Source organism: Lampris incognitus, chromosome 11, assembly GCF_029633865.1.
Source record: "Lampris incognitus isolate fLamInc1 chromosome 11, fLamInc1.hap2, whole genome shotgun sequence".
Lineage (NCBI taxonomy): Eukaryota > Metazoa > Chordata > Actinopteri > Lampriformes > Lampridae > Lampris > Lampris incognitus.
The window spans coordinates 51,484,885-51,556,973 of NC_079221.1; the positions used below are offsets into that span (position 1 = coordinate 51,484,885).

Genomic DNA, 72,089 nt, shown 5'->3' on the forward strand with positions numbered 1-72,089 from the left:
GAGTCAAGATGGCGACTCGTGCGGTCACTGGGAGAAGGGTCCAGCTGCGGCCTGGAGCCACCTCCAGTCACGCCCACATCCAGTCACGCCACCTTCCCCGAGAAGGGTCCTGGTGTGGCCTGGAGCCACCTCCAGTCACGCCCACATCCAGTCACGCCCACATCCAGTCACGCCCACCTCCAGTCACGCCGCCTTCCCCGAGAAGGGTCCGGCTGCGGCCTGGAGCCACCTCCAGTCACGCCCACATCCAGTCACGCCCACCTCCAGCCGCGCCCCCTTCCCCCTGCACTCGAGCCAAGAAAGGTAACGGGCATTTGAGCTCAGAAGAACGTGGAAAGATTGAGCAATGGCGCAGCAGAAGCAGCAGGTAAGTAATCATTAGATGCGTCCATGTTAGTCTTGGCATGTGTGTGAGATGGAGAGGGGCGTTTGATGTAATTGCACAAATAAGTGAAATAATAAACATTTTAAATACAAAAGTTCTTTATTGCAGCGGTTTAACGTTAGCTAGGTTAGATGGTCGATGTTAGTCTTGGCGTACATGTGAGAGAGGTACCACAGTATACATAAGTTGATATTGTACAAATAGTAAACGCTATAGTGCAAGGTTCAATGTTACCAGCTTTAGGATCAATATTACCAGCTTTAGGATCAATGTTACCAGCTTTAGGATCAATGTTACCAGCTTTAGGATTAATGTTACCAGCTTTAGGATCAATGTTACCAGCTTTAGGTTAAATGTTACCAGCTTTAGGATCAATATTACCAGCTTTAGGATCAATGTTACCAGCTTTAGGATCAATGTTACCAGCTTTAGGATCAATGTTACCAGCTTTAGGATTAATGTTACCAGCTTTAGGATCAATATTACCAGCTTTAGGATTAATGTTACCAGCTTTAGGATTAATGTTACCAGCTTTAGGATCAATGTTACCAGCTTTAGGATTAATGTTACCAGCTTTAGGATCAATATTACCAGCTTTAGGATTAATGTTACCAGCTTTAGGATCAATATTACCAGCTTTAGGATTAATGTTACCAGCTTTAGGATTAATGTTACCAGCTTTAGGATCAATGTTACCAGCTTTAGGATTAATGTTACCAGCTTTAGGATTAATGTTACCAGCTTTAGGATCAATGTTACCAGCTTTAGGATCAATGTTACCAGCTTTAGGATCAATGTTACCAGCTTTAGGATCAATGTTACCAGCTTTAGGATCAATGTTACCAGCGTTAGGATTAATGTTACCAGCTCTAGCGACTAATGCTATTGAAGCTAGCTTAACGCTAGTTTAGTTAATACCAGCTGCCAGTAAGAGGTGAGTGAGTGAGTGAGTGAGTGAGTGAGTGAGTGAGTGAGTGAGTGAGTGAGTGAGTGAGTGAGTGAGTGAGTGAGTGAGTGAGAGACGATGGCTATTATTACAATATTCTTAGTAATATTTTTTTTAATTAGAGATTTAAATAACATGATGGAAATGTTTTCACTGTAAAAAATATTTCACACATTTTACGTACTTTATTTTTAATTCTCTACTTGATTGACTGGGCTCTTGATACAAGGACTAACTTTAAACTATAGCTTGTGGCTGTAAAAGGTTTGTTTACACTGGTAATGTTTGTAAACACTGGAGTAAAATGGATCAAGCCACAGATAAATCAGTTTAAAATTGTATGTGGATATAGCCCACACTGATAGGGTCCAAAATTCACTGCTTGGGCTTTAAGGTTTACACCGTTTATGAATTTTCCTATAACAGGAAGTTAGTACATGAGGGACATTTTACATTGTTACACAGGAAATATACACACAAGTGACTTTATTCACCTGACACCCTGACGAAGACATATTCACACCTGACACCCTGATGAAGACATATTCACACCTGACACCCTGATGAAGGCATATTTACACCTGACACCCTGGTGAAGGCATATTTACACCTGACACCCTGGTGAAGGCATATTTACACCTGACACCCTGATGAAGACATATTCACACCTGACACCCTGATGAAGACATATTCACACCTGACACCCTGATGAAGGCATATTCACAGACCTCATATCCAGTGAGTCCATAGTGTTGAACTTGTTTTCTCCAATCCTCTTCCTTTGTGGATTAGGGCCTCCCAAGTATTTTTATATATCTATAATTCATATTGTATGCAGGACTCAAAGTAACCATACAATGGTTTTTCCATAGTCTGTGCTGTATGTGGTCCTGGACGCCCCCTTTGATTTTACTGAGGTATTCAATTCAATTCAATTCAATTATATTGTCATTATAAACAATGTGCGGGCACATGTTAAAAATGAAATGAGGGCTGTGGCTTCACCAATCAGTGCAAGACAGACACAGACAAACACAGCAAACACAGTATAAGATATACACACATGAAGACCAAAAGCTAAAATAAGTTAAAAGAGAGCTGGAGTACAACATATTTAAAAATATCTACAGACATCCAGTGGGTAGCCAGGTTCAGGTGGGCAACAGCTTGTGGAAAGAAGCTGTTTTTGAGCCTGGTAGTTTGGGCTCTGAGGCTCCTGTAGCACCTCCCAGAGCACAGGGGGCAGAACAGTCCATGGTTGGGGTGGGTGGGATCTCTGCTGATGCTCAGACCCCTTCCAAGGCAGCGTTTGTGATAAATGTCTTGTATGGCTGGGAGCTGGGTACCGGTGATGTGCTGGGCCTCCTTGACGACCCGCTGCAGAGCTTTCTGGTCTACTGAGGAGCAGTTGCCATACCACATGGAGGTGCAGATGGTCAGGATGCTCTCTATGGTGCAGTGGTAGAAGTTGGGGAGAGTTTTGGGGGGTAGACGGGCGCTCCTCAGACTCCTCAGGAAATGCAGGCGTTGTTGGGCCTTTTTCACAAGGGCCTGGGTGTTTAATGTCCACGAAAGGTCCTCGCTGATGTGGACTCCAAGGAATGTAAAGCTGGAGACACGCTCCACTTCCACCCCATTGATGTGTATGGGGGAGTGGCTGCTGCTTCTAGACCTTCTGAAGTCCACAATCAGCTCCTTTGTCTTCTGCACATTAAGGACCAGATTGGTGGTAGTACACCATATATTTCAACTTGTGTGTTTCATTCTGTCATTATAGTGTTAGTGGTAGTGATGTGCAGGCTGACTCAGTATTTTGGGTTATACCTGTAGTTTTAGTCTGTTGGTGGGTCAATTCTTTGGCACATTTTTAAAAAATGGGTCGGGTGTGGGCTGTCCAGTTAAACCATTATAAAGTTGAGTAGCTTTGATTGGCTCCACGGCTAACCTGTGCATGACTATTTTGCAGTATTATAGAAAAACCTTCCTTTCATAATTCATACATTCAAATACATGTTGATAGTGTTCTGCATTACCCAGATTATATTATAACGTGAACCCCCCCCCCCCACACACACACACACACACCTATTCTGTCCCAGTCTCCTGTTCATATGCAGGTTTCAGGTGGCGTGAAGTCTGGTGCCACAGATATGGGACTTTCATGGCTAGCCTACCATTTGCCTATCACATTTATGAAACATCCTACAGAGATGTCCAAGTCGTTTTAACACTATTCTATGATATACTTCAGTCACCAGATATACTTCAGCTGCCACAGTGTCACCTGGAGGAAATACTCCTTGAAGTGGTCCTGCAGGACGGCAGTGGAGCTCTCCTGACCTTGGCCCTGCTGTGCTCACACTTCAGAAATGTAGTTGATGCTGACAATGTCAGGGGGCGAGCACATTTTAAGTGGCTTGATAGTAAGTGGGACAAAGTAATGATCCTGATGGTGGTTCACCCTTTGGGGTATGATGTTTATTTAAGGAAGCATAGTGCTCAGTTTTTAATGCTCACCATTTTTATATGCAGGTGTTTCTAGCTGGAGTCCATGTTCAGCAGACTACCAGAAAGTGCTCTACACAATGTGCACCCTGGAGACCTGTTTGCAGTGTGGAGAGGTCTACAGAAACTGCACACCGGGTATGCATTCAGTACTTGTAAACATGACTGTTTCAGTAGTCACTTGTTAGTAACAAAAGTGGAAAAAACACGAATACGTGTGCACTGTATGTATTGTATTATGCTGTATCCCAAATCCAGAGTATCCCCCCCCCCCCACAGGCTATGTTGGAGATGGCAGAAGGGGAAATCTGCGGGGGATCTACTCCGAGAATTCACCTACTGGGTTCTGCAGGGAATTCTGCAAATGATGTGCTGGGATGGATTAAAGCATTTTAATCAATACTAGTCAATGTAGAGTTAAATGAGACACGTCAGACCCGTGAGGCTTTACCAGGCTTGGCTATTACATCTCCATGATGTGTCACATACTACTTAAAAAGACACCTTCATGACACAATAGACACTGAGGCATCCAAAGCTGTTGTTGGTTGGTAGTCGGTAGTGTTTGTGATGTAACGAGCATCTACCTGCATCTGATGTGGCATGTTGTGCTCCCAAACACATCACAACTAGATTCACACGCCATGATATATTTAATGAAACGTGCTTCAAGCAGACAGTTAATTTAACACCACATAATAGTGGAGCACTTACTAGAATGACATGACAACGCTGCGCTGTCTCATTCGCCGTGTTACCAATTATGCAGCTTTGGGAGTGACGCGTGATGAGTAATGGAACGGTGACGAGTATGTGGGCGTGGCTGGAGGTGGGCGCGACTGGAGGTGGACGTGACTAGAGGTGGGCGTGACTGGAGGTGGGCGTGACTGGAGGTGGCCGCAGACGCAAATGTGCTTATGAGCACTGAAATAGTTCTAAACAACATTCTTTATCAAAAAGCTAAACCCATCTTTTTACTAACCTTAGCTAACTGAGAGGCAAACTTGCCTTGAGGTGTTTCTTCATGTCTGAAGTTGATGTCTTTACTGATGACAGCACCTGTATTTTAGGTTCGCACAAATTGCAGTCGACGTAATTGTTGTTATTGTGCACATTTTCTAACTGAAATTGATGGTGACGTTGCCAGGAACAGAATGCTAATTTTGGTGCTGATGAACCGCTGCTGCACCGCTGCTGCTTGCACCTTCCATCTTGACTCAACCTGTGAACGTAATGGTTCTGCCAGTTGCATACAAGAAACAAGCCAGGCCATTGGTTGGGTAGTGACCTCTAGTGGGTATACAGACAGAGCTGCTTGGATTCCTTCCACATGTATGTCGCGCCTTTTCATGAGTCAATAGCATTGGTTATCACATATATTTTTAAAAAATCGCGATTTTAAAATTGCCACATTTTAATGACGCAATCAAAATTTAATAAATTAATCATTGACAATGTAACTATCATCCAATTACACATTTTTTCAAGAGTAATGTGGTCTGATTATAGTTACTTTTTAATCTGATTACGTAATCCATTACATGTAATCCGTTACTACCCAACCCTGCTGGCACATATAGCTAAACCTAAAATAAATAGATGTCCAGGAGAACGAACGCCAGCTAGGATGACTCGGACCTGCCCGTCTACATGGGCTAGCCGTTAGCTTAGCCTTCCCCGCTTCCGCGTCCTGTCAGAACGCCCTCAGTGTTTCCTCTTCGGGTGCAGCTCCGGTCAGGGCCGTGATCCTTGGGCCTACAGGACTCAGCAGACCAGGCTCCCTCAGCCGATACAACGCCAGCTCTCCCAGCCAGACACCCTCGACACACCTCCCCGCACTCCACACGACAACACTAAAAACACAGTCAAGGCTGGGCGAGAATGCTGCCAGACCACCCTCGTAGTTATCGGAACTACCGGTCTGCCTGGACTAGCAGTTAGCTTAGCCTGCCCCGCTTCCGCGTCCTGTCAGAACGCCCTCAGTGTTTCCTCTTCGGGTGCAGCTCCGGTCAGGGCCGTGATCCTTGAGCCTACAGGACTCAGCAGACCGGGCTCCCTCAGCCGATACAATGCCAGCTCTCCCAGCCAGACACCCTCGACACACCTCCCCGCACTCCACACGACAACACTAAAAACACAGTCAAGGCTGGGCGAGACCGCTCCCAGACCACCCTCGTAGTTATCGGAACTACCGGTCTGCCTGGACTAGCAGTTAGCTTAGCCTGCCCCGCTTCCGCTTCCTGTCAGACCGTGCTCGGTGTTACCTCTTGAGGCACAGCTCCAGGCAGGGCCGTGGTCCCTGGGTCCACAGGACACAGCTGCCAATTGGGTCTGCAATTATTTTGTCACTTTCAAAAGAAATACTTGTGTGTGTATAGGAATAGTTGTGCCTCTGGCCCTAGAATCAAACTTGGAATGAAATGTGTCCCCTACCCAGCTCCTCTGGGTTCTTAAAACATCTTCCCTACGTAATTATGTCTCTTGAAGGAAGGCTACTCCTGCCCCCAGTTGATCCAGATGTGCCAGCACTTTATTCCTCTCCACAGACTGATTTAGCTTTCACATTCCAAGAAATAAAATGGACCTTTTTACCACTATTCCTAACCATGCTCATGATTTCCCATGTTGAATTGTAAAATACAGAGTATTATACCAGGGTACAGAATCATATTAAGTACAGAGCATTACAACAGGGTATGAATACTATTAAGTACCGAGTATTATAACAGGATACAGAACGCTATTAAGTACAGAACATTATACCAGGGTACAGAGTACTATTAAGTACAGAGTATTATACCAGGGTACAGAATCATATTAAGTACAGAACATTACAACAGGGTATGAATACTATTAAGTACCGAGTATTATACCAGGATACAGAATACTATTAAGTACAGAGTATTATACTAGGGTACAGAATACTATTAAGTACAGAGTATTATACCAGGGTACAGAATGCTATTAAGTAAAAGGAAAGTGTTACAATAAAAAGAATGAGTGTAATTAACAGTGATCAATAATAAAAGGGGAACTTTGAAGAAATGAGATACAAACAAAACAGAGGGTGGCGAAAAACAAAACAAAAACGAAACAAAACGAGAGATCGAGAGTGTGTTATACTGACTACCTGTTCATATTATACTTACCTGCAGTACCACCCCACACCCTAAGGAGGTACAGTTGAGCCCTAGGGTTATCAAGTTGATGAGTTGAGACATACACAGATTAAGTAGTAATAACGGAAATGACGACATGTGAATCTGGACACTTCCGTGAGGCTGAATAAAATCTGCGAAATCCGATTGACTTCTCCTTTACTCTCAAAACTCATACTGTCACTGCCTTTTCTAGTTCAACTGTGCGCATGCGCAACTCAAATATACGGTTGACCGAGATCGGGTAGTGACAGAGCAGTGGCGGTCGAGTGAGCTCGAGACCGAATAAGAGAGGGAGCGAGAATTTTTTTTTCTTTTTTTAAGATTTTGAATCACTGCAACCACGAGAGGTTATTGATCATACAGTCATAACTGTGCACAACAAATACATAAATATCAGGCTGATAGGTCCAGCAGTATGCAAGCTGAGCTGCTGACACACACACACACAAGCACACACAGACGCACGCGTATCAAACGTATCATCCTCTACAGGCTGCTGACTGGCCCAGATAATTATTGTAAACAGGAACAAAGGTGCATTTTTCTGGACGATTTTTTTTGCAAGTAGTGAATTTACAATAACGTCTCGTGGCAGTCAGAATAGCAACTATTGTTTAAAAATAGTTACTATAGTCTAATGTTTAGTGACTACACCCTTAAAATGAATAAACGAAACGGCCTGCCATAGTCTCTCACACAAGCAGAACACAGCATAACGAAGCCTCCATGTCCAATCAGCTTCTCTTTCACAATAGAATGTTGCCTGTTGCCATGGTTTCTGATATTCACGCATGGCGTTTTAGCGACATTTTCTCCAAAAATCATTCATTTTCGCTAATATTCAATAAAAGATTAGCGTAAAAAGTGGTCGGTTAGTTAAAGCGTTATAATCTCCAAGTAATGAGCAAATAATTTAACTTTCAGTTATTTATTGCACCCTGATTGAGTTTCGTAGTGGTTTGTCGCCCCATAAATAGCCGACGGCCCCTACTACTACTACTACTACTACTACTACTACTTTCGGCTGCTCCCGTTAGGGGGCACCACAGCGGATCATCTGTTTCCACCTCTTCCTGTCTTCTACATCCTCCTCTGTCACACCAGCCACCTGCATGTCCTCCCTCACCACCTCCATAAATCTCCTCTTTGGCCTTCCTCTTCTCCTCTTCCCTGGCAGCTCCATATTCAGCATCCTTCTCCCAGTATACCCAGCATCTCTCCTCCACACATGTCCAAACCCTCTCAATCTTGTCTCTCTTGCTTTGTCTCCTAACCGTCCAACCTGAGCGGTCCCTCTAATATACTCGTTCCTAATCCGGTCCTTCTTCATCACTCCCAATGAAGATCTTTTCATCTTCACCTCTGCCACCTCCAGCTCCACCTCCTGTCTTTACTTCAGTACCACTGTCTCCAAACCATACAACATAGCTGGTCTCACTACCATCTTGTAAACCTTCCCTTTAACTCTTGCTGGTACCCTGCTGTCACACATCACTCCTGACACTCTTCTCCACCCACTCCACCCATCCACTTTAATGTGTATTACAGGAACCATAATGTTACTGTCTGTTTTTAGTTTTTTTTTTTACTCATCTGACTGTTCCTGCGACTTATATTCCAAAGCTACTTCCATCCATCCATCCATCTATCCATCTATTCATCCATCCACCCACCCATCCATCCATCCATCCATCCATCCATCCATCCATCCATCCATCCATCATCCAAACCGCTTATCCTGCTGCTGTTTGGTCATTACTATAAAATCTGAGAAAAAAAGAAAGAAAAAATCTGCAACTTCCCGTAAGTCGGTTTATATGGCAACAACAACAACAACAATAATACCAATCATAACAATATCAATAACAATAATAGGAGGCACGGTGTCGCAGTGGTTAGCACGGTCGCCTCACAGCAAGAAGGTCCTGGGTTCGAGCCCCGGGGTAGTCCAACCTTGGTGGGTCGTCCCGGGTCGTCCTCTGTGTGGAGTTTGCATGTTCTCCCCGTGTCTGCGTGGGTTTCCTCTGGAAGCTCCGGTTTCCTCCCACAGTCCATAATAATAATAAGAAGAAGAAGACGAAGATGAAGTATAGCTACTCATCAATAAAGCCATATTGCAAGAGGTCAAATCGAAAAAAAAAGAACTAGTCAACGTTGGTCTTACAAGCATCGCTTTTTCTCATAATAATAATAACAATTACAATAATAATAATAACAGCAATACTAATACTACTACTACTAATAATAATAACAATTACAATAATAATAATAACAGCTGTACTAATACTAATAGTAATAATAACAATTACAATAATAATAACAGCAATACTAATACTACTACTACTAATAATAATAACAATTACAATAATAATAATAACAGCAGTACTAATACTAATACTAATAATAATAACAATTACAATAATAATAATAACAGCAATACTAATACTGATAATAATAATAACAACAATTACAATAATAATAATAACAGCAATACTAATACTAATAATAATAATTACAATAATAATGATAATGATAATATTAGCTACTCCTCAATAAAGCCATATTGCAAGAGGTCAAATCGAAGGAAAATAACTTGTCAGCAGCTTGGTTTGACTACAGGAAGGCATTTGACAGCATGCCACACTCCTGGATAGAGAAGAGCCTCAAGATCCACAGAGTCTGCCCAACAACTGTCAAATTCAACACGGAGAACATGAAGACCTGGAAGACCACCCTGAATCTCCACCATGCAGAGGGGTGGTTAACATCGAGACCGATCAACATCAGAAGTGGAATCTTCCAAGGGGACTCACTATCACCACTGCTCTTTTGCCTTGCACTAGCAACACTCAGCAGTCTACTGAACAACAGCAGCTATGGGTACAAATCACAGAAAGGCAAACTGACCCATCTGTTCTACATTGATGACCTCAAGATGTTTACCAAGGAGGACAATCAGCAGAGGCGTAGGGCTTGGAAGTTTGGTAGGAAGGTGTCCTATTGATGATTCAGTAACACCTCCAGCAAAAAAATAATCTAACTGATAAACGATGGTTGGGGGAAACAATACAAATACTATGACTTGTGTAATGATGACTTGGCTAACACAACACTGGCAGGCCTCATATCCACCAGGCCTTTTCACTACTTCTCACTACTAACTAACACAGACCTTCTTCTTTTTGGTCCCCGCAGGACAAGAGAGGCAACACTTCTAGTCAAGGCTGTGATGACAAGTGCATCCCCATGAAATACAGATACTTTTGGTTGTTTTACACCAGGCTGGGAGGGTCACAAGCAAAGATGAGGGGGTCAAGGTGAGTCTGGGAGCGGGTGAAGACCGAGACAGCAAGGCACAAAGTCAGAAAGAGACGTGACGGTAATGAAAGAGAGGAGGAGAAAAAGAGCAGTCGACAGTGTGAGGACAGAAAAGTGGAAACTCCAGAAAAAGGAAGATAAAGTGAAAAGTGAGCTGGAGACAGAAAGACACCCCCCCTCCCCCTTAGTCAGCGTAGTGCATGATGGCCTCAACGTAGTTTCCTGGAAACAGGCCTGTGGTGGCGTTTATCACACCTTCATACCAGCCATCCTCGTTTTTCTTGATTACACAGATAATGGCTCCTCTTGGAAGGACAACTCGTCCTCCTGATTAACCATGTAGTCATAGATGGCCACCACTAGAGGGAGACAAACACGCAGTTAAGCACGCTGCTGGTTAACAGTAAACCAACAATAAAATTAACAACTTGTAGTACAAGTAATATTCACAGTGCTTATGCTACCACTATTATTACTAATTATTAGTACTATTAAAGCTAAGTACTACAAACACAGCTATCACTGCTCCTACGACAGACACTACCATTATAACTACTGCTATGACCACTACTCCCACTAATAAAGAAAATAGACCGTGATAATAAACACATCTTTAGGTCTGTTACTACTAGTTCTACTGTGATTACTATTACCACCACCAACACTGCCACTACTATATTTATTAACAACAACAATAATGAGAAAAAACACAATAATAACAATTCGATGTCTTTTGTGCTGGATAAGATCTAATCTCGTAATGATGACATGGTGTTGACATATTGGCTGCTTTAAGCATCGAAATTGCGATGTTCATCTTCTTTTGTTCTTTACTCTCATCCCAGCTGTTGTCTCGCTTGGTCCATATGTTGTGCTGATGGTTAGCATCTGGTTTTAGAATCAGTCTCTTCGTAAATCCTCTACCTTTCTCAAGGTAGGTTGCTGGAGCCCAGGGAGGGTCCTCCTCTGTACAGCGGACTCCTCCTCTTCCTCACCTTCCTCTAATGGCTGATCATGGGGCCAGACCTCATCAGGCCCTGGTTGGCCCTCAACAGCTGAGGAAGGGGAAGAGGATCATGTGAGACTGGGGAAATGGGTCGGGAGGGAGGGAGGGAGGGAGGAGGTTATTATATAGCTGGAGATTCAGATCGTACGACAGTGGCACTCAAGCATGTGTCATGAAGAGCTGTGTGTACACAGGTTTTCTTTCAGACCAACACTACAGCTGCTGAGCTCACTGACCATTCCTCCTGTGTTTGGCTGAAGATGTGTGGTCAGTGAACTCATCTGAAGTACAGTACCCTCCAGACGTCTCTCTCACCAGCAACGCCCTCCAGCTCCTCCTGGGGTTTCCAAGGCGTTCCCAGGCCAGATTGGACATGTAGTCCCTCCAGCGAGTTCTGGGTCTAACCCGGGATCTCCTCCCAGTTGGCCGTACCCAGTAAACCTCCAAAGGAAGGCACCCAGGAGGCATCCTAATCAGATGCCTGAACCACCTCCACTGGCTCATTTCGACACGAAGGAGCAGCGGCTCTACTCTGAGCTCCCTCCGGATGTCCGAGCTCCTCACCCTATCTCTAAGGCAGAGCCCAGACACCCTACGGAGGAAACTCATTTCAGCTCATGACCATAGGTGAGGGTTGGAACGAAGATTGACTGGTAAATTGAGAGCTTTGCCTTCCGACTCAGCTCCTTCTTCACCAAAACGGTTCGATACGACGTCCGCATTACAGCTGATGCTGCACCAATCCGCCTGTCAATCTTCCGCTCCGTCCTACCCTCACTCGTGAACAAGACCCCGAGATACTTGAACCCTTTCACTTGAGGCAACAACTCATCCCCAACCCGGAGGGAGCAATCCATCATTTTCCGGTAGAGAACCATGGCCTCAGACTTGGAGGTGCTGACTCTCATCCCGGCCATTTCACACTCCGCTGCAAACCGCCCCAGTGCTCGCTGGAGGTCACGTTCTGATGAAGCCAACAAAACCACATCATCTGCTAAGAGCAGAGACGCAATTCTGAGGTTTCTAAAACGGACACACTCCTCACCTTGGCTGCGCCTTGAGATCTTGTCCATGAATATCACAAACAGAATCGGAGACAAGGGACAACCTTGGCGGAGTCCGACACCCACCGAAAACGTGTTTGACTTTGCGCCGAGAATGCAGACACAGCTCTCACTTTGGTTAAACAAGGACCGGATGGCTTGTAGCAACTGTCCCGGTACCCCATACCCCCATTATTATTATTATTATTATTATTATTATTATTATTATTATTATTATTATTATTATTGTTATTGTTATTGTTATTGTTATTGTTAATTATTTCCAGTGTTTTCTGTTTCCTAAAAAAAACATTTCCCTTGGGATTGAGACTCTTTCTCACTACACATACAACCAAATAGTTTTAACACCAGAAATGTTAAAATTGGACACAACATTGACAAATGATGAAAACCAAAAGAGAAATTAGGTCATTCTAAAATATGACTGCTTTTATTAAACTTTAAATAAATGTCAGGATGATATTTTGAAAAGATATTTGGGCAGCAAATTCTCAGTGTTGTTAAGTAAAACTTCTGCTTTCAAAACTGAACAAAATATATTCCAATTTCTAACTTTTCAAGGAATTATTTTAATTTTGAATTTGATCATACGTTTTATAATTACCACTAAATAAATATATAATTTGATAGAAAAAAAATCCACTCGACATTTCAATAGGAGATTATTTTGTACACAAAACCAACGAAAATATTTTAAGCGGCATATTCTTACTTACATACTTGTTTTGGCAGTTTTATGTTAATTTATTAAAGAAGGTAATAACCACACCAGTAATGATCAACTGATTTTAATTATTGCACCATGTAGGTGAACACATCATTAAACATGTTGGTGCATCAGGTTATATTTGGTTAAAATCATAATTCTTTACATTGCTCTCAAACAACGAGGCAACGTGACTGAAAACTCTGAAATCAGCAGTTTTCTAAACATATTGTGTGAAGCACCGACTTTTATCAATGGATGACCACATTTATTTTGTCCATTTTCTGAGGAGGCTGATCTCTGGTTTCAGAGGTTGGGTGATTCAGTAATTGTTCAAAGTAAATCTCACACTTTCATGTCATGTAGGATTTACTTTCCATTTTATTGAAATGGTACTTTTTGTGTGATCATAGGATGTGTACAGATGTGAGGACAACAAAAGAGAAACACTGACAAAACTGACAAATTTGAAAAGAATATTTAATATTTTTTTTATTTGTGCATTAGTATGAAACCAGTAATACAATAACAATAATAGAATAGAAAAACAGACAATGCAACTAATACCATATATTAGAAGACGACCAAGAACAACATATTACTACAATTATATTTTTGTTATTATTATTATTGTTATTATCATTATTGTTATTAATGGTGATGTTGTTGTTATAGAGCTTACCGTATGTCCCAGCTGGCAGATCAGTCACTGTGAAACAGAGGGAGGTTTTTGTACGGCTCTCTATCACCGTGTGAACACCCACTGACTATTGATATAGTGTTCACTCTGACAGTAGTAAACTGCTGTATCCTCAGCCTGGACTCCACTGATGGTCAGGGTGAAGTCAGTCCCAGACCCACTGCCACTAAACCTCGATGGAGTTCCTGACTGAAGAGTGTTTGCGTAATAAATGAGGAGTTTAGGAGTTTCACCAGGTTTCTGTTGGTACCAGGAGATAAGTGGATTGCTCTGATAAATATAAGCGGGTTGACTCAGTTTGCATGCCAGACTGACTGATTCTCCTACATTGGCAGCTTTCATTGAAGGAGTCTGAGTCACAGTGACCTGACTGCTTGATCCTGAAAACAGAAACACACAAACAGACTGAAAGTGAAGGCCTTCATTGTCTCACATGTACATCTGGAAATCTCTGTGAAAGGACAGATGTGTTACTCATTACATCACATAAACACATAGAATTCCTTTTTTCAGGTGTTGTTTTAACTGAAACTCAACAGTGTAAAACACAAACAGGGACTTGGTAGAAACAATGTGCAGGTGGGGAAACACAAACTGGTGAGATCAGAGAAAGTTCTTTCAGGAGAGGAAAAGTTGAGATGAGGAAAACAAGGAAGACAGTGAATCATCTCTGCCGGTCTTACCTTGAATAAAGGCAGCACATGTCAGGATGAAAATGCTGCTCCAACACATGGTTTTTACCTTTGCTGTCACAATGAACAAGTGTTGGTGGCTTTGCTTTGGACTTGCAGAGTTATAAAGGTTTCATGAGCACTGAAGCATGTCCTTCAAATAAGAAGTGTCCTCTCTATGCAAATGAGCTTCCTGGTGAGACTGCTGTTAGTAGCAGATGTGTATATCATGTCCTGTGAGGACACACCGTCTTGTGTGTGCTACAGCCACTTATTACAGTAGTCACCACCACCTTCTGTGACTAATGCCAAGTTAGATGAAGAAGAAATGATCTTGGATTAAGAACACTCTATAACACTTCGTAACACCTTGAGAAGTTATGTGAAATTGTCAAGCTTTGATTTCATGATATTCAGATTATACCGTTCACACACTCGAACACAAATCCAGTTCATGATGAAACTGGAAGAAAAAAAAACTTCTCTCAGGGTTTTTCATTTATGTCCAAATACAAGCTCCCCTACATATGCAGATCTTCTTGTTTGTCTTTCAGCTTGTTTCCTGTTTCCCAGGGGTCACCACAGTGGATTTTACAGTTTCCATCGTACTGATGGAAACTGGGCGCAGCATCAATGGAGGCCGTTGTTAACCCAGGCCTTGACAGATCCGGTCTGGTCTTGTCCTCACCTTTAAGACCCTTAATAACCTAGCTCCTTCATATCTTTCTGAACTCCTTCATATCCACACGCCCTCCCACACTCTCAGATCCTCTTCTGCTCTCTAACTCACTGCACCTTTGGCCCGCTTGACTACCATGGGGTCTAGAGCCTTCAGTCATTCTGCCCCCCGCCTATGGACCTCTCTCCCACAAGACAGTCACAAGTCTGACTCTCTTTCAACCTTCAAATCTCATCTCAAAACGCACCTTTTCAAACTTTCATATTCAGTCTGATCCACGCTTCATTGAGTTTGGTGCAGATGATGATGTTATACTTATCTGTTGTGTTAACTTCTTATTGTCTACCTGCTTTGTTTTGCTGCTCTGCTGTCTGATACAGTGCTGCTTGTTTTTTACTGTGTTCTGTAAGGTGCCCACAGATAAAATGTTTTGTTATTATTATCATCATCATCATCATTATTTTTTTTTTAATCAGCAAAACGATTTGACAAAATTCACGCTGGATACCCTTCCTGACACAACCAGTAACCCTCTGGACGGGGGCACAGATAAAGCACAGGATGGCGCCACATATAAAAATAACCTCCCTGAAATCAGTTGCTATTGTCTAACATTCCTGATTGTTGTGTCCAGAGATGAACTTAATCCCAAATCAAGTATTGTCTGAGAAGATCTGTGCACCAATAAGAAACAAACAGGCGCGAACAAGCCTGGGTGCTAACTGAAGCTACAGTCTACTACTACTACTACTACTACTACTTCTAGTACTACTACTGCTACTACTGCTACTGCTACTACTACTACTACTACTACTACTACTACTACTGCTACTGCTACTACTACTGCTACTGCTACTACTACTACTGCTACTGCTACTGCTACTACTACTACTACTACTACTACTACTGCTACTGCTACTGCTACTACTTCTACTACTACTACTGCTACTACTACTGCTACTACTACTACTACTACTGCTACTAATACTACTACTACTACTGCTACTACTACTACTACTACTACTGCTACTGCTACTACTACTACTACTGCTGCTACTACTACTACTACTACTACTACTACTGCTACTACTACTACTACTACGGCTACTACTACTACTACGGCTACTACTACTACAACTGCTACTACTTTCGGCTGCTCCTGTTAGGGGTCATCACTGCGGATCATCCATTTCATTCTAAGTCTAAGACAGTCTAAGTCTAAGACAGTCTAAGTCTAAGACAGTCTAAGTCTAAGACAGGGGCATGGACACACGTGCTGTTGCCTCATGGTACTTTTTTGTTTCTAAACCGTGTTGAAACAGTTAAGTTGTGTTCCACTTGATGTCAGACGTCAGAAATTCTAGCTGGTTGGTCACAAAAAGAAGTGCTGCACCTCCCAGTGGCCAGACTGGAAATAACAGGGGACAAATATGAACACCCACAAGAGACTGACGTTAATATGGCTGGTATTATGTCAGTAATATTTGGCAATGTAAACTGGCCCATTGCCAAAGAAATGTATCAGCTGTGTTGTAAATTAATATTGCAAACTTGTGTTTGGCCATTTAACACACAGTTTTTATTTTTCATAAAGTTGAGACCATTCAATGTTGAAAATCATAATTATATGTACTTAAGAGAAGACATTGTGAATAATACTGTGTACTATTATGCTATACAGCCTTGCTGAGCTCTAATAAGTGCATCTTGGTGACCTACAGACTGAAAAGAAACGCTCTGAGTTTCACACTTCAACTTAAAGGACCAGACGACCCCATTTTTCCAGTAAGAAGTTGAAATTTCGGACTTTCCAGCACATCCGGAACACATAAGTGCATAGTGTAGTATATGTTTTTGTGCTCGCATTAAAATGTGTACTCACAACTCTTTTAACAGAGATACGTATGTATGTGTTTATTGAAGACGTTGATCACTTCTCCTACTTCGGCAGCCTTCTCTCCTCATAAACTGACATCGAGTCTGAGGTCAACCATCTCCTGAGTTGTGTCAGTGGTGCTTATGCCAGACTCAGTAAGAGTCTTTGAAGACCGAGACCTAAAGGCCCAAACAAAACTCCTGGTCTACAGAGGGGTGGTTCCCCCCACCCTGCTGTATGAAGCAGAGTCATGGACCACCTACAGCAGGCACCTGAGAGTCCTGGAACAATACCGCCAAAGACAGGAACATGTTATAGGAAATGTTCCATCATCTCAGCCTCAATAACATCCTCAAACATTTTATGAATGTTGCAGTGAGAATGTTATTCCTTTATTTTGAAACATTGTGGGAATGTTTCATAAAATAAAATTATATAATCTGCTACCTCAACAACGTCCCCAAAACATCCTCACAATGCTGCAGACAAAACCCTCTACCTGTGTTAGAATACCACACTACAGGAAGTCTGTGAATGTTCTCATTCATCCAGGTCATGTGTAGCACACTTGATAAGAATGACACTTACAAGGGCTGGTGTTTTTGTTGTTTTACTCCATCTGTCAAATAGACATTACAGAGGACACGTTTTCAGAGCATGGCTCACTATACGAACGGCAACACTCATCTGACGACTCTATGTCCCAGAGTGCACGGCGAGAGCCAGCACTACGTCACACAGGCTAGAAGCAATTAACCTGCAGTGCCCTCCTGTGGCGAGAACCGGCTATCACAACAACACAGCAGACAATTCTCCTCTTTACTATTAGTGAGTGGTCAATGAAGGTAAGTATATAAAATAAAAAATAGATGGGGGGCTACTAAATCCCAAGTACCCCACACTCTCCCCTCAAAAAGATAATGGCGTCCCGACATAACAAATCTACCAGTCCACATTGCATAACTTTTCATTGAAAAGATAGGTTATTACTAAGCAGGAGTCAATCTGGATACTGTACTGTAATCAGTCATAACATATAACACACATCTCCTATTAATGGTATATGTTTGCAGTAATTAATGTGCACTTGAATCCACTGCTTCGTCCGTCTTGAGGCCGGGGAGCTATAGTATCTGACTAAAAGCAAATAACTTTGTAATAGTAATATCCCTGGTGGTAACAGGTGTGTTCTAAAACCCCAATGCTACAGTAACTCTGTGTCTGGTGATCACAGGACAACTAAAATCACATAGCTATAACAATTGTAACATGTCAAAAGTTTTTTTTTTTTTTTTTTTCATTTATTTATTTATACTGAGTTGTCTGATTTGCTTATCTACCAGACACACTAGGCTGCCCTAGTCTGTGATAAGTAAACACTGGTGTAGGTTTTCTATTTCTCAAAGGATATGCTTTTTCTCTGGCAGGCTGCACAGCTTCCCCTGGAGGAGGCTGCAAGGCATCTTCTGGTGGAGGCTGCAAGGCATCTTCCAGGCTCTTGTCGTCATCGGGCTCATCCTCTTCTTCAGCTCCAGATGTCTCGCCATTCTCTGACACTGTCCCATTGTCCTCTATTGTTGCAGGCTGCTCCGCAAAATCCTCTTCATCTTGACCGTCTCTTTCCTCCGGATAGAACTCCAAGGCATCTGGGCTCAGCTGACTCTGGATCCGCTCACTGGCTCTGACTGTTGGTCGTCCCACGATGCATCTCCAGTTATCCTCATCATCTGAGTCACTGTCCTGTTCCTGGTTCCACTGCATTTGTCTGTCTGTCTTCTTTCTCTCCCGTCTAGGTTTCACAGGTAAGTCCTCTTCTCTTGGTTCCACCGGCAGGAAGTCGCATGGCAGAAGAAGGTTCCTATGCATGATTCTGGTTCGTCCTTTTCCATTCTCCGGCTTCAGCTCATACACAGGGCTGTCGGCGTGCTTCCTCTGTGTTACTACATGCACCTGGTCCTCCCAGAATGGTCTTAATTTCCCCGGTCCTCCTTTCTCGTTCAGGTTGTGGATGAGAACCCTGCATCCGGGATACAGCTCTGTCCCGTGGGCCTTTTTGTCGTATAGTGTTTTGTTTCTGGCCCCCTCCTTCCGTGCTGTCTCTGATGCTAGGCGATAGGCGTCATTCATGCGGGCCTTCCACTTCTCTGCATATTCTTGAGGGGATAGTGCCTGGTCCTTTGCTCTAAGGCCAAACATCAGGTCAATGGGAAGTCTTGGATTTCTGCCGAACAACAGATAGTAAGGTGCAAATCCGGTCGCTTCATTTCGGGTGCAGTTGTATGCATGTATCACCTTTGGGAGTGACGCTTTCCAATCCGTTTTCGCAACCGCTGGCAGGTTTCTCAGCATCGCCAGAACCGTTCTGTTGAAACGCTCGACCTGACCATTTCCTTGCGGGTGATACGGTGTTGTGTGAGAACCCCTGACTCCACTGTACTCCTGCAGCTTGGCGAAGAGCTTATTGTCAAACTCCTTCCCTTGGTCATGGTGCAGCGTCGCCGGGAAACCAAATCTCAGCACAAAGTCCCCGAATACCTTCTCTGCGGCGGTCTTGGCAGCTTTGTTTCTGCATGCATAGGCTTGAACAAAACGGGTAAAGTGGTCCATAACCACCAGTATATACTCGTACCCTCCCTTACACTTCTCTAAGTGTAAGAAGTCAATGGAGACTATCTCAAATGGGTGTGTGGTCACGATGTTGGTGAGAGGGGCTCTGGTTGGTTTGTTGGGGCGCTTGGTCTTCAGGCAGCTACACACCTGTGTGATGTAATGTTCCACATCTTTCTGCATGTGAGGCCAATAGAAACGGTCCCTCAACAGGTGCAACACCCTCTCCACGCCTAGATGGCCCAGGTCTCTGTGCAGTTCTTTATATACCAGCTCATGGAACTTTTTCGGCAGGACTAGCTGAGTTCGGGTAGCTGTTTTCCGGCGCAGGATGCCATCATCATCAAGGCACAGCCGATGCTTCTCTCTCATGAGTGTCGCAACACCCCTGCTCGCACACTGTGTTTTTCCCCGAGGCCACTGATTGGAGGTTATGTACTTCAGCACCTCTCCAATGACAGCATCCTCCCTCTGGGCGTCTCTCACCGTCTGACTGGGTATCTCTGCCACAGGTGATGTATGTTCCTTCTCAAACTCGGCTAGTGCTGTGGCTATGGTTACCGGACACATCCAAGGCTCAGCTCTCTCCAGCTGTACTGACAGCGCCTGGGTCACACTGTTCATGACCTCGGGGTGTACTTCTTGTGAACAGGTCTGCATGTACTGCTCCATCGGCATGCGTGAGAGGCCATCTGCGTCCCCATTGGCTCGTCCAGGCCGGTACTTGATAGAGAACTGGAAATCGGCTAACTCTGCTACCCACCTGTGGGTGGTCGCATTCAGTTTGGCTGTCGTGAGCACATAGGTGAGGGGATTATTGTCTGTGTAGACAGTGAATGATGGAGCGTGGTAGAGGTAATCTCTAAATCTCTCACATATGGCCCATTTCATCGCGAGGAACTCCAACTTCCCTGAGTGGAGATGGTAGTTCTTCTCAGGAGTTGTCAGTGTCCTAGACCCATACGCGATGACTGCCAGCCCACCCTGTGACTGTCTTTGATACAATACTGCCCCGAGGCCCTCTCGTGACGCGTCGCAGTGAAGGATAAAGGGCTGTTCAAAGTCTGGGTAGCCCAACACTGGTGGCTGGATGAGGAATTCAATCAACTGACAGAGGACCTGTTGGTGTTCAGCTGTCCACTTAACTGGGTGAGAGGAGGGCAGATGGTCTCGGGAGCCCTTCCTCCCCTTGTCCTTTCTCTTTTGTTTGAGCTTCCCCGCTGCTGTCTTCTCTGGGGTGAGGAGGTCATAGAGAGGCCTTGCGATTCGGGAGAAGTTAGGTATGTAGGGCCGGTAATACGAGATGAATCCCAGCATCTTCCTGAGCTCTCCGATGGTCGTAGGTTCTCTCTCCTTCAGTGCCTGGACCGGGGCCACATCAGCGGGGTCCATTGTGTATCCATCCTTGGTCACAAGCCTTCCCAGGAACCTTACTTGGTTTTTGAAGAGTTCACATTTTCTTGCCGTCAGCTTGATTCCATGGCTTCTGTAGCGGTGCAGTACTCTTCTCAGGTGCTGGAGGTGTTCGTCGAATGTGGTTGAGTGGACCAGGTTGTCATCTAAATACGGCTGACAAATGTTGTCCCTCAGCCCAATCAAACATTCCTCCATGGACCTCTGGAACTCTGCTGGTGCTGAGGACAGTCCGAAGGGAATTCTCACCCATTCATATAATCCCCACGGGGTGATGAATGCAGTCAGTGGACGGCTGGACTCCTCAAGAAACCCCTGGTGATATGCCTTCCCCTGATCCAAGACAGAAAACCAGGCACTCCCCTTCAGGCTGTCGAGCATATCCTGGATGCGTGGTATTGGATGGCGGTCTGGGATGGACCTCTTGTTCAACTCACGGTAGTCACAGCAGAGGCGGAGGCTCCCATCCCTTTTCCGCACACACACGATTGGGCTTGAGTAGGGTGATTTTGACTTAGTTATCCAGCCTCTGTTCAGTAAATCCTCGAGGTATTCCTTCACTTCTTTATGAAGAGGCTTTGGGACTGATGTGTATGTCCGCTTCACCGGTGTGGTGTCACTCAGGCGGATCTTGAGCTGGAGTGATGGAATAGTCCCCACATCATGGTCATCGCGTGCGAACACACTACTCTCCTCCCGCAGTAGCTCTCTCACCTGCAGTTGTTGTTCAGGTGTCAGGTGGTTCAGAGGGACAGGCGGGTCCCATAGATCTTCCTCCTGGTGTTCCGTCTTGACATCACCTGGCCCTTTCAGCTTTGTTGTGTCTCTAATCACAGGTCTTCGTTCTGTACCTGTTGTGGAGGTCCCTGGGATGACTGGGTTCACTGTACTAGTCCCATCCACATCCAACGGCTTCACGGCGGCAGGGTAGATGGCTCTAGTTCTTTGGGTCTGCCCCAGGGGAGTCCGTGGCGGCAGTGTGATGTCATGAGCTGTGACGTTAGTCACTGGGACAGCGATGCGTGACCAGGTTCCCTTCTGTAAACATACAATGTTTTCATCCACCTTCAGGCCCTCTGGCCACTTTGGGTTCACATTAGGCTCAAAGAGGACGTTCTGGTCTGCTTGGAGGGGCCCTGCTCTAACACCACACTTAACAATCTTTGTCTGGCCCGCCGGAATAGTCATGCTTTCTCGGCCCACTTTAACCATCCCCTCACCTTCCATATCATCTTGGCTGTTTATCAGCTTCACGAGGACTTCAGCCTTCTTGTAGTCAACCGCGAACGCAATGCTTAGTGCCTTTGTGATTACACTTGATGGCTGTCCAGCTCCAGACTCTAACAGGTGTTCAATTACATTGTAACCGATGATCGGTTCTTCTGCGGTGCCCTGGTGTGTGGTTACTAGTATTGGCACAGTGAGTTCCATTGGTGGAGTCTGAGTGGTGCTATTCGGTGCTAACTGGACAGTCACTTCCACCCATCCAGAGAAAGGAATGGTTGTCTGGTTTGCTGCTTTACCAGTCAGGGTGCCAGGGCCAAGGATCTCTTCTGTGCTTCTCACCTTGGTGTGTGGGAGATGTTTTCTCCTCCATTCTTCACTGATTAGGCAGACCTGCGACCCGGTATCCCACAATGCCTGTGTGGCTACACCATCAATGTAACAGTTTATCATGTATTTCTTTCCAATTAGGTTCAGCAGCTGTGACTGGCGTTTTGAGGAGATATGACTCACTGTGGGTGCTTGCTGTTCCCGCCCTGCCTCGTCTCGCTGTCGGGCAGACACTCTGGCTTCTAGTAGCTGAATACTGTCGTCGATGAGCTTGCTGGTGACAGTACAGCTAGACGTGTCTACCTGCTCCGATTTTTCAGGCCTCTGAGCTCTACACCCTCTTGAAAGATGGCCACTCTGTCCGCATTTGAAACAGTGGTTGCACTGGTCGCCCCTTTCACTGTCTTGACAGGCTTTGCATCCGCGCTTCCTCACAGGCTGCTGCTGACGAGAAGGTCTTTGGCCAGAGGAGTGGTTCATGGCTTTTCTCATCTGTTCCATTTCTCCTTTCAGCTGTTGGATTATCTCGTAGAACGCAGACTCCTTTTGGTTCCCTGCCTGTGTCTTAAGGGCATTCACACTCGCGGATGTTGATGGCGACGACTCCTGACCCCCGACCACTGCAGCTTCCGCTCCTCGATACTGATGTGCCTCAGCTCGCACTTCCCGCACTCTGGTTTCCTTACTGTGGGAGCTCTTCTTGAATTTCCGCTGTCTCTCTGACTCGAAACTTGCGGCCTCTATCATCTTAACAATGAGAACATCATCAGTAGTTGCTTGATCATCGAGATAGCTCTTGAGCTGATATTTTACCTGGTCACTCACTAGCCCAGTTCCCACAGCTCTTAGGAACTTCTTCTGTATCAGTTCAGGGCTGTATTGTTCATCAGAGCCAGGCTCTCTCGCTGCTGCTAAGAGTCTCTCTTTACATGCTATGGCTCGGAACAGGAAGTTCTGTGGTGACTCCTGACTGTCCTGTGTGATGTTGATTAGTCGGTGATATAGGTCCACAGAGCTATCCTCTTTGAAATGGCCGTTCAGAATGGTCCTCAGCTGAGGGAGGGTGAGTTCGGTTTTGATCTCTAACAAGTCACGGAGAGTCAGCCCAGGGCTGATGGCTCGGATTACAGCCTCTATTATCTCCAACTCGCTGTGGCCTTTTCTCACCCCCATATCAATCTGATGCGTAAGATTTATATAAGACAACTTGTCTATCTGCCCCCGTTCTCCTATTTGGCCATTTATCTTAAAGTCTCTGCGTATGGTCACTTCAGGGGGTTGGATTACTGACGGGATTGGGTTTGAAGGTTGACTAGGTCTACTGGGTTCTTTAAGACTTAGTTTCTCACTGAGGCGTGATATCTCTTCCTCAAGCGCTTTTGTGGATGCAGTAAAGCTGGACTGTAAGGCCTGATATTGTTCATGTAAGCTTGCCAATTCAGCAGCATCCTTGTTAGTACTGTCTGCACCTGCACCAGTATGTGACTCCGCCCCTCTCTGCTTCATTTCACTAGAGAGGTCCACTAGTCTGGACAGAAACTGACGTGCTACCTCTTCATCCTCCTTCTCAATTGCTTCATCCACAGTTTCACTAATAAGTCTGATCAGCGCATGCCTCTTTGTCTGGTTTTCAGTGGGGACTTTAGCAATAACACACACCTCTTTTAACTGGTCCAGCCCTAACTGCAGGAGGGTCTCACTCAGCCTGTCTTGCAGTTGCTCAAGCTCCAGTTCCATTGTTGGTCACGTGTTCTCACTCCGCTCCCCACTTCTTCTCCTGACAATGGTGGCAATGGCGCTGATCCCGGGTTTCGGCACCAATATTTGTAGCACACTTGATAAGAATGACACTTACAAGGGCTGGTGTTTTTGTTGTTTTACTCCATCTGTCAAATAGACATTACAGAGGACACGTTTTCAGAGCATGGCTCACTATACGAACGGCCACACTCATCTGACGACTCTATGTCCCAGAGTGCACGGCGAGAGCCAGCACTACGTCACACAGGCTAGAAGCAATTAACCTGCAGTGCCCTCCTGTGGCGAGAACCGGCTATCACAACAACACAGCAGACAATTCTCCTCTTTACTATTAGTGAGTGGTCAATGAAGGTAAGTATATAAAATAAAAAATAGATGGGGGGCTACTAAATCCCAAGTACCCCACATGTGGATCATAAGCCGCTGACTTTCGCCATGTCCAAGGTGACTGAGCCGTGGTCTGCTCGTCAGCAGCGCCACCTAGCGGCAATCTCCGAGTTCACAACGGACATTCAGCATGTGGCCGGGAAGTCCAACCCTGTTGCTGATTGTCTGTCGCGTGTGCTTGTGTGTCCTGTGCACCTCGGTGTGGATTTCTCCGCTATGGCTGCCGACAGCCCAGCGACCCGGACGTCCTTGCCCTTAGGTCAACGCGTACCGGTCTCAAGCTAGAGGACGCTGTGATGCAGGAAGGCAGTCCTCCCCTCCTCTGCGATGTCTCCACCGGCCGTCCCCGCCCCGTTGTTCCAGTGGCCTGGCACCGTCGAGTTTTCGAATTCGATTCACTCCCTCTCGCACCCTGGAGTTCGGGCGTCGGTGAAGTTGGTCGGTTCCAAGTTCGTTTGACCTGGCCTCCGCGAGGACATCAAGGGCTGGGCAGCTGCATGTGTAGCGTGCCAGCGCGCTAAGGTCCACCAGCACACTAAATCGCCCCTCGAACCATTTCCGATCCCGGCCAGACGTTTCGACCACGCGCATGTGGAGCTGGTGGGCCCTCTACCTTCTTCACAGGTTTTACGCACCTGCTCACAATGGTAGATCAGACCACCAGGTGGCCAGAGGTTGTCCCTCTGTCCTCCACAACATCCCCGGATGTTGCACGCGCTTTTATTTCCTTCTGGGTCGCCCGTTTCGGCACTCCGTCAGATATCACCTCAGACAGGGCCCCCAGTTCGTGTCAGAGCTCTGTTCGGCACTTGCGCGATCCCTGGTTGTGCAGGTACACCGCACTACCGCGTGCCACCCTCAGGCTAACGGCTTGTGTGAACGTTTTCACCAGTCGCTCAAGGCAGTTCTGCGCGCTGCGCTCTCGGATGGTAACTGGGTGGATCGTTTACCTTGGGTTATGCTCGTGTTGCGTTCGGCTCCTAAGGAGGACCTCGACGCTTCCGCCGCTGAGCTGGTGCTCGGCCAGCCGCTCCGCGTCCCTGGGGAATTTTTGCCTGGGAGTTCCGCTCCTCGACCCCGTCCGGCCGTTTATCCTTTTTTGTCCAACAGCACTCGGGTTCCAGGCCCCGTTCACCACTGTTTTCCGCGGTCGTTCGTGCCTGCGGAGCTCTTGTCGGCTCGTTTTGTTTTTGTACGGCATGATGCTCACCACTCGCCCCTCCAACCCCCATACGATGGTCCATTTCGGGTTCTTGAGACGGGTCCTAAGGGTTTTGTGCTGGATATGGGTGGGCGTAGGGAACGTGGCAGGCTTGATAGGCTTAAACCGGCACACAGGGTGGCAGGCGAAGTTGTGTTTCCGGCCCAGGTTCCCCGTCGGGGTCGTCCTCCTTCCAGGACCCCGGCAGTGTCTTCACGGGTTCAGCATTCAGCTTCTCAGCCGGCTTTGGACTGTGTTTCACCTACTGTTTCGGCTGAGGGACGGCGCAGCCGTTATGGCAGGCTGCTTAAGCCTCCAGTGAGACACTCATTTTCTTTCCAGGAGTCCCTTCTGGGTGTTCGGGGGGGGGGGCTGTGTGGCGGACACTAGGGGCTATGCCTCTCACCCAGCAGGGCTGTGAGCTGGGGGCGTGGTTTACGTTCCCGGGCTTGCTGGTGCAGGGTTGTTCCTGCTGCAGTTGGTTTTTGGAGTTGAGGAATAAACATCAAACTCGCCTTCGTCTGCTGTGTTTTTCCTCATCCTGCCATAGTATCACTATTGATTGTGTTTTATTTCTTATTACTATACTGCTATGGGCTTCTTTATTCAGCTGGTGGCATAGCTGTCCCATTTGGTACCCTACTGAGACAACTAAGTTAGCTGTCCTTTACATCCACTGTGTTGTTGTCATTCAACAGTGCTGCATAGCACATGAGTTGTTTATTTTATGTCTTTATTTCACTGTCCTCCTATGTGACATAATAAACATGACTGATATGGTTTATGAATAAGATAATAGTAAAAGCTCCATGTGTTTTGTTTCAGGGTGTAAAGGAGACACTTTACTGACCCAGACTCCAGAGTCTGTCTCAGTCCAGACAGGAGGCCCTGCCTCCATCAGCCAGTGGAGCCATTGGTAATGACTTAGCCTGGTATCATCAGCAACCAGGAGAAGCTCCCAGATTCATTATTAATTTCTATTGGGGTTTTATTTCAGGTGGTTACAGCAGCAGTGGCAACGGTTATGATTTCAGAATCACCATCAGTAACATCCAGACAGAGGACACAGGAGTTTACTACTGTCAGCAACATGAAGTCTCACCACTCACACAGTGATGAAGACCTGCACAAAGACCTTCCTCTGATGAAAGACAAGGTGTCTGTAACAGCTGAACAGGACCCATCAGAAGACATTTCTAGATGAAACAGGGACTTGTCACATTAACCAGACTGCCTGAAATGTGTGTCCACTGATTCAGGAGATGAGCTACAAATATACAAGTAGGCTAACCCGCCATATACCTTCAACGTACCCAACAATGTCAAGCCTGGTACTACCAACAACCAGGAACAGTCCCCAAAGCCTTGACTGGCACAGGGACCACTCTCCTGGCAGGAAGTCCCTCTCGGTTCAGCGCCGGCGGATCTGGGAGTGACTTCACCATGACCGTCACAGCAGTCCAGGCTGAGGACGCAGGGATTTCCTACTGTCAGAGTGATATCTGTGTTCATGGCTGAGCAACCACACAGTGATAGAAGGCTGTACAAACATCTGCCATGTAGGCAGGACCACCCAAGGTATAACACAACTAAGCTGCCTCTTAGACTGTGAAGTCCTACGATTAACAAAGTGCTGCTTGGACACAAGGAGGACAAATCAAATTCTGCTTAGGACCCCAACAAGACTTGAACAGGTCCTGTTCTCAGGTGACATGTCAGTAGCACCATATGAACCCGTTCCTTTTCTTCCATACGTGGTGTCAATTTATGGACCTTTTTTGATCTTCATCTTTGGTATTTCAGACATTTATGACAGATGCATCTTGAAAGGACACAGTTAAAACACAGGGAACTCTACACAGCATTAACAGTTGATGTGTAGGGATTCACACAGGACATCTATTGCCTACAGGGGGCACACTACAGAGGACCATGCAGTCGGACAAAGGAAAAATGCAAAATCTGAATGGACAAGAAAACAGAAATCCCTGTGGAGACTGGATCAACATTTTGGCCACAGGATGTCCATGGAGGACAGTATGGCAAGCTGTTCCAGCGTTTAATGTCCTTTATTATCATCACCAATTCATTTTTTTACTTGTTAAAATATCCAATGTTCATATCAGAAACTGAATTTTAAGTAATTATAATTCACTTTTAAGTAGTTGAAATACCAGTTGTTGATATAAGAGGTTCAGTTGTTGATGTCACACATTTCTTTTTTGATATCAACAATTATGTTCCAAATGTTGATATTGCAAAAAAAAAATATATATTTCAACTATTGGCACTTAAACTACTTAATATCCCACTAATTTAAATTCCAGTTCTCACTGAAATGAATGGGGAAAAGTTGTAATCCTCAGTAGTTAGGATTTAATTTGATGTCAAGATTTGAATTGTTGATGTGCAAAATTACATTTTAACTTGTTAAAATATCATTTAAAATATAACTTTTGAAAGACAGGATACTTAATTTAGAATATAACTTTTGATAGACAGGATAGTTAAAATATAATTTTTGATAGACAGGATAGCTAAAAGATAATTTAGAATATAACTTTTGATAGACAGGATAGTTAAAATATAATTTAGAATATAACTTTTGATAGACAGGATAGTTAAAATATAATTTTTGATGGAAAGGATAGCTAAAAGATAATTTAGAATATAACTTTTGATAGACAGGATAGTTAAAATATAATTTAGAATATAACTTTTGATAGACAGGATAGTTAAAATATAATTTTTGATAGACAGGATAGCTAAAAGATAATTTAAAATATAACTTTTGATGGACAGGATACTTAAAATATCATTTAGAATATAACTTTTGATAGTCAGGATAGTTAAAATATCATTTAGAATATGACTTTTGATAGACAGGATAGTTAAAATATCATTTAGAATATAACTTTTGATAGACAGGATAGTTAAAATATCATTTAGAATATAACTTTTGATAGACAGGATAGTTAAAATATCATTTAGAATATAACTTTTGATAGACAGGATAGTTTAAATATCATTTAAAATATAACTTTTGATAGACAGGATAGTTAAAATATAATTTAGAATATGACTTTTGATAGACAAGATAGTTAAAATATCATTTAGAATATAACTTTTGATAGACAGGATAGTTAAAATATCATTTAAAATATAACTTTTGATAGACAGGATAGTTAAAATATCATTTAAAATATAACTTTTGATAGACAGGATAGTTAAAATATCATTTAGAATATAACTTTTGATAGACAGGATAGTTAAAATATAATTTAGAATATAACTTTTGATAGGATAGTTAATTTAGAATATAACTTTTGATAGACAGGATAGTTAAAATAGAATTTAGAATATAACTTTTGATAGACAGGATACTTAAAATATCATTTAAAATATAACTTTTGATAGACAGGATAGTTAAAATATCATTTAGAATATAATTTTTGATAGACAGGATACCTAAAATATAATTTAAAATATAACTTTTGATAGGCAGGATAGTTTAAATATCATTTAGAATATAACTTTTGATAGACAGGATAGTTAAAATATCATTTAGAATATAACTTTTGATAGACAGGATAGTTAATTTAGAATATAACTTTTGATAGACAGGATAGTTAAAATATAATTTTTGATAGACAGGATAGTTAAAAGATAATTTAGAATATAACTTTTGATAGACAGGATACTTAAAATATCATTTAAAATGTAACTTTGGTAGACAGGATAGTTAAAATATCATTTAGAATATGACTTTTGATAGACAGGATAGTTAAAATATCATTTAGAATATAACTTTTGATAGACAGGATAGTTAAAATATCATTTAGAATATAATTTTTAATAGACAGGATACTTAAAATATAATTTAAAATATAACTTTTGATAGGCAGGATAGTTAAAATATAATTTAGAATATAACTTTTGATAGACAGGATAGTTAAAATATCATTCAGAATATAACTTTTGATAGACAGGATAGTTAAAATATAATTTAGAATATAACGTTTGATAGACAGGATAGTTAATTTAGAATATAACTTTCGATAGACAGGATAGTTAAAATATCATTTAAAATATAACTTTTGATAGACAGGATAGTTAATTTAGAATATAACTTTTGATAGACAGGATAGTTAAAATATAATTTTTGATAGACAGGATAGTTAAAAGATAATTTAGAATATAACTGTTGATAGACAGGATAGTTAAAATATCATTTAGAATATAACTTTTGATAAGCAGGATAGTTAAAATAGAATGTGGATATCATGAGTTTGGTGTTTTACCTGGATACTTGTGATGTACAGTAGGATTATAAGTAGGCTGGTTGTCATCCAGTTTCTGATAAGGAAATGGCTAAGTGGTGGAGCTGGAGTAAAAACAGAGGGTTAAAAGCTAAAACTTCCTGCCATATACACTAATAAGGCTGAGCTGCAGCACGTGAGCGTGTTGAGCAGCAGCCATCGAGGTGTGTCAAGTGGAAAGGAGGTTTTTGTACGGCGTCTTAACCAGGCTCTATCACTGTGGATCACTTTTGGTGGCGGCACTGAGGTCATCGTCTCATGTAAGTGATTTCTCTTGTACATTTGTGTGTCCATAGTCATTTTCTACATTAGCTGCTTCTCACAACGTGTTGCTACGTATGTCGAGTGTTGGTTTGGGAAAACAAAACTAGATTTTGATTTGTTTAATGATTCATTTGGAGTCAGTCGTGACATTTAACAGGACTCCAGGGTGGAAAGGCAGTGGCTGAATATTGTAAAGTAGTCCATGTTATTCTAACAACATCAGTATGCCGTAGCATCGTCACATAACTTGACATTACAGCTTTAGTCGACCATTGGTTAAAGCCTGAACAATGCTGTCAGTTTGGAAATCTTACAAGACAAACTGAAATCACAATCTTCAACACTGAGCTATTTATTCGACGTTTGGTCTCTAACCCGTGTATATTTTAGGTGTCTTGTATCAGTAAAAGCTGCAGAAATTGTTGCATGAGGATTGCACCGCAGCAGTGTAAATCAGCTGCAGGTACAACGGTGGTTAAATGAGCTTTACTCACACTGAACATGTTGAATAGAGGCTGCACACAGTGTACAGTCCCATGTAAAGCCGTGTTTAACTTACACATTTATAATCTGCTAAATCACTGGCAGTCTGAGAAATGAGCTCATTCATATTCACTTTATGTGCCACACACATTCATATACGCACACCTGAAAACTGCTTTTAAAACTAATTTTATTGTAAACTTGCAGAATATTTAACTGGTGATTTACAGCCTATGGCATATTGTTTATTTCATCCTTTATTTACTGTTAAGGTTGTAAAAAATCATGTAAATTGTGAGTATTAGTCTAGTTTGTTGCCTTTAGTTACACACAGACAGGGCACATTGATACACATTTGTGTAAATGTGGCAGTTTAGCAGCATCACTCATTTTCAACTGTGGTCCTGCAGGTACAGTAGAGACGGCAGATTAAAGGAAACACACATAGACTACTGTACAAATAGATTATGAAAACACACTGCACACATAAACACATGGAAACAAAGACTACAACATGACACACTGATGCTGCATGTGCTTATTCACACAGCACAGTAGCATTAACATGGTCCTGGTGAGTAGTGGTGGTGCTGCAGTGCTCTCAGTAACACATAGTTCAGCAAGTCGGTGTATTCAGTTGTGTCTCTCTTTACAGCGGGGGTCTCAGTCAAACCCACCCTCTCCCTGCTCCCCCCCTCTTCTGAGGAGTTGTCCAAGGGCTCGGCCACGCTGTCCTGTCTGCTGAGCAGCTACTCCCCAAAAGGAGCGCTGGTGACTTGGCAGAAGGATGGGAGGGAGGTGACGGCGGGCGTCCTGACGGGACAAGAGGTGTGGAGCAGCACTGGGTACAGCCGCAGCAGCATCCTGACCCTCAGCAAAGCCAGCTGGGATGAAGGAGACCTCTACACCTGCTTGGTGGCCCACGGTGGCCGCAGGCAGTCCACCGAGCTCAGGAGGACACAGTGCAGCGGCTAGAGAAACGCCCCCTACTGGCTGGAAGCAACCTTCCCTCAAATGCATGGGTTTATAAAAAGAGATGAATAAAAATGAGGCAGGAATGTGAACACAAAAGCCCCCTTGCAGTTTCTAACATGTGTGTGCTTAGGTGTGTTGTAGTTAAGTGTGTAGGGGTGAGTTTGGGGAGAGGGGCACTTTGGTTAAGTTCATCTGTTGCTTCTACTGTTGGTTTCTGTTGCTGAATGTATTCCTGTTTGTCTGCTGCTCAGAAGTTAATAAAGTTTTTGTCAAATGATCCAGTTTTGTATTTGTTGGTACTGTGGCACCAGCTAAAGCTGAAATAAAACCCCTTTAAATAATTTACAAATCCTGGCCAGCCCACAGCAGGCAGGCCTGTAATGTGGGTTTATAATCTGCAGTAGTAACAAGATAGGGACTCTAACCTGCGCTGTAGAGAGTTCATCCCAGTAATGACAATAAAGTGAGATGAGCTTTTACACTTGTGTCATAGCTGACATGTTTATCCAGAGTGCCTCACTATGAGTACAGCCCTGACCAACTAGTCCCATCAGCATGTGCTCACCATATATACCCACAAGCCCTTGCTGGAGTTGGAAACAAGAGAAGTGCAGCTGCAAAAGTCCTGAAGGGAAGCTAATACTTCAGAGCAGCAGCAGCAGCAGCAGGACTAGGTTGGTCTGGAAAACACAATTAGAAATGGACTGGGACATTACAGAGCACATATTGTTGACCATGAGCTGAAACAGAAGGGTTAGAAACCTGGTGTAGAGTCCCTCTGAGACGTGGACATGTGTTGACAGGGCTTATTCTGGCCCCAGCAGGGAGCAGTGAAGCTTGACTATGCAAACCACAGGGTGGAGGCAGCACACCACCCATTTGAGGAAGTCCCACAAGTCCTTCCTGTAGTCTACAGCAGAGTTTGCATATGGAGCATGAAACAAACACCTTCTGAAGTGCATCTCTATTCTTGGACCAGGGGAACCAGTGAACCTCGACTATGGAAATTACAGCTTTCAGACACGTTTCACCAAAGAACTGAGAAGTTTATTTCCAACATGATATAAAATCCTGTTTGGGAGAGAAACAAACAGTGGACAGGTGCTAATTGTTTGGTGTGTGTGAGGTTTAGAGCGGAGCATCTGTAAAAGTGTTGTCATTCTGTCAGACAGACTTAAACTGTCCTTTAAAATGAGCTTGACCCGCTTAAATGTTGAGCAGCTTTTCTAACAGAGCTCTTATTTCAGATGGTCTTATGGTGATCCAGTAATAAACCAGTTTATCATCTTGCTGTGCTCTTGCTCCTGCTCATCTGTCATGTGACAAAGGAACATGTCTCTTCTAAGGTCTCTCTATATAATCTGACAGCAGTCAAAACCAGGAAGTGCTGAGTATGTACATTACACACTAATATTCCCCGCCAGCTGGCCATCATATTGACTTTCAGTCCTCTTATGAAATAACCGCCACTATTGAAATAATCCACCTGCTGTGATGTCATCTGGTAGACTATTGGTGATATTTCACTATGAAGGTTCACCGGAGCAGGAAATGGTATTCTCCTTGGTAGAAGTATGAAAGTCCCAGGACATGTGTTAACCCTTTTAACTGTAAATGTGTGTGTATTAACAATGTGCTGCAACATGGCTGAGTAATGCAATGACAGTAAAACCCACTGCTGTAACTGTGGATAAGAGACTGATATAGACAGTCAGCAGCCTGCACCCGGACCACTCAGACAGTAGGACACACATTCATGTGTATTACTACTACCACTACCACTACCACTACCACTACCACTGCTACTGCTACTACTGCTACCACTACTACTGCTACTACTGCTACTACTGCTACTACTACTACTACTGCTACTGCTACTACTACTGCTACTACCACTGCTACTGCTACTACTGCTACTACTACTACTACTGCTACTGCCACTACTACTACTGTTACCGGCCTAGACTTAGGGGAATCTGGGTGGTAGCAAGGATCCACAGACAGTGGGTACTGTGGACCGGTGAGGTGAGCTGGGTAGATAAACTGTGGGTCATAGAAGAGAAACGCATGAGTCCATGTTCACTCCAGCTCGAACCAGTTTATTCTGCTTAACATAAAACATTCAGCTCGTTTTAATAAATCATTTCCATGTATTTTACTGTATCACTCACTATACAGTACCAAGCAAACAATCACATCTCAAATAATAAACAATAACCCTCTCTGGCAATTTCGGTAATATCCAAACGTCACCATCATCATATGAATAGTGACAAATAATACATCCATTTACAATGTACAGTTAAATAAACATACAGTAGAATAAACATAGTGAAGAACACCATCTTTACTATAGAAGCTGTCATGACTACTGAACTCTCCTGCCGTGATCTGCACCCGCTCCCCTTTCTCTCTCTCTCTCTCTCTCTCTCTCTCTCTCTCTCTCTCTCTCTCTCTCTCTCTCTCTCTCTCTCTCTCTCTCTCTCTCCCTCTCTGCACGGCTCCATGCGCGCGCGCGCACGCACCCACGCACACATTGCCACGGTGCGCGTGCACATCTCACTCCCAGAGCGCGGGACATACAATCTGAACGGGAATGGCGGGAGCTGAACATTTCTCAAAATGTCCCCTTTCCCCATAGTACTGCCCTGAACGTAGTAACACGTCCCTACAAACTTGCATCTCGCCATGTCTCCGGACCTTATTATCAGATTGCCTTTCACGTTTCACGACTCCGTTGCCAGCAACGAACCTAGACTGGCTAACCACCAGCGTAGAGTTCGTCACATCCAAACCAACACATCAATCAATCCCCAAAACATTGGACACTAGCAGCTCTTGCTGTCACCTATCTAGTTACCTTTCCCATGAACCAACCAAGCGCTTCATGTGTTGCTGCAGGGGACCTGTGGACCATAGAAGAGAAACGCAGGAGTCCATGTTCACTCCAGCTCCAACCAGGTTATTCTGAGCTACTTAGGAAGCTGGGAGTAGCTTGACTCCGGGGATCCACAGAAGCGCTACAGCGCCCTCTACTGGCTTGGTGGAGAAACACCCTTACTGCATTGCAATCACGTATCTAAATTAGATCTAAATCTAAAAAATAGGGGGGGGGGAGTATAGTTTTTAAGTTAACTTTTCATTGAGGCTATTTTCAACCCCTTACACTACCACTACCACTACTACTGCTACTGCTACTACCACTACTACTACTACTAATACTACTACCACTACTACCACTACTACCGCTACTACTGCTACTGCTACTACCACTACTACTACTACTACTACTACTACTACCACTACTACTACCACTACCACTACTACTGCTACTCCCACTACTAACACTACTACCACTACTACTGCTACTACTGCTACTACCACTACTACTACTACTACTGCTACTGGTACTACCACTACTACCACTACTACTACTACTACTACCACTACTACTGCTACTACCACTACTACTACTACTGCTACTACTACTACCACTACTACTACTACTGCTACTGCTACTACCACTACTACCATTACTACCACTACTACCACTACTACCACTACTACTGCTACTACTGCTACTACCACTACTACTACTACTACTACTACTACTACTGCTACTGGTACTACCACTACTACTACTACTACTACTACCACTACTACTGCTACTACCACTACTACCACTACTGCTACTGCTACTACCACTACTACTACTACTACTGCTACTACCACTACTACTACTACTACCACTACTACTGCTACTACTGCTACTACCACTCCTACCACTATTACCACTACTACCACTACTAATACCACTACTGCTGCTACCACAACTACTATTACTACTACTACTATCTTCGGCTACTCCCGTTAGGGGACGCCACAGCGGATCATCCGTTTCCATCTCTTCCTGTCCTCTGCATCTTCCTCTGTCACACCAGCCACCTGCATGTCCTCTCTCACCACATCCATAAACCTCCTCTTTGGCCTTCCTCTTCTCCTCTTCCCTGGCAGCTCCATATTCAGCATCCTTCTCCCAATATACCCAGCATCTCTCCTCCACACATGTCCAAACCATCTCAATCTTGTCTCTCTTGCTTTGTCTCCAAACCGTCCAACATGAGCTGTCCCTCTAATATACTCGTTCCTAATCCTGTCCTTCTTCATCACTCCCAATGAAAATCTCATCATCTTCACCTCTGCCACCTCCAGCTCCACCTCCTGTCTTTACTTCAGTACCACTGTCTCCAAACCATACAACATAGCTGGTCTCACTACCATCTTGTAAACCTTCCCTTTAACTCTTGCTGGTACCCTGCTGTCAAACATCACTCCTGACACTCTTCTCCACCCACTCCACCCATCCACATTAATGTGTATTACAGGAGCCATAATGTTTCTGTCTGTTTTTAGTTTTTTTTTACTCATCTGACTGTTCCTGCGACTTATATTCCAAAGCTACTTCCATCCATCCATCCATCCATCCATCCATCCATCCATCCACCCATCCATCATCCATCCACCCATCCATCATCCAAACCGCTTATCCTGCTGCCGTTTGGTCATTACTGCAAAACCTGAGAAAAAAAGAAAGAAAAAATCTGCAACTTGCCGTACGTCGGTTTATATAGCAACAACAACAACAACAACAACAATAATAATACCGATCATAACAATATCAATAACAATAACAGGCGGCACGGTGTTGCAGTGGTTAGCACGGTCGCCTCACAGCAAGAAGGTCCTGGGTTCGAGCCCCGGGGTAGTCCAACCTTGGTGGGTCGTCCCGGGTCGTCCTCTGTGTGGAGTTTGAATGTCCTCCCCGTGTCTGTGTGGGTTTCCTCTGGAGGCTCCGGTTTCCTCCCACAGTCCATAATAAGAAGAACAAGAAGACGAAGATGAAGTATAGCTACTCATCAATAAAGCCATATTGCAAGAGGTCAAATCGAAAAAAAAGAACTAGTCAACGTTGGTCTTACAAGCATCGCTTTTTCTCATAATAATAATAATAATAATAATAATAATAACAGCAATACTAATACTAATACTGCTACTAATAATAATAATAACAATTACAATAATAATAATAACAGCAATACTAATAATAATAATAACAATAATAATAACAATTACAATAATAATAATAACCGCAATAGTAATGCTACTACTAATAATAATAACAATTACAATAATAATAACAATAACAGCAATACTAATACTAATAATATTAATAATAATAATAATAACAATTACAATAATAATAATAACAGCAATACAAATACTAATAATAATAATAATAACAACAATTACAATAATAATAATAACAGCAATACTAATACTACTACTACTAATAATAATAATATTAGCTACTCCTCAATAAAGCAATATTGCAAGAGGTCAAATCGAACGAAAAGAACTTGTCAGCAGCTTGGATTGACTACAGGAAGGCATTTGACAGCATGCCACACTCCTGGATAGAGAAGAGCCTCAAGATCCACAGAGTCTGCCCAACAACTGTCAAGTTCATCACGGAGAGCATGAAGACCTGGAAGACCACCCTGAATCTCCATCATGCAGAGGGGTCGTTAACATCGAGACCGATCAACATCAGAAGTGGAATCTTCCAAGGGGACTCACTATCACCACTGCTCTTTTGCCTTGCACTAGCAACACTCAGCAGTCTACTGAACAACAGCAGCTATGGGTACAAATCACAGAAAGGCAAACTGACCCATCTGTTCTACATTGATGACCTCAAGATGTTTACCAAGGATGACAATCAGCAGAGGCGTAGGGCTTGGAAGTTTGGTAGGAAGGTGTCCTACTGATGATTCAGTAACACCTCCAGCAAAAAAATAATCTAACTGATAAACGATGGTTGAGGGAAACAATACAAACACTATGACTTGTGTAATGATGGCTTGGCTAACACAACACTGGCAGGCCTCATATCCACCAGCCTTTTCACTACTTCTCACTACTAACTAACACAGACCTTCTTCTTTTTGGTCCCCGCAGGACAAGAGAGGCAACACTTCTAGTCAAGGCTGTGATGACAAGTGCATCCCCATGAAATACAGATACTTTTGGTTGTTTTACACCAGGCTGGGAGGGTCACAAGCAAAGATGAGGGGGTCAAGGTGAGTCTGGGAGTGGGTGAAGACCGAGACAGCAAGGCACAAAGTGAGAAAGAGACGTGACGGTAATGAAAGAGGGAAGGAGAAAAAGAGCAGTCGACAGCGTGAGGACAGAAAAGTGGAAACTCCAGAAAAGGAAGATAAATTGAAAAGTGAGCTGGAGACAGAAAGACACCCCCCCTCCCCCTTAGCCAGCGTAGTGCATGATGGCCTCAACGTAGCTTCCTGGAAACAGGCCTGTGGTAGCGTTCATCACACCTTCATACCAGCCATCCTCGTTTTTCTTGATCACACATATAATGGCTCCTCTTGGAAGGACAACTCGTCCTCCTGATCAGCCATGTAGTCATAGATGGCCACCACTAGAGGGAGACAAACACGCAGTTAAGCACGCTGCTGGTTAACAGTAAACCAACAATAACATTAACAACTTGTAGTAAAAGTAATATTCACAGTGCTTATACTACCACTATTATTACTAATTATTAGTACTATTAAAGCTAAGTACTACAAACACAGCTATCACTGCTCCTACGAGAGACACTACCATTATAACTACTGCTGTGACCACTACTCCCACTAATAAAGAAAATAGACTGTGATAATAATCACATCTTTAGGTCTGTTACTACTAGTTCTACTGTGATTACTATTACCACCACCAACACTGCCACTACTATATTTATTAACAACAACAATAATGAGAAAAAACACAATAATAACAATTCCATGTCTTTTGTGCTGGATAAGATCTAATCTCGTAATGATGACATGGTGTTGACATATTGGCTGCTTTAAGCATCGAAATTGCGATGTTCATCTTCTTTTGTTCTTTACTCTCATCCCAGCTGTTGTCTCGCTTGGTCCATATGTTGTGCTGATGGTTAGCATCTGGTTTTAGAATCAGTCTCTTCGTAAATCCTCTACCTTTCTCAAGGTAGGTTGTTGGAGCCCAGGGAGGGTCCTCCTCTGTACAGGGGTAATTTTACTCAACTAAAGCGGACTCCTCCTCTTCCTCACCTTCCTCTAATGGCTGATCACGGGGCCAGACCTCATCAGGCCCTGATTGGCTCTCAACAGCTGAGGAAGGGGAAGAGGATCGTGTGAGACTGGGGAAATGGGTCGGGAGGGAGGAGGTTATTATGTGGAGATTCAGATCGTACGACAGTGGCACTCAACCATGTGTCATGAAGAGCTGTGTGTACACAGGTTTTCTTTCAGACCAACATTACAGCTGCTGAGCTCACTGACCATTCCTCCTGTGTTTGGCTGAAGATGTGTGGTCAGTGAATTCATCTGAAGTACAGTACACTCCAGACGTCTCTCTCCCCAGCAACGCCCTCCAGCTCCTCCTGGGGTTTCCAAGGCGTTCCCAGGCCAGATTGGACATGTAGTCCCTCCAGCGAGTCCTGGGTCTACCCCGGGATCTCCTCCCAGTTGGCCGTACCCAGTAAACCTCCAAAGTAAGGCACCCAGGAGGCATCCTAATCAGATGCCTGAACCACCTCCAATGGCTCATTTCGACGCGAAGGAGCAGCGGCTCTACTCTGAGCTCCCTCCGGATGTCCGAGCTCCTCACCCTATCTCTAAGGCTGAGCCCAGACACCCTACGGAGGAAACTCATTTCAGCTCATAACCATAGGTGAGGCTTGGAACGAAGATTGACTGGTAAATTGAGAGCTTTGCCTTCCGGCTCAGCTCCGTCTTCACCACAACAGTCCGGTACAATGTCCACATTACTGCTGATGCTGCACCAATCCGCCTGTCAATCTCCCGCTCCATCCTACCCTCACTTGTGAACAAGACCCCGAGATACTTGAACTCCTTCACTTGAGGCAACAACTCATCCACAACCCGGAGGGAGCAATCCATCATTTTCCGGTAGAGGACCATGGCCTCAGACTTGGAGGTGCTGACTCTCATCCCGGCCATTTCACACTCCGCTGCAAACCGCCCCAGTGCTCGCTGGAGGTCACGTTCTGATGAAGCCAACAAAACCACATCATCTGCTAAGAGCAGAGACGCAATTCTGAGGTTTCTAAACCGGACACACTCCTCACCTTGGCTGCGCCTTGAGATCCTGTCCATGAATATCACAAACAGAATCGGAGACAAGGGACAACCTTGGCGGATTCCGACACCCAACGAAAACGTGTTTGACTTTGTGCCGAGAATGCAGACACAGCTCTCACTTTGGTTAAACAAGGACCGGATGGCTTGTAGCAACTGTCCCGGTACCCCATACCCCCATTATTATTATTATTATTATTATTATTATTTTTATTAATATTATTATTATTGTTATTGTTATTGTTAATTATTTCCAGTGTTTTCTGTTTCTTCCAAAAAACATTTCCCTTGGGATTGAGACTCTTTCTCACTACACATACAACCAAATAGTTTTAACACCAGAAATGTTAAAATTGGACACAACATTGACAAATGATAAAAACCAAAAGAAAAAGAAAAATTCGGTCATTCTAAAATATGACTGCTTTTATTAAACTTTAAATAAATGTCAGGATGATATTTTGAAAAGATATTTGGGCAGCAAATTCTCAATGTTGTTAAGTAAAACTTCTGCTTTCAAAACTGAAAAAAATATTTTCTAATTTCTAACTTTTCAAGGAATTATTTTAATTTTGAATTTGATTATACGTTTTATAATTACCACTAAATAAATATATAACTTGACAGAAAAAAAATCCACTCGACATGTCAATAGGAGATTATTTTGTACACAAAACCAACGAAAATATTTAAAGCGGCAAATTCTTACTTACATACTTGTTTTGGCAGTTTTATGTTAATTTATTTAAAAAAGGTAATAATCACACCATTAATGATCATTTGATTTAATTATTGCACCATGTAGATGAACACATCATTAAACATGTTGGTGCATCAGGTTATATTTGGTTAAAATCATAATTCTTTACATTGCTCTCAAACAACACGGCAACGTGACTGAAAACTCTGAAATCAGCAGTTTTCTAAACATACTGTGTGAAGCACCGACTTTTATCAATGGATGACCACATTTATTTTGTCCATTTTCTGAGGAGGCTAAACTCTGGTTTCAGAGGTTGGGGGATTCAGTAATTGTTCAAAGTAAATCTCACACTTTCATGTCATGTAGGATTTACTTTCCATTTTATTGAAATGGTACTTTTTGTGTGATCATAGGATGTATACAGATGTGAGGACAACAAAAGAGAAACACTGACAAAACTGACATATTTGAAAAGAATATTTCATATTTTTTTTATTTGTGCATTAGTATGAAACCAGTAATACGATAACAATAATAGAATAGAAAAACAGACAATGCAACTAATACCATATATTAGAAGAAGACCAAGAACAACATATTACTACAATTATATTTTCATTATTACTATTATTATTATTATTATTATTATTATTATTAATGGTGATGTTGTTGTTATAGAGCTTACCGTATGTCCCAGCTGGCAGATCAGTCACTGTGAAGCAGAGGGAGGTTTTTGTACGGCTCTCTATCACCGTGTGAACACATCCTGACTATTGATATAGTGGTAACTCAGACAGTAGTAAACTGCTGTATCCTCAGCCTGGACTCCACTGATGGTCAGGGTGAAGTCAGTCCCAGACCCACTGCCACTAAACCTCGATGGAGTTCCTGACTGAAGAGTGTTTGCGTAATAAATGAGGAGTTTAGGAGTTTCTCCAGGTTTCTGTTGGTACCAGGAGATACCTGGATTGCTCTGATAAATATAAGGGGGTTGACTCAGTTTGCATGCCAGACTGACTGATTCTCCTACATTGGCAGCTTTCATTGAAGGAGTCTGAGTCACAGTGACCTGACTGCTTGATCCTGAAAACAGAAACACACAAACAGACTGAAAGTGAAGGCCTTCATTGTCTCACATGTACATCTGGAAATCTCTGTGAAAGGACAGATGTGTTACTCATTACATCACATAAACACATAGAATTCCTTTTTTCAGGTGTTGTTTTAACTGCAACTCAACAGTGTAAAACACAAACAGGGACTTGGTAGAAACAATGTGCAGGTGGGGAAACACAAACTGGTGAGATCAGAGAAAGTTCTTTCAGGAGAGGAAAAGTTGAGATGAGGAAAACAAGGAAGACAGTGAATCATCTCTGCCGGTCTTACCTTGAATAAAGGCAGCACATGTCAGGATGAAAATGCTGCTCCAACACATGGTTTTTACCTTTGCTGTCACAATGAACAAGTGTTGGTGGCTTTGCTTTGGACTTGCAGAGTTATAAAGGTTTCATGAGCACTGAAGCATGTCCTTCAAAGAAGAAGTGTCCTCTCTATGCAAATGAGCTTCCTGGTGAGACTGCTGTTAGTAGCAGATGTGTATATCATGTCCTGTGAGGACACACCGTCTTGTGTGTGCTCCAGCCACTTATTACAGTAGTCACCACCACCTTCTGTGACTAATGCCAAGTTAGATGAAGAAGAAATGATCTTGGATTAAGAACACTCTATAACACTTCGTAACACCATGAGAAGTTATGTGAAATTGTCATGCTTTGATTTCATGATATTCAGATTATACCGTTCACACACTGGAACACAAATCCAGTTCATGATGAAACTGGAAGAAAAAAAAAACTTCTCTTAGGGTTTTTCATTTATGTCCAAATACAACTCCCCTACATATGCAGATCTTCTTGTTTGTCTTTCAGCTTGTTTCCTGTTTCTCAGGGGTCACCACAGTGGATTTTACAGTTTCCATCGTACTGATGGAAACTGGGCGCAGCATCAATGGAGGCCGTTGTTAACCCAGGCCTTGACAGATCCGGTCTGGTCCTGTCCTCACCTTTAAGACCCTTAATAACCTAGCTCCTTCATATCTTTCTGAACTCCTTCATATCCACACGCCCTCCCACATTCTCAGATCCTCTTCTGCTCTCTAACTCACTGCACCTTTGGCCCGCTTGACTACCATGGGATCTAGAGCCTTCAGTCATTCTGCCCCCCGCCTATGGACCTCTCTCCCACAAGACAGTCACAAGACTGACTCTCTTTCAACCTTCAAATCTCATCTCAAAACGCACCTTTTCAAACTGTCATATTCAGTCTGATCCACGCTTCATTGAGTTTGGTGCAGATGATGATGTTATACTTATCTGTTGTGTTAACTTCTTATTGTCTACCTGCTTTGTTTTGATGCTCTGCTGTCTGATACAGTGCTGCTTGGTTTTTACTGTGTTCTGTAAGGTGTCCACAGATAAAATGTTTTATTATTATCATCATCATCATCATTATTATATATATTTATTTTTTGCATTTTTTTTTAATCAGCAAAACGATTTGACAAAACTCACGCCGGATACCCTTCCTGACACAACCAGTAACCCTCTGGACGGGGGCACAGGTAAAGCACAGGATGGCGCCACATATACAAATAACCTCCCTGAAATCAGTTGCTATTGTCTAACATTCCTGATTGTTGTGTCCAGAGATGAACTTAATCCCGAATCAAGTATTGTCTGAGAAGATCTGTGTACCAATAAGAAACAAACAGGCGAGAACAAGACTGGGTGCTAACTGAAGCTAACGTCTACTACTACTACTACTACTACTACTACTACTACTACTACTGCTACTACTACTACTACTGCTACTAATACTACTACTACTACTACTTCTACTGCTACTACTACTGCTACTACTACTACTGCTACTACTACTACTACTGCTTCTACTACTACTACTACTACTACTGCTACTGCTACTACTACTACTGCTACTACTACTACTACTGCTACTGCTGCTACTACTACTACTACTACTACTACTGCTACTGCTACTACTACTACTACTACTACTTCTACTGCTACTACTACTGCTACTACTACTACTGCTACTGCTACTACTACTACTGCTACTACTACTACTGCTACTGCTGCTACTACTACTACTACTACTGCTACTACTACTACTACTACTGCTACTGCTACTAATACTACTGCTACTACTTTCGGCTGCTCCTGTTAGGGGTTGTCACGGCGGATCATCCATTTCAGTCTAAGTCTAAGACAGTCTAAGTCTAAGTCAGTTTAAGTCTAAGACAGGGGCATGGACACACGTGCTGTTGCATCATGGTACTTTTTTGTTCCTAAACTGTGTTGAAACAGTTAAGTTGTGTTACACTTGATGTCTGACGTCAGAAATGCTAGCTGGTTGGTCACAAAAAGAAGTGCTGCACCTCCCAGTGGCCAGACTGGAAATAACAGGGGACAAATATGGACACCCACAAGAGACTGACGTTAATATGGCTGGCATTATGTCAGTAATATTTCGCAATGTAAACTAGCCCATTACCAAAGAAATGTGTCAGCTGTGTTGTAAATTAATATTTCAAACTTGTGTTTGGCCATTTAACACACTGTTTTTATTTTTCATAAAGTTTGAGACCATTCAATGTTGAAAATCCAAATTATATGTATTTAAGAGAAGACATTGTGAATAATGCTGTGTACTATTATGCTATACAGCCTTGCTGAGCTCTAATAAGTGCATCTTGGTGACCTGCAGACTGAAAAGAAACACTCTGATTTTCACACTTCAACTTAAAGGACCAGACGACCCCATTTTTCCAGTAAGAAGTTGAAATTTCGGACTTTCCAGCACACCCGGAACACATAAGTGCATAGTGTAGTATATGTTTTTGTGCTCGAATTAAAAGGTGTACTCACAACTCTTTTAACAGAGATACGTATGTATGTGTTTATTGAAGACGATCACTTCTCCTACTTCGGCAGCCTTCTCTCCTCAAAAACTGACATCGAGTCTGAGGTCAACCATCTCCTGAGTTGTGTCAGTGGTGCTTATGCCAGACTCAGTAAGAGTCTTTGAAGACCGAGACCTAAAGGCCCAAACAAAACTCCTGGTCTACAGAGGGGTGGTTCCCCCCACCCTGCTGTATGAAGCAGAGTCATGGACCACCTACAGCAGGCACCTGAGAGTCCTGGAACAATACCGCCAAAGATCCTTATGAAAGATGCTGAGGATCAGCTGGAAGGACAGACGCACCAACATCAGTGTTCTGGAAGAAGCCAACTTGACTAGCATCACCACCACAATAATGCAGCACCAACTCTGATGGACAGGCCGTGTCATCCGCATGTCCAACACACGTCACCCCAAAGAGATCCTGCACCCCAGCTGAAGGAAGGTCAGTGAGCTCCCGGCAGGAAAAACAAAAAATCAGTTTCAAGGACAATATCAAGCCCAGTCTGAAGAAATTCACCATCACACCGAGCACCTGGGAAGACATTGCACTGGATAGATGCTCCTGGAAGAAATCCGTGCAGGAGGTAGCTGCATGTCATGAAATGGAGCTCCACTGTGCTGCAGAGAAAACACCACAGCACCACAAGGAGACAGAGAACAGGACTCAACCACCACCACCAACCACCACCGCTTTCCCCTGTCCACACTGCACCAAAGTATGTGGATCGCAGATCTGCCTCTGTTAACATCTGAAGACCCACAAGTAGACAAACCAATTGAGAGGACAGTCATACTCGCTTCAAGTGACTGCCGATGATGATGATGATGCATGTGTGTACGTATGTACTTATGTTTTATGATTACTGTTGCTCAATTCTGATGGTTGTAAAGCACTTTGGCACAAACCTGGCTTGGTGTTGAGTTGCTCTAAAAATAAATGTGACCTTGACCGAGACCTTGTTATTATATCACATGACAGGAACATGTTATAGGAAATGTTCCATCATCTCAGCCTCAATAACATCCTCAAACATTTTATGAATGTTGCAGTGAGAATGTTATTCCTTTATTTTGAGACACTGTGGTAATGTTTCATAAAATAAAATTATATAATCTGCTACCTCAACAGCGTCCCCAAAACATCCTCACAATGCTGCAGAGAAAACCTTCTACCTGTGTTAGAATACCACACTACAGGAAGTCTGTGAATGTTCTCATTCATCCAGGTCATGGTTGTCCAAAGGAATTGAATCAAGTGCAGCTGGATTTGGTACATATCCGTGAAGACGTTTCGCCTCTCATCCAAGAGGCTTCATCAGTTCGTGCCTTTCTGACTAGACCAAGCTAGTCTGACTGGCTGGTGATGAAACTCAGATATTTATCCTCTTTGGAGTCATTATCAGAGCTATTGATGTCAATGGCTCTTTGTGATCCAATGTTACGCAGCGACGGTCGTTGGAGGTGTTAGTTTTGACTTCGTTAGTGCTCCATTCAGTGGTCATGAGTCGTTGGAGCCATTAGTGAGCGACTGTTGTTCTTGGAGGCTAAGGCTTCTTGAGTCTCCTGGGTAGAGATGAAAGGACGGTATTGTAAGTGGGAGGTAGGTGGTGTGGCAGACCTCCTTCTCTGTTGAGGGATGGTTTTTCCAGTTTCACATAAATGGCTTCCTTCACCCCTCTTTCAAACCATCTATCTTCCCTGTCCAAAATGTGTATGTTGCTGTCCTGGAAGGAGTGTGTGTTCTCCTTCAGGTGTAGATAGACTGCTGAGTCTTGTCTTGAGGAGTTTGGCCTTCTCTGTTGGGCCATCCGTTTGTGTAGTGGTTGTTTGGTTTCTCCTATGTATAGGTCAGTGCAATCCTCATTACAATGTACAGCATACACCAGATTGCTTTTCCGGGTGTGTGGTACCCGGTCTTTGGGATGAACCAGTCTTTGTCGGAGTGGGTTGCTGGGTTTGAAGTATACCGGGATGCGGTGTTTGTTAAACATTCTCCTGAGTTTCTCGGAGACCCCAGAAACATACGGGATGACTATGTTATTCCTTGTGTTCCTCTTCTCCTCATCGCTCAACTGGTTGGTCTTTCTGGAACGTGTTATGTTTTCACAAAGGTCCAACTGGGGTAGCCGCAGGTTTTTAAAGCTTCCCTCAGGTGTTTGTGTTCTTCCCGTTGGGCCTGAGTGTTGCTGGGCACATTATCAGCTCTGTGTTGCAGAGTTCTGATGACGCTCAGTTTGTGTTCCAGAGGGTGGTGTGAGTCGAAAAGTAGATATTGTTCTGTGTGTGTAGGTTTCCTGTAAACCCCAATGTGGAGGCTCCTGTCTTCCCCAATGTGGACGTCACAGTCCAAGAAGGGCAAACTGTTGTACTTTACGTCTTCCCTTGTGAAGTTAATGTTCTTGTCCACTGAGTTGATGTGTTTGGTAAACGCTTACACCTCTTATGTTTGGATTTTGACCCATGTGTCGTCCAAATATCTGAACCAGTGGCTCGGAGGTGTTCCTCTGAAGAAGTTCAGTGCCCTGTGTTCTACCTCTTCCATATATAAGTTGGCCACAATGGGAGATACCGGTGAGCCCATTGCACAGCCGTGTTTCTGTCTGTAAAACTGGCCCCTGAATTGGAAATATGTAGTGTTCAGGCAAAGGTCCAGTAGTTGGCAAATCTGGTCTGGGCTGAGGTTGGTCCTATTGTGGAGGGTGTTGTCACGTAGCAAAAGTTGCCTCACAGTTTCCAAAGCCTTCATGGTTGGGATGCAGGTGAATAAAGAGGTCACGTCGTAGGATACCATGGTTTCATCCGGTTCCAGTTTTACGCCTTGAACCTTGTCCTCGAAATCAATGGAGTTTTGTATATGGTGAGGTGTTTCGCCCACTAAAGGGGTCAAGATGTTGGAACTCCATCGAGGTTTAGTGGCAGTGGGTCTGGGACTGACTTCACCCTGACCATCGGTGGAGTCCAAGCTGAGGATACAGCAGTTTACTACTGTCAGAGTCTCCATAGTATCAATAGTAAGGCTGTGTTCACACGGTGATCAAGAGCCATACAAAAACCTCCCTCTGTTTCACAGTGACTGATCTGCCAGCTGGGACATAAGCTCTATAACAACAATGATAATAATATAATAATAGAAATAATAATAATAATATAACAATGACAACAACAATACTAAACATAATAATAATAATAATAATAATAATGGTAATAATAATAACAATAATATTAATAATAATAATAATAATAATAAATATAGCCGCAATTGGCGATTAATGGGGTCCAAGCAGTATTGCAGCCGCCATGTGTCCGATCTGTTTCATATTTGGTACATGGCTTCTATGTGCCACAAAGAATAAGCCTATCAAATTTCATGAAGATTGGCCGTTCACACTAGCAGATATTAGCTGCTGAATTTTGATTGGCTGTTTGGCAGCCATTTTTGTAATCAAGCTAATCAGCACTTTAGACAATGTAGCCAAATGGGTCCAAGTATAAGTATACCAAATTTCAGATTTTTTGATCAAGCGGTTTTTGAGATGTCGGATTACTTGGGTCGCCTTTAATATGTCGTGTAGCCCGTGGAATTAGATACCACACAGGACACAATTACTTCTGGGGTTCTTGTAGCTTTAATTTTATTGTTTGAACCTTCGAATGCAGATCGTTTTACTGAGTGCATAAATTCCTGTGTCTTTCGAGCAAACAGCTCATAAATGTTCACAGATGTGGCAAGTTTAACAGAAAAGATTTTAAAAGGAAAATAATAAATACAAAATACAACATATGGTGCAAAATACGGCAGTGGACTATGTATGTTAAACAGGGTTTAACAAAGTCATGTGGAACTTCCAGAAGACCGCGCAACTTCTCACTCTGTCAGTTACCTTTAAACAGAATTAAAATGCATATAAAGCCTTTACATTTCCCTTACTGCCCAAATACAATGGCATGGTGTGGCTTTATGCACGCCAACATTACCTTGTCATGCCTGCAATGGCGAACAGCGGTCGACGGCTCGCGCCCAAAATCACCGAACATCAACTCCAGTAGCGTCCAAATCAAACCATCTTGTCAAATTACCGACATACAATATTGTTTGGAATAATGTTACAGGTATATTTCTCAAGATATTTACCCTTACTTACTACGGAGTCAGAGCACCCTCACACCACAATCTTCAGGTGCTTCACACAAGAAAAAAAGAAAGAATACCCAAGATGCACTTGGATAACTTGCACGGAGTTACAATAAAAGTCCGCAACACTGCCACTTACTGGTCAAAACATGCAATGACAACCAAAACTATAAAAATACACTCACAATCTGCTTCACAATTTAAATACATCAAATGACATTTTACATGGCTTGACAGTGTAACAATTACATATATTAACAGTTAAACTATACTAAATTTAAGTGGAAAATCATTTAACATATTTAACAGATTTACCACCCGGCTACATACTCCCCTGCAAATATAGTCAACGTCCTCGGTGACTACGAAACATGAACTGACTCAAATACTCTCTGCAAGGCCTTTTCAAAGAGAGCAGCACCCAGGCTTGTCAAAACCTTAGAGACCATGTCTGTGCTGACTGAGACTGCATTACAGGCTGACTTTGGCAGATGAAATGGGTTTGAATGAGATCCAGCCATTTCCCGCTTGCTTTTCCTAATGGCAGGTTTAGGTGCATAGTTTCTACGTTCTGCTCCACCAGCATCATCTGTTGGTGCGGGCCTGTCCCTGTTTTCAATAATGGGCAAGTCACTGTCGCTAACGTCTGGATGCACATCATTAACACATTCTGTTTCTGTGCCACAATTTCTCATATCTGAATAACCTTCCTCAGGTCCTTCACCGTCACTCTCATCTGTGGGTGCTGTCACAGGTAAACTAACACTTTCTGCTGCAAGAGGCAGGTTAGGTACTTGCACAAGCCGGCGAGGGATGACTTCCTCAACAATAACAAAATCAGTCTCAGGTGACTCAGGCTCATCCTCAGCTACAGGCTGTGTAGTGGTCTGTAACCTAGTTCTAGTTCTTGGTTTGGGAACTGGTTTTGCATAAGGTCACAACTCTGACCTATGAACTCTTTTAATGGGACCTCTCTCAAAAGGTTCAACGGTGTGTGTGGTACCCTGGATGTCAACTACCTTGTAGACTGTTGAGGTCCATGTGTCCTGAATCTTATGTCTACCTGGGGGTCTGTGACGTAGGAAAACCAACTGACCAATGTCCACAGGAGGACAATACACCTTCTCATTTTGCAGTGAGATCCTCTCAGCTGCCTTCTGCTCTGAGTACTCTCTGGCTCTCTCGTGTGCCTGTCTGAGTCTCTCCTGATGAACAGACAACCAATCCTGCTTCCTGTCTGACACACACTCACGCCCTAATAAAGCATCTACTGGGAGATGTGGCTGTACCCCGAAAAGCAAATAATAAGGCGAGTACCCTGTGGTGGAATGAGGAGTGACATTATAGGCATATACTACTTCAGACAGATGCTCTGGCCAACACTTTTTTTTCTCTGGTGGGAGTGTCCTTAACAAGTCATGGAGTGTGCGATTGTATCTTTCACACTGACCGTTTCCCTGTGGCCTGTAGGGAGTTGTCCGTGTCTTTTTAACCCCATAGAGTTTGCACAGCTCTGCTATAATTTCACTCTCGACATTTCGACCTTGGTCTGAGTGCAGTCTCTCTGGGACCCCATATTTCATGAACCACTCCCTGAGCAAAACTTTAGCTGTAGTGTCAGCCTTCTGGTCTTTGGTAGCATACGCTTGTGTGAACTTTGTAAACACATCGGTCACAACAAGGACATTTTCACGGCCATCTGAAGCTGCCTCCAACACTGTAAAATCAACAGCCACCACTTCTAGAGGTCGGGAGGCCAGGAATGCCTGAACTGGAGCATGGATTTTTGGCTGAGGCATCTTGGTCAAAATGCACCGCTCGCAGTTTTTAACCCAGCTTTCAACATCCTCGCATAGCCCTACCCAAAAACACCTCCCTCTTAGCAAGTTTACAGTGCGCTCTATGCCCTGATGTCCCATGTTGTTATGTACATTTTCTAGAACTTGGTCCCTCAAACAACTAGGCACGAGTAACTGCCACACTTCTCCATGACGTGGGTCTGTGATAACCCTGTACAACAATCCTTCTCTTTTTTGTATGCATCTCCATTGTTTCAACAATCTTTTCACTTGACTAGACAGGGCTGCTCTCTCTCTGGGACATGGCCTCCTCTCCCGATCCCAAAATGCCCTAAACTATTTTAGGGTGGGGTCACCGGCCTGAAAACCTACCAGCTCCTCTCTGGTATAACCTGGCAGTGTGGGGGTGTTGCCCTGTTTAGTACCTGTCTCACCAGACCTCGACTCCCCAGCATGGATCTGTCTCACTTTGTAACACTCCAGACCTCATGAGACAAGACCAGGATCCAGAACTGTTCCTCGCTCAATCAGGTTACACACAGTGATACAGTCGTCAAAATCCGAGTCAGGGTCTGTTTCAGGCTCCCCTGCAAACTCCTGCCTAGAGAGAGCATCTGCGGCGGCATTACTGCAACCAGGACGGTACTTAACCTCGAAATCAAAAACAGACAGTTGCGCTACCCACCTCTGCTATATAGCACCTAACTTGGCTGTCTTGAGGTGGCAGAGGGGATTGTTATCAGTCAGGACAACAAACTTTGAACCAAGCAAGTAACCCCTGAATTTTTCAGCAACTGCCCATTTTAAGGCAAGCAACTCCCACTTCATGCTACCATAATTTCGGTCATTCTTCTCAGCCTGGCGTAGTCTGCGGCTAGCATATGCTAGGACACGTCTGGTGTCACCTTGCTGCTGACACAATACAGCGCCTAATCCATGCTGACTAGCATCTGTCTCAACTACGAATGGTTGTGTGAAGTCAGCAAAACCCAAAATGGGAGCAGAGGTAAGTTTTTCCTTTAACTGCTCAAAGGAAGTCACACTCTGGTGTCCACATATTACAAAACTGGTGACCTACTTCCCCTGTTTTTTTCACACCTGAACATTTGTTGACTAGGTCATGCAGTGGCCCGGCAATCTGTGAGAAGCCTCGAATGAATCTCCTGTAGTAACTACAGAAACCCAAGAACGACTGCAGCTCTTTGGCAGTGGTTGGGACCTTCCAGTTCTTAACAGCAGAGACCTTGGAGGGGTCAGTTCCTATACCTTCTGCTGACACCTGATGACCCAAAAACTTTAATGACTGTTGTAGAAAAGCGCACTTCTGCAACTTCACCTTAAGGCCCGTCTCTGCCAGTCTCTTAAACACAGTCTCAAGTCTCTCCAAATGCTGCTCAAATGTCTCTGAAAAAACCAAGATGTCATCTAGGTAGACCAGGAGTATCTGAAAAATGAGATCATTCATAGTAACTTGCATAAGTCTCTGAAATGTAGCTGGACCGTTACAAACACCAAAAGGCATCCTCACGTACTCATACAGACCAAACGGTGTAGTAAATGCAGTCTTAGTCCGATCTCTCTCATGCATAGCTACCTGGTGGTATCCGCTCGCCAGATCTATGGTCGAAAAGAACGTTGCCCCTCTCAGCGCATCAAAACTCTCATCAATTCTCGGGAGCGGGAATGCATCACGTCTTGTCTTTGAGTTGAGTTTCCTGTAATCGACACATAGCCTCAGACTACCATCTGCCTTTCTCACTAGTACTATGGGCGAAGCATAAGCACTAGAGCTTTCTTGAATGACCCCTTTTTTAAGCAGCTTGCCAATATGTTCCCTGACTTCACTGTACTGTGTGGATGGGATTCGTCTGTATGGCTGTGTTACAGGTATGTCATCTGTCAGATGGATCGCATGTTGTACTTTGTCAGTGTGGCCTAGATCTTCATCTTCTGTTGCAAACACAAAAGAGTATTTCTCCAGTAACAAAGTCAGCTGTGCTTGCTGTTCTGGGCTACCACAAAAATTGAGCTTGCCGAGAATTTCCTGCACATCTGTCGGTGTTTCGGGGTGTTCACTGATACTCACTTGTTCAGTGTCCGCTGAGATTCTCTGGAACTGTACCTCACAAAGCTCATCACTTTTCACACAGTCTACCTAAGTCAAAACCCCTAGCCTAGTCCGTGGCCCTAGCCAGATATCTTCATCAGACATGTTCATGACTCGGATTGGAAAAATGTGATTGCCCGATGAAACCAAAGTAGGCACAACAACCAAACCTCCAGGAACGGGGACACCCACAGACTCCAGCAACAAAAAAGAACCATCCTCACTCACGGTCCTGAGTCCCCTAGCCATAACTGTAGCAGCAGATGAAGCAGGTATATGGACTACATCCTTACCAGCTACCCTAGTGAAAGAGAGTCTGTCTGTTGCATGTACTGCATGAAGATGATTAAAAGCCTCTCTCCAGTTTGAGTCAAACCTCTCCTGCAGTGTGGTGTCAAACTCAGTGTGTACTAGCTCTCTGCATTTTTTTACAATGTTCATCCCTATTAGACCTGGAACAGAGGAAGAGTGTTCAGAATCTTTAACTATCAGAAAACCTCGCTCTGGGATAGTCAGACCCATGGCTTCTACATCAAGCTCCACATAGCCCATATAGGGTATGTCTAATCCATTAGCTGCAGTGATCTTTAACCACTCAAATGCCGGGTGAATGTCTTCACCTTTCACTGACAGGTGTTCCCTGAAAAAACTCTCAGAAATTGTACTGACCTGGCTACCAGTGTCAAGTAAGCAGGACACTGTAACACCTCGTAGTTTCACCTCAACAGTTTTACATTCTCCGACTGCACGCTCTAAGATCCTGCTTCTGTCTGGAGTCTCTTTTGGTGAGCCAGCTTCCTCCCCTCGAGTTGTGTGGCTCATGACAACTGAGGGTGCGAGTTTTCCTGCACTACATAAGAACTAGGTATTGCGTCCCCTTGACCCCCTCTGGCCTGTGAGCATTTTCTTGCAATGTGACCTATGCCTCTACACTTGAAACAGATAAGCTGACCATCTGGTGTGAACTTTGGCTGGGGTCTAGGTCGTGGCTTGGGTTCTAGGAATGTCTGTTGAGTGCTGCGCTTACTCAGTTCACCTACAGCAAAGGCTAGATCAGCGAGTGTTTTGCCTAACTCTGCTAGCTGTTTTTCCTGATGGGCTACTGCTCTCCGAACATCATTTACTGCAGGAACTTGGTCATTGTTTGTTTTAATAGTAGAGCACTGGGTTTCTGGAACCTCTGATGTAATTTGGTTGCTCTTTATGACCCTGGGACGATGAGACCTGCTGTCCTCCATCTCCCACAGGAGGGCCTCGTTCCTCACATCTAGAAGACTGCTCTCTGGTTTGTCCCTAACCATTTTCCTGAGTTCACGCCTGAGTGCTGCTTCTCTTAAACCCTCAATAAACCGGTCTCTGAGCACAGTTTTCTCATTAGGTATTACATCTGTGGACTGTTTCACTACAGAGCTCAAAATCTGGGATAGTGCATGGGAGTAGTCACGGAGGTCTTCTCCATCAGTTTGGTTACGGTTGTAAAAGGTCTGCAAAAGCTGTGTGGAACTGCGCTTTTCCCCAAATGCATTGCTCAGGTAAGAGTATAAATCACTGGGCCCCACTGACTGACCACTCATGCATAGACTCACCTCTTCTAATGCAGGGCCACGCAATAGAGATAGTATATAGTCACACTGTTCTTCTGTTGTTTGCTCTCTGTATCTTAAAACCCTTTCAACCTCTTCAATAAACTCTTCGACAGATCTCCTGTCTGTACCACACTCCCCACTAAATGCTTGGATCTGGCGTTCTCTTGGAACGTAGATGTATGAACGTGTGGGTGCACTGTTATCACTTGCTCTCTGAGCCCTTGCTTCACCATTTAACCTGGTGAGCTCATCTCGCAGTCCGGCGAGCTCTTGCATGGTGGTCTGCATTTCTTTTGTAGCATCTTCACCTATACCCGTTATGCCACCTGAGGTGTGGCCATTATCATTACGTGAACTCCCTTCATAACCAGAATCACTAGACATAATGATATATTAATCTTTACTCAGTCCAGTATAAATGAGGATATTTAGTTCAAAACCTGGTTCAAGGATACTACAAGGACAGTCTTTAACTTGGAGCCTTGCTGGATCTTGGTCTTTGTAGCTGAAGTTAGCGCTGGAGTCCTCTGCGCTGGTACCGCTGAGTCGTGTGAAACAGGAAGCACCAGAACCTCGTAGAGCCCCTCACGTCGTCTCTCGCTGGTCACCACCTCCACAGCAGGATGGCTTCAGACTCAACACCAACGGACGTCACCAGCAATCTTCACCACTGCCGTATTTTTTTTAAGTAAAAATAAGCCACTCTGTTGCCAATTTAAAAAAATGTTTTAGCTACACCCCACTCCTGGTACCAAAATTATGTAGCCCGTGGAATTAGATACCACACAGGACACAATTACTTCCGGGGTTCTTGTAGCTTTAATTTTATTGTTTGAACCTTCGAATGCAGATCGTTTTACTGAGTGCCTAAATTCCTGTGTCTTTCGAGCAAACAGCTCATAAATGTTCACAGATGTGGCAAGTTTAACAGAAAAGATTTTAAAAGGAAAATAATAAATACAAAATACAACATACGGTGCAAAATACGGCAGTGGACTATGTATGTAAAACAGGGTTTAACAAAGACATGTGGAACTTCCTGAAGATCGCGCAACTTCTCACTCTGTCAGTTACCTTTAAACAGAATTAAAATGCATATAAAACCTTTACATTTCCCTTACTGCCCAAATACAATGGCATGGTGTGGCTTTATGCACGCCAACATTAACTTGTCATGCCTGCAATGGCGAACAGTGGTCGACGGCTCGCGCCCAAAATCACCGAACATCAACTCCAGTAGCGTCTAAATCAAACCATCTTGTCAAATTACCGACATACAATATTGTTTGGAATAATGTTACAGGTATATTTTACAAGATATTTACCCTTACTTACTACGGAGTCAGAGCACCGTCACACCGCAATCTTCAGGTGCTTCACACAAGAAAAAAAAGAAAGAATACCCAAGATGCACTTGGATAACTTGCAGAAAGAGTACCCAAGATGCACTTGGACGACTTGCACGGAGTTACAATAAAAGTCCGCAACACTGCCACTTACTGGTCAAAACATGCAATGACCACCAAAACTATAAAAATACACTCACAATCTGCTTCGCAATTTAAATACATCAAATGACATTTTACGTGGCTTGACAGTGTAACAATTACATATATTAACAGTTAAACTATACTAAATTTAAGTGGAAAATCATTTAACATATTTAACAGATTTACCACCCGGCTACACATCCACCCATCCATCCATCATCTATCCACCCATCGATCATCCAAACCGTTTATCCTGCTGCTGTTTGGTCATTACTGCAAAACCTGAGAAAAATATAAAGAAAAAATCTGCAACTTGCCGTAAGTCGGTTTATATGGCAACAACAACAACAACAACAATAATACCAATCATAACAATGTCAATAACAATAATAGGTGGCACGGTGTCGCAGTGGTTAGCACGGTCGCCTCACAGCAAAAAGGTCCTGGGTTCGAGCCCCGGGGTAGTCCAACCTTGGTGGGTCGTCCCGGGTCGTCCTCTGTGTGGAGTTTGCATGTTCTCCCCGTGTCTGCATGGGTTTCCTCTGGAGGCTCCGGTTTCCTCCCACAGTCCATAATAATAATAATAAGAAGAAGAACAAGAAGACGAAGATGAAGTATAGCTACTCATCAATAAAGCCATATAGCAAGACGTCAAATCGAAAAAAAAGAACTAGTCAACGTTGGTCTTACAAGCATCGCTTTTTCTCATAATAATAATAATAATAATAACAGCAATACTACTAATAATAATAATAATTATAAAAATAATTACAATAACAGCAATACTAATACTAATAATAATAATAATAACAATTACAATAATAATAATAACAGCAATACTACTACTACTACTAATAATAATAATAATAACAATTACAATAATAATAATAATAACAGCAATACTACTACTACTACTAATAATAATAATAATAATAACAATTACAATAATAATAATAATAATAACAGCAATACTAATACTAATAGTAATAATAATAATAATAATAATAATAATATTAGCTACTCCTCAATAAAGCCATATTGCAAGAGGTCAAATCGAAGGAAAAGAACTTGTCAGCAGCTTGGATTGACTACAGGAAGGCATTTGACAGCATGCCACACTCCTGGATAGAGTAGAGCCTCAAGATCCACAGAGGCTGCCCAACAACTGTCAAATTCATCACGGAGAGCATGAAGACCTGGAAGACCACCCTGAATCTCCATCATGCAGAGGGGTCGTTAACATCGAGACCGATCAACATCAGAAGTGGAATCTTCCAAGGGGACTCACTATCACCACTGCTCTTTTGCCTTGCACTAGCAACACTCAGCAGTCTACTGAACAACAGCAGCTATGGGTACAAATCACAGAAAGGCAAACTGACCCATCTGTTCTACATTGATGACCTCAAGATGTTTACCAAGGATGACCAGCAGCAGAGGCGTAGGGCTTGGAAGTTTGGTAGGAAGGTGTCCTACTGATGATTCAGTAACACCTCCAGCAAAAAAATAATCTAACTGATAAACGATGGTTGGGGGAAACAATACAAATACTATGACTTGTGTAATGATGGCTTGGCTAACGCAACACTGGCAGGCCTCATATCCACCAGCCTTTTCACTACTTCTCACTACTAACTAACACAGACCTTCTTCTTTTTGGTCCCCGCAGGACAAGAGAGGCAACACTTCTAGTCAAGGCTGTGATGACAAGTGCATCCCCATGAAATACAGATACTTTTGGTTGTTTTACACCAGTCTGGGAGGGTCACAAGCAAAGATGAGGGGTCAAGGTGAGTCTGGGAGCGGGTGAAGACCGAGACAGCAAGGCACAAAGTGAGAAAGAGACGTGACGGTAATGAAAGAGAGGAGGAGAAAAAGAGCAGTCGACAGCGTGAGGACAGAAAAGTGGAAACTCCAGAAAAAGGAAGATAAAGTGAAAAGTGAGCTGGAGACAGAAAGACACCCCCCCTCCCCCTTAGTCAGCGTAGTGCATGATGGCCTCAACGTAGCTTCCTGGAAACAGGCCTGTGGTGGCGTTCATCACACCTTCATACCAGCCATCCTCGTTTTTCTTGATTACACAGATAATGGCTCCTCTTGGAAGGACAACTCGTCCTCCTGATCAGCCATGTAGTCAAAGATGGCCACCACTAGAGGGAGACAAACACGCAGTTAAGCACGCTGCTGGTTAACAGTAAACCAACAATAACATTAACAACTTGTAGTAAAAGTAATATTCACAGTGCTTATACTTCCACTATTATTACTAATTATTAGTACTATTAAAGCTAAGTACTACAAACACAGCTATCACTGCTCCTACGAGAGACACTACCATTATAACTACTGCTGTGACCACTACTCCCACTAATAAAGAAAATAGACTGTGATAATAATCACATCTTTAGGTCTGTTACTACTAGTTCTACTGTGATTACTATTACCACCACCAACACTGCCACTACTATATTTATTAACAACAACAATAATGAGAAAAAACACAATAATAACAATTCCATGTCTTTTGTGCTGGATAAGATCTAATCTCGTAATGATGACACGGTGTTGACATATTGGCTGCTTTAAGCATCGAACTTGCGATGTTCATCTTCTTTTGTTCTTTACTCTCATCCCAGCTGTTGTCTCGCTTGGTCCATATGTTGTGCTGATGGTTAGCATCTGGTTTTAGAATTAGTCTCTTCGTAAATCCTCTACCTTTCTCAAGGTAGGTTGTTGGAGCCCAGGGAGGGTCCTCCTCTGTACAGCGGACTCCTCCTCTTCCTCACTTTCCTCTAATGGCTGATCACGGGGCCAGACCTCATCAGGCCCTGGTTGGCCCTCAACAGCTGAGGAAGGGGAAGAGGATCATGTGAGACTGGGGAAATGGGTCGGGAGGGAGGGAGGAGGTTATTATATAGCTGGAGATTCAGATCGTACGACAGTGGCACTCAACCATGTGTCATGAAGAGCTGTGTGTACACAGGTTTTCTTTCAGACCAACACTACAGCTGCTGAGCTCACTAACCATTCCTCCTCTGTTTGGCTGAAGGTGTGTGGTCAGTGAACTCATCTGAAGTACAGTACACTCCAGACGTCTCTCTCACCAGCAACGCCCTCCAGCTCCTCCTGGGGTTTCCAAGGCGTTCCCAGGCCAGATTGGACATGTAGTCCCTCCAGCGAGTTCTGGGTCTAACCCGGGATCTCCTCCCAGTTGGCCGTACCCAGTAAACCTCCAAAGGAAGGCACCCAGGAGGCATCCTAATCAGATGGCTGAACCACCTCCACTGGCTCATTTCTACGCGAAGGAGCAGCGGCTCTACTCTGAGCTCCCTCCGGATGTCCGAGCTCCTCACCCTATCTCTAAGGCTGAGCCCAGACACCCTACGGAGGAAACTCATTTCAGCTCATGACCATAGGTGAGGGTTAGAACGAAGATTGACTGGTAAATTGAGAGCTTTGCCTTCCGGCTCAGCTCCGTCTTCACCACAACGGTCCGGTACGACGTCCACATTACTGCTAATGCTGCATCAATCCGCCTGTCAATCTTCCGCTCCGTCCTACCCTCATTCGTGAACAAGACCCCGAGATACTTGAACCCTTTCACTTGAGGCAACAACTCATCCACAACCCGGAGGGAGCAATCCACCATTTTCCGGTAGATGACCATGGCCTCAGACTTGGAGGTGCTGACTCTCATCCCGGCCATTTCACACTCCGCTGCAAACCGCCCCAGTGCTCGCTGGAGGTCACGTTCTGATGAAGCCAACAAAACCACATCATCTGCTAAGAGCAGAGACGCAATTCTGAGGTTTCTAAAACGGACACACTCCTCACCTTGGCTGCGCCTTGAGATCCTGTCCATGAATATCACAAACAGAATCGGAGACAAGGGACAACCTTGGCGGAGTCCGACACCCACTGAAAACGTGTTTGACTTTGTGCCGAGAATGCAGACACAGCTCTCACTTTGGTTATACAAGGACCGGATGGCTTGTAGCAACCGGTACCCCATACCCCCATTATTATTATTATTATTATTATTATTATTATTATTATTATTATTATTATTATTATTATTATTATTGTTATTGTTATTATTATTATTATTATTATTATTGTTAATTATTTCCAGTGTTTTCTATTTCCTCCAAAAAACATTTCCCTTGGGATTGAGACTCTTTCTCACTACACATACAACCAAATAGTTTTAACACCAGAAATGTTAAAATTGGACACAACATAGACAAATGATAAAAACCAAAAGAAAAAGAAAAATTCGGTCATTCTAAATTATGACTGCTTTTATTAAACTTTAAATAAATGTCACGATGATATTTTGAAAAGATATTTGGGCAGCAAATTCTCAATGTTGTTAAGTAAAACTTCTGTTTTCAAAACTGAACAAAATATATTCTAATTTATAACTTTTCAAGGAATGATTTTAATTTTGAGTTTGATTATACTTTTTATAATTAACACTAAATAAATATATAACTTGATAGAAAAAAATCCACTCGACATGTCAATAGGAGATTATTTTGTACACAAAACCAACTAAAATATTTTAAGCAGCAAATTCTTACTTACATACTTGTTGTGGCAGTTTTATGTTAATTTTTTTAAAGAAGGTAATAATCACACCATTAATGATCATTTGATTTAATTATTGCACCATGTAGGTGAACACATCATTAAACATGTTGGTGCATCAGGTTATATTTGGTTAAAATCATAATTCTTTACATTGCTCTCAAACAACAAGGCGACGTGACTGAAAACTCTGAAATCAGCAGTTTTCTAAACATATTGTGTGAAGCACCGACTTTTATCAATGGATGACCACATTTATTTTGTCCATTTTCTGAGGAGGCTAAACTCTGGTTTCAGAGGTTGGGGGTTCATTAATTGTTCAAAGTAAATCTCACACTTTCATGTCATGTAGGATTTACTTTCCATTTTATTGAAATGGTACTTTTTGTGTGATCATAGGATGTATACAGATGTGAGGACAACAAAAGAGAAACACTGACAAAACTGAGAAATTTGAAAAGAATATTTAATATTTTTTTTATTTGTGCATTAGTATGAAACCAGTAATACGATAACAATAGAATAGAAAAACAGACAATGCAACTAATACCATTTATTAGAAGACGACCAAGAACAACACATTACTACAATTATATTTTTGTTATTATTATTATTATTATTATTATTGTTATTATCATTATTGTTATTAATGGTGATGTTGTTGTTATAGAGCTTACCGTATGTCCCAGCTGGCAGATCAGTCACTGTGAAACAGAGGGAGGTTTTTGTACGGCTCTCTATCACCGTGTGAACACATCCTGACTATTGATATAGTGGTAACTCTGACAGTAGTAAACTGTTGTATCCTCAGCCTGGACTCCACTGATGGTCAGGGTGAAGTCAGTCCCAGACCCACTGCCACTAAACCTCGATGGGGTTCCTGACTGAAGAGTGTTTGCGTAATAAATGAGGAGTTTAGGAGTTTCACCAGGTTTCTGTTGGTACCAGGAGATACATGGCTTGCTCTGATAAATATAAGGGGTTTGACTCAGTTTGCATGCCAGACTGACTGATCCTCCTACATTGGCAGCTTTCATTGAAGGAGTCTGAGTCACAGTGACCTGACTGCTTGATCCTGAAAACAGAAACACACAAACAGACTGAAAGTGAAGGCCTTCATTGTCTCACATGTACATCTGGAAATCTCTGTGAAAGGACAGATGTGTTACTCATTACATCACATAAACACATAGAATTCCTTTTTTCAGGTGTTTTAACTGAAACTCAACAGTGTAAAACACAAACAGGGACTTGGTAGAAACAATGTGCAGGTGGGGAAACACAAACTGGTGAGATCAGAGAAAGTTCTTTCAGGAGAGGAAAAGTTGAGATGAGGAAAACAAGGAAGACAGTGAATCATCTCTGCCGGTCTTACCTTGAATAAAGGCAGCACATGTCAGGATGAAAATGCTGCTCCAACACATGGTTTTTACCTTTGCTGTCACAATGAACAAGTGTTGGTGGCTTTGCTTTGGACTTGCAGACTTATAAAGGTTTCATGAGCACTGAAGCATGTCCTTCAAATAAGAAGTGTCCTCTCTATGCAAATGAGCTTCCTGGTGAGACTGCTGTTAGTAGCAGATGTGTATATCATGTCCTGTGAGGACACACCGTCTTGTGTGTGCTACAGCCACTTATTACAGTAGTCACCACCACCTTCTGTGACTAATGCCAAGTTAGATGAAGAAGAAATGATCTTGGATTATTGACATGAGAAAGAGTCTAAAAACATTCCTAAAACCATAAGGAGTTGTCTCTTTAATACACGTGTTGTCATGTTGTGGTGTTGTTGACTTTGAGCTCGTACCGTTCACACACATTTATAGAAATACTATTCATGATCCAACTCAAACTGCTCTCGTGGGGACTTCTTTTGTGGACAAATATGAGCTGCCCTATCTACGGTGCCATGAACAAGGATTTGCCCCTTCCTGGTTTCCTCTATTTTGGCATATTTGTCAAACTTATTTGATTCAGATCTTCATACAAAATGTAATAGGACGAAGAGAACCCGAGTAAACACACAATCCAGTTGTTAAATGCTCATTTTATCTATTTAAGGAGAACGGTTATCCAACACCAACTGACCCTGTGGGAACAAGTAATTGCCCCCTTAGTTGCTCCATCAACCAACGAAGCAAATGTCATGGATCACTGGGTTCAGGTGGAGCAGACACACCCAGGCTTGATGCCTGCAGCCCTGTTGAGGCTAAACACCACTTCTATAAAACCTGACCATCAATGTGACGTAGCTACAAGGTGTCACCAGGCAGCACACTATGCTGCTATCAGAAGAACCTCCAGAAGAGGAGAGAAACAAAGTGGTGAGGTATCTCAGTCTGGAAAGGGCTACAAAGCCATCTGCAAGTCTCTGGGACTCCAGAGAACCACAGTGGAGCCATTCTCTCCACATGGAGAGACATTGAACAGTGGTGAATGTGGCACTGTATGTGTGTGTGCTGACCTATCAAGCTCTGCTTCTAGCTGGCAGTAGACTGCATAGGCTACAATATCCTGATGCCCACAGCGCCCTCTGGTGGCCATTTTCCATATGGTCTGCCTATATAAGCTGCTCCAACCACCATTCTCCTTTGTGATGTAAGTTTAAAGGCCTGTTATGAATATCACTTGTTTTGCTTTGTGTGTGTGTGTGTGTGTGTGTGTGTGTGTGTGTGTGTGTGTGTGTGTGTGTGTGTGTGTGTGTGTGTGTGTGTGTTGTGACTATGTCTGATTCATTGTACTGCTGTAACATGGGTGTTTATGGGCTGCAGCGTTGTCGGGTGCTGTGCTGAACTGTGTCTCCATCTTTTGCCATGTGTGGAGTTCTTGATAGACACATATAAATTGTGCGTCCTGCCTTGCTGTAGTTGTGTCCTGCAGTGGGCCGCCTGCAGAATGCCACTTTTCAAGCCCCCTGAGGGTTTTTAGGCAACTCTCCTTCACATTGTCTTTCCAATTACACATTGTGTCTTTTTAACATGTGTAAAATAAAGAAACACAGCCCACTGACGTAGAGGACAAGGTCAGGTCCTTCCCCTCCAGGGCCGTCTCCGGGCCCGATGGGGCCACAAGACTTCTCTGAGTCACTGCACACCTTACATTGCTGGGCCAAAGAAACACACCATCACACCTGAGGAGAATAAAATGACCCTTTTACCCAGAACCAAGCCCAGCTGTTTGGACAGGCTTATACAGTAGTCCATCACAGCCCTGTAGCCTTTAACATGTCATTAGAAACAGCCCAGCTGATGGGATTATGGCTGTGATTCTTCTTCATTGGTATTATGTTTTGCAGTAGTAATGGATGGAGATACAGCAGATTTAGGCTCCACACCTGTTCTCACTTCATTGCTTTGTCATTGACAAAATGGTCAATTCTGAAGGGTTCAGTGTGTAAAAGTCTTGCAGATACTGAATGATGAAGTTCAGACAACACGTCACTTAATACATTTGGAAATCCTCCAAATCATTTGGGTACTGTCCTTAAAGAGACCTTTCTGTCCAGTCCTGTTGTGATATGCATTGTTCCACATGTTGTCAAGCCGTCATGGCACGCTGTAGCAAAACACTGCACAGTACTATATATATATATATATATATATAGATATATCTATATATATATATATATAGAGAGAGAGAGAGAGAGAGAGAGAGAGAGAGAGAGAGAGAGAGAGAGAGAGAGGATGCAGCTTGAAAAATGAAGCACAATATAAAAAAAATCTCTTTCCACTCCTCACCTGTAGGTGGTGGTGTTGTACAATGACTTGGCCACGGCGGGTGACCGCTGCACGTGCCTGAACGTGCGCATGCGCATCGTCTGTGACGAGACAGAGATTGTGTATAAAGTCACACTGAGGTTAGCTTAACCTTAAGTCATAACGGTTCAAGTCAGATAATGTACAAGTTAAGGAAAATGGCAGTGATGGGCAACATATGAGAGGTTTTGTTCTTGCTGCTTTATGGCCAACCTGCTCTCACAAAACAATCTCCATCTTGGCAGGAAAGGCACTTTGTATGTCCATGGAGTCTTACAGCCATGAACACAACACGCGTGTGGTTTGAACGCTACAAGTCCTACTCGAGCCATTAAGGAAATGTCACGTCATTAGTCCTCATGTGTGACTCATGTTTTGTGTTTCTTGTCTCTTCTCCCGCGTATTTGAATGGTGTGACGTCAGACTCCCCCGTGTGCACGTGTAGTCTGTCCATCTGTCAGGTCTACATGGTGGTGGTGGTGGTCACGTGGCTCAAGTCCTGGGCTGTTCCGGTGGCATCTGGACACTGCTTGGAATCCTCATCATCATGTTCTTCATGTATCTTATAATTCCATTATAATTGTGTTATCCTCTTCCAGTGTTGTGTTGTGTACATTGTGTAAACACAACATCATTGCTCGTTGTCAGTCCTGGGAGAGAGATCCTCCTCTGTTGCTCTCCCTGAGGTTTCTTCCTGCTTTTTCTCCCCGTTAAAGGGATTTATTTGTTTATTTGCTTGTTTGTTTGTTTGTTTGTTAGCTTGTTTGTTTGTTTGTTTTAGGGAGGTGTTCCTTATCCTATGCCAGGGTGTAAGGACAGCATGTTGTGGTGCTGTAAAGCCCAGTGGGGCAGATTCGTGATCATGGCCTATACAAATAAGCTTGACTTGACTAAGTCCGTGTTTTGGGGCCATCTCTTGTACCAGTGCATCTTGCCTTCATAGGATTGTCCCATCAAGCTGCCATTGTTCTTTGTGTTGTGCAAGATAATCACGACACACAAAAGACAAAGGCGGCAGAAGGTTGACTCGTGTGTCAAGTGGGGTCATGTAAGTGGAGTCATAATGTCCCACTGCGACAACTCCGCCCTTATTACCGCCCTGTTCTGCTGGGTGACGGTAGACAGGTGCAGCACACACCAACCCCAGGGAGACACGAAGAAGTTGTCAGTGACGTCACACAGATGAACAGTCCAATAAAACCAGAACACGTTTTACAGCCACTAAAACGTCTGACGTCATCACTGAATAACAGGACATGTTTATGACTTTAGTATGGCATGACATCACACTAGAACGACCGAGGCGGTCATTGTGACCGTTTCGGATTTTCAGAGTTTAATAACCATGCAGGTGGCTGGTGTGACGGAGGAAGACGCAGAAGACAGGAAAACATGGGAACGGATGATCCGCTATGGCGACCCCTACCGGGAGCAGCCGAAAGTAGTAGTAGTAGAATAACTTTGTAAAAAAAAAAAAGAGAGAAAAAGATACAGACCTGCCGCTCCCTGAATGCTCCTAAAATTACATATATTTGCATTAGAAAGAGTTTTAGATCAACTGCACAGAAAAAGGTTACAAGACCTACCTAAAACTATGAGATGGAACTTGAACAGAATGTAGCACACTTGATAAGAATGACACTTACAAGGGCTGGTGTTTTTGTTGTTTTACTCCATCTGTCAAATAGACATTACAGAGGACACGTTTTCAGAGCATGGCTCACTATACGAACGGCAACACTCATCTCCAATTTATACACAATAAGAGCACCAAATATATTCTTCCATAAATTCACATTAGTCTAGCCTACCGCGAGCAAAGCTAAACAGTATATAACGTTACGGAACATGGGGGGATCAAAATAGCAACACACATAGGCCTACCTTCATATTTACACAGTGTGGAGACACTAAACATAGTAAAGGGACAGACTAATCACACCTACAGACAATGTCAAAGCCAAGCTACAGAACAATGGGTTCAGACCGCGGGAGCTATGGCTATGCTAACGTTAGCAACTCGCTAGCAATCTAGCTAACGTTAGCCAGTGATATGACGTTATCAAAATAAATATGAAAGTCCCTTCGTGGGTATTTCTAATAGGCATCCATATCCCACCTACACATCATATTTAATCACCATCCTAATTCCATATGTCTAACTAGTCGGCTTACCTGTCAAATAGACATTACAGAGGACACGTTTTCAGAGCATGGCTCACTATACGAACGGCAACACTCATCTGACGACTCTATGTCCCAGAGTGCACGGCGAGAGCCAGCACTACGTCACACAGGCTAGAAGCAATTAACCTGCAGTGCCCTCCTGTGGCGAGAACCGGCTATCACAACAACACAGCAGACAATTCTCCTCTTTACTATTAGTGAGTGGTCAATGAAGGTAAGTATATAAAATAAAAAATAGATGGGGGGCTACTAAATCCCAAGTACCCCACACTCTCCCCTCAAAAAGATAATGGCGTCCCGACATAACAAATCTACCAGTCCACATTGCATAACTTTTCATTGAAAAGATAGGTTATTACTAAGCAGGAGTCAATCTGGATACTGTACTGTAATCAGTCATAACATATAACACACATCTCCTATTAATGGTATATGTTTGCAGTAAATAATGTGCACTTGAATCCACTGCTTCGTCCGTCTTGAGGCCGGGGAGCTATAGTATCTGACTAAAAGCAAATAACTTTGTAATAGTAATATCCCTGGTGGTAACAGGTGTGTTCTAAAACCCCAATGCTACAGTAACTCTGTGTCTGGTGATCACAGGACAACTAAAATCACATAGCTATAACAATTGTAACATGTCAAAAGTTTTTTTTTTTTTTTTTTTTTTTTGTTTTTTTTTTTTTTTTTGTTTATTTATTTATACTGAGTTGTCTGATTTGCTTATCTACCAGACACACTAGGCTGCCCTAGTCTGTGATAAGTAAACACTGGTGTAGGTTTTCTATTTCTCAAAGGATATGCTTTTTCTCTGGCAGGCTGCACAGCTTCCCCTGGAGGAGGCTGCAAGGCATCTTCTGGTGGAGGCTGCAAGGCATCTTCCAGGCTCTTGTCGTCATCGGGCTCATCCTCTTCTTCAGCTCCAGATGTCTCGCCATTCTCTGACACTGTCCCATTGTCCTCTATTGTTGCAGGCTGCTCCGCAAAATCCTCTTCATCTTGACCGTCTCTTTCCTCCGGATAGAACTCCAAGGCATCTGGGCTCAGCTGACTCTGGATCCGCTCACTGGCTCTGACTGTTGGTCGTCCCACGATGCATCTCCAGTTATCCTCATCATCTGAGTCACTGTCCTGTTCCTGGTTCCACTGCATTTGTCTGTCTGTCTTCTTTCTCTCCCGTCTAGGTTTCACAGGTAAGTCCTCTTCTCTTGGTTCCACCGGCAGGAAGTCGCATGGCAGAAGAAGGTTCCTATGCATGATTCTGGTTCGTCCTTTTCCATTCTCCGGCTTCAGCTCATACACAGGGCTGTCGGCGTGCTTCCTCTGTGTTACTACATGCACCTGGTCCTCCCAGAATGGTCTTAATTTCCCCGGTCCTCCTTTCTCGTTCAGGTTGCGGATGAGAACCCTGCATCCGGGATACAGCTCTGTCCCGTGGGCCTTTTTGTCGTATAGTGTTTTGTTTCTGGCCCCCTCCTTCCGTGCTGTCTCTGATGCTAGGCGATAGGCGTCATTCATGCGGGCCTTCCACTTCTCTGCATATTCTCGAGGGGATAGTGCCTGGTCCTTTGCTCTAAGGCCAAACATCAGGTCAATGGGAAGTCTTGGATTTCTGCCGAACAACAGATAGTAAGGTGCAAATCCGGTCGCTTCATTTCGGGTGCAGTTGTATGCATGTATCACCTTTGGGAGTGACGCTTTCCAATCCGTTTTCGCAACCGCTGGCAGGTTTCTCAGCATCGCCAGAACCGTTCTGTTGAAACGCTCGACCTGACCATTTCCTTGCGGGTGATACGGTGTTGTGTGAGAACCCCTGACTCCACTGTACTCCTGCAGCTTGGCGAAGAGCTTATTGTCAAACTCCTTCCCTTGGTCATGGTGCAGCGTCGCCGGGAAACCAAATCTCAGCACAAAGTCCCCGAATACCTTCTCTGCGGCGGTCTTGGCAGCTTTGTTTCTGCATGCATAGGCTTGAACAAAACGGGTAAAGTGGTCCATAACCACCAGTATATACTCGTACCCTCCCTTACACTTCTCTAAGTGTAAGAAGTCAATGGAGACCATCTCAAATGGGTGTGTGGTCACGATGTTGGTGAGAGGGGCTCTGGTTGGTTTGTTGGGGCGCTTGGTCTTCAGGCAGCTACACACCTGTGTGATGTAATGTTCCACATCTTTCTGCATGTGAGGCCAATAGAAACGGTCCCTCAACAGGTGCAACACCCTCTCCACGCCTAGATGGCCCAGGTCTCTGTGCAGTTCTTTATATACCAGCTCATGGAACTTTTTCGGCAGGACTAGCTGAGTTCGGGTAGCTGTTTTCCGGCGCAGGATGCCATCATCATCAAGGCACAGCCGATGCTTCTCTCTCATGAGTGTCGCAACACCCCTGCTCGCACACTGTGTTTTTCCCCGAGGCCACTGATTGGAGGTTATGTACTTCAGCACCTCTCCAATGACAGCATCCTCCCTCTGGGCGTCTCTCACCGTCTGACTGGGTATCTCTGCCACAGGTGATGTATGTTCCTTCTCAAACTCGGCTAGTGCTGTGGCTATGGTTACCGGACACATCCAAGGCTCAGCTCTCTCCAGCTGTACTGACAGCGCCTGGGTCACACTGTTCATGACCTCGGGGTGTACTTCTTGTGAACAGGTCTGCATGTACTGCTCCATCGGCATGCGTGAGAGGCCATCTGCGTCCCCATTGGCTCGTCCAGGCCGGTACTTGATAGAGAACTGGAAATCGGCTAACTCTGCTACCCACCTGTGGGTGGTCGCATTCAGTTTGGCTGTCGTGAGCACATAGGTGAGGGGATTATTGTCTGTGTAGACAGTGAATGATGGAGCGTGGTAGAGGTAATCTCTAAATCTCTCACATATGGCCCATTTCATCGCGAGGAACTCCAACTTCCCTGAGTGGAGATGGTAGTTCTTCTCAGGAGTTGTCAGTGTCCTAGACCCATACGCGATGACTGCCAGCCCACCCTGTGACTGTCTTTGATACAATACTGCCCCGAGGCCCTCTCGTGACGCGTCGCAGTGAAGGATAAAGGGCTGTTCAAAGTCTGGGTAGCCCAACACTGGTGGCTGGATGAGGAATTCAATCAACTGACAGAGGACCTGTTGGTGTTCAGCTGTCCACTTAACTGGGTGAGAGGAGGGCAGATGGTCTCGGGAGCCCTTCCTCCCCTTGTCCTTTCTCTTTTGTTTGAGCTTCCCCGCTGCTGTCTTCTCTGGGGTGAGGAGGTCATAGAGAGGCCTTGCGATTCGGGAGAAGTTAGGTATGTAGGGCCGGTAATACGAGATGAATCCCAGCATCTTCCTGAGCTCTCCGATGGTCGTAGGTTCTCTCTCCTTCAGTGCCTGGACCGGGGCCACATCAGCGGGGTCCATTGTGTATCCATCCTTGGTCACAAGCCTTCCCAGGAACCTTACTTGGTTTTTGAAGAGTTCACATTTTCTTGCCGTCAGCTTGATTCCATGGCTTCTGTAGCGGTGCAGTACTCTTCTCAGGTGCTGGAGGTGTTCGTCGAATGTGGTTGAGTGGACCAGGTTGTCATCTAAATACGGCTGACAAATGTTGTCCCTCAGCCCAATCAAACATTCCTCCATGGACCTCTGGAACTCTGCTGGTGCTGAGGACAGTCCGAAGGGAATTCTCACCCATTCATATAATCCCCACGGGGTGATGAATGCAGTCAGTGGACGGCTGGACTCCTCAAGAAACCCCTGGTGATATGCCTTCCCCTGATCCAAGACAGAAAACCAGGCACTCCCCTTCAGGCTGTCGAGCATATCCTGGATGCGTGGTATTGGATGGCGGTCTGGGATGGACCTCTTGTTCAACTCACGGTAGTCACAGCAGAGGCGGAGGCTCCCATCCTTTTTCCGCACACACACGATTGGGCTTGAGTAGGGTGATTTTGACTTAGTTATCCAGCCTCTGTTCAGTAAATCCTCGAGGTATTCCTTCACTTCTTTATGAAGAGGCTTTGGGACTGATGTGTATGTCCGCTTCACCGGTGTGGTGTCACTCAGGCGGATCTTGAGCTGGAGTGATGGAATAGTCCCCACATCATGGTCATCGCGTGCGAACACACTACTCTCCTCCCGCAGTAGCTCTCTCACCTGCAGTTGTTGTTCAGGTGTCAGGTGGTTCAGAGGGACAGGCGGGTCCCATAGATCTTCCTCCTGGTGTTCCGTCTTGACATCACCTGGCCCTTTCAGCTTTGTTGTGTCTCTAATCACAGGTCTTCGTTCTGTACCTGTTGTGGAGGTCCCTGGGATGACTGGGTTCACTGTACTAGTCCCATCCACATCCAACGGCTTCACGGCGGCAGGGTAGATGGCTCTAGTTCTTTGGGTCTGCCCCAGGGGAGTCCGTGGCGGCAGTGTGATGTCATGAGCTGTGACGTTAGTCACTGGGACAGCGATGCGTGACCAGGTTCCCTTCTGTAAACATACAATGTTTTCATCCACCTTCAGGCCCTCTGGCCACTTTGGGTTCACATTAGGCTCAAAGAGGACGTTCTGGTCTGCTTGGAGGGGCCCTGCTCTAACACCACACTTAACAATCTTTGTCTGGCCCGCCGGAATAGTCATGCTTTCTCGGCCCACTTTAACCATCCCCTCACCTTCCATATCATCTTGGCTGTTTATCAGCTTCACGAGGACTTCAGCCTTCTTGTAGTCAACCGCGAACGCAATGCTTAGTGCCTTTGTGATTACACTTGATGGCTGTCCAGCTCCAGACTCTAACAGGTGTTCAATTACATTGTAACCGATGATCGGTTCTTCTGCGGTGCCCTGGTGTGTGGTTACTAGTATTGGCACAGTGAGTTCCATTGGTGGAGTCTGAGTGGTGCTATTCGGTGCTAACTGGACAGTCACTTCCACCCATCCAGAGAAAGGAATGGTTGTCTGGTTTGCTGCTTTACCAGTCAGGGTGCCAGGGCCAAGGATCTCTTCTGTGCTTCTCACCTTGGTGTGTGGGAGATGTTTTCTCCTCCATTCTTCACTGATTAGGCAGACCTGCGACCCGGTATCCCACAATGCCTGTGTGGCTACACCATCAATGTAACAGTTTATCATGTATTTCTTTCCAATTAGGTTCAGCAGCTGTGACTGGCGTTTTGAGGAGATATGACTCACTGTGGGTGCTTGCTGTTCCCGCCCTGCCTCGTCTCGCTGTCGGGCAGACACTCTGGCTTCTAGTAGCTGAATACTGTCGTCGATGAGCTTGCTGGTGACAGTACAGCTAGACGTGTCTACCTGCTCCGATTTTTCAGGCCTCTGAGCTCTACACCCTCTTGAAAGATGGCCACTCTGTCCGCATTTGAAACAGTGGTTGCACTGGTCGCCCCTTTCACTGTCTTGACAGGCTTTGCATCCGCGCTTCCTCACAGGCTGCTGCTGACGAGAAGGTCTTTGGCCAGAGGAGTGGTTCATGGCTTTTCTCATCTGTTCCATTTCTCCTTTCAGCTGTTGGATTATCTCGTAGAACGCAGACTCCTTTTGGTTCCCTGCCTGTGTCTTAAGGGCATTCACACTCGCGGATGTTGATGGCGACGACTC

At 43.9% G+C, this 72,089-nt stretch overlaps 1 protein-coding gene across 1 annotated transcript; it reads left to right on the forward strand.

The window, feature by feature from the left end:
- The first annotated feature begins 346 nt into the window (after window positions 1–346).
- On the forward strand, window positions 347–32,183 carry LOC130120410 (immunoglobulin kappa light chain-like). The gene is made up of 7 exons (XM_056288948.1): window positions 347–367; window positions 3,583–3,754; window positions 3,864–3,974; window positions 26,938–27,021; window positions 27,268–27,440; window positions 30,465–30,519; window positions 31,662–32,183. Exons 1-7 carry the CDS (start codon window positions 347–349, stop codon window positions 31,979–31,981), a joined length of 936 nt encoding a protein of 311 aa, XP_056144923.1. The 3' UTR covers window positions 31,982–32,183.
- The last annotated feature ends 39,906 nt before the right edge of the window (window positions 32,184–72,089 follow it).

Excerpts from the sequence above, each read along its gene's own strand:
- LOC130120410 (XM_056288948.1), top strand. The coding sequence starts at position 347 with ATGGCGCAGCAGAAGCAGCAG. Across the intron at positions 368-3,582 it reads TGGCGCAGCAGAAGCAGCAG|TCACCAGATATACTTCAGCT; the intron begins GTAAGTAATCAT and ends GATATACTTCAG. Across the intron at positions 27,022-27,267 it reads GGACACAGGAGTTTACTACT|CCTGGTACTACCAACAACCA; the intron begins GTCAGCAACATG and ends AACAATGTCAAG.